The 72,089-nt window shown below is 38.1% G+C and overlaps 3 protein-coding genes across 5 annotated transcripts; 1 reads left to right on the forward strand and 2 right to left on the reverse strand.

Annotated features, from left to right (window-relative positions):
* Positions 1 to 29,893: 29,893 nt before the first annotated feature.
* LOC141611548 (protein FMP32, mitochondrial-like) lies at positions 29,894 to 39,551 on the reverse strand. Its single transcript, XM_074430118.1, has 7 exons — positions 39,102 to 39,551; positions 38,542 to 38,673; positions 38,372 to 38,431; positions 31,106 to 31,182; positions 30,934 to 30,990; positions 30,747 to 30,813; positions 29,894 to 30,224 (listed from the first exon to the last, which is right to left on the reverse strand). The coding sequence occupies exons 1-7, from the start codon at positions 39,297 to 39,299 to the stop codon at positions 30,105 to 30,107; spliced, it is 711 nt and encodes a 236-aa protein (XP_074286219.1). The 5' UTR covers positions 39,300 to 39,551; the 3' UTR covers positions 29,894 to 30,104.
* A 1,121-nt stretch (positions 39,552 to 40,672) lies between these two features.
* Positions 40,673 to 50,837, reverse strand: LOC141611549 (zinc finger CCCH domain-containing protein 19-like). 3 transcript variants are annotated; one of them, XM_074430119.1, is made up of 11 exons: positions 50,750 to 50,837; positions 49,622 to 50,700; positions 49,420 to 49,499; positions 47,728 to 47,909; positions 45,773 to 46,832; positions 45,560 to 45,687; positions 44,243 to 44,302; positions 44,115 to 44,165; positions 43,360 to 43,430; positions 42,475 to 42,620; positions 40,673 to 42,363 (listed from the first exon to the last, which is right to left on the reverse strand). In XM_074430119.1, exons 2-11 carry the CDS (start codon positions 50,521 to 50,523, stop codon positions 40,931 to 40,933), a joined length of 4,113 nt encoding a protein of 1,370 aa, XP_074286220.1. In that variant the 5' UTR covers positions 50,524 to 50,700; positions 50,750 to 50,837; the 3' UTR covers positions 40,673 to 40,930. The 3 variants fall into 3 exon arrangements, with proteins under 3 accessions (XP_074286220.1, XP_074286222.1, XP_074286221.1); XM_074430121.1 differs by lacking the exons at positions 49,622 to 50,700; positions 50,750 to 50,837 and adding an exon at positions 48,830 to 49,100; XM_074430120.1 differs by lacking the exons at positions 49,622 to 50,700; positions 50,750 to 50,837 and adding an exon at positions 48,830 to 49,103.
* A 10,524-nt stretch (positions 50,838 to 61,361) lies between these two features.
* LOC141613269 (uncharacterized) lies at positions 61,362 to 62,081 on the forward strand. Its single transcript, XM_074432005.1, has one exon. The coding sequence runs from the start codon at positions 61,362 to 61,364 to the stop codon at positions 62,079 to 62,081; it is 720 nt and encodes a 239-aa protein (XP_074288106.1).
* The last annotated feature ends 10,008 nt before the right edge of the window (positions 62,082 to 72,089 follow it).

Raw genomic sequence — 72,089 nt, forward strand, 5'->3', positions numbered from 1 at the left:
ATAGGCAATGACGTTCCCGTTCTGCATCAATACACAACCCAACCCATTCTTCGAAGCATCCGTATACACCTCGAAATTCTCACTCCCTTCAGGTAAAGCCAAGACTGGAGATGTAGTCTGTAACACCCCCACATACCAAGGTGCCTTACCAGGACCACCCTAGCATGAGAGACTGTTACCATCTCGGTTTTTCGATGCTAGTAGATCAAAAGTAACCATCCCAAAATATTTATTAAAGTATATAAAGTTAATGATTACATTGTTCCAAAAACATACCAAAAGAAATGTTTACTAAGCCTAAGAACTGGAAACAAAACAGCTAAACTAGTGACAACGGAAGCTAGACTCGAAGTGATGACTCCCCATCTCGTTCCCGTAGCTAAAGACAATCATCACCTATTACAATCTGCTCACCATCCCTGAATGGATCACCGTAGATTTACAAAACAACAATGGGGTCAGTTCACTGCATAATCAAAATAAGACAAAATACAACAAAGTTAAAAACAGTTATTCCATAACCAATCTCCAACTCCCAATGACACCTCGTAACTGACTACACACTTACATGTATAGCCCTTCCAGATTACTATCACAACAGATAATCCTCACTGTCAGTGGGGGACTGCAGCCTTGCCCACCTAAGCCTCGTTCATCACACGAGCGATAACCCATGTTCCTTAATGTGCACATCCCCTCTTGTGGCGGGTTCAACAAAGGGCGAATCAAGGGCATGAGGCCACTCCCGAAAGTGACTCCACTCAGCCGAGGACACACCTCGCAATCATCATCAATCACCTCAACTCAAATACTCCAATACACAATCAACCAACAACGATCAACCAACAATATTATTCATATCGATTAAATCACAAAACACATCTTAAATCAATTATACAATCAACTGAGTAGGGAAACCCTACCTTAGCACAAATCTGATACGAGTCAATAAGAAAGCTAGAACAACTCTTCTACTAAATCTTCACCTGACAACAATCAGACAAAACCTCCCTTTCCCCCAAATTACAAAAATAGGGCAAACCCTAAAAAGACAAACTGACAAAACTTATAGGACTAGTGGCTTACCGACACAATCGACGCAAGATAGGAATGAATAAGATCACGAACAATCCACGATCTTGAGAGAGATTAGAGATGATTAGAATTACGTTTGAAGGTTTAAGTTTTGTAAAAAGTAAAAGTGAAACTGTAAATCCGTTTTATACCTCTAATCATCTTTAATCAAACCGAGGAAATAACTCCCGTCAGACCGGATACTCGATCGAGTATACTCGGCCGAGTATCCCTTACTCGGTCGAGTATTACCATACTCGACCGAGTATTCATGGACAGTAGCCTGACCAGAAACATACGACGCATTATTCGACCGAGTAAGCCTTATACAGCCGAGTAACAAGACTAGAAAAACGTAGTATTACATAGTCAAACGCTCCTTTAAGGTTTGGAACGCCGCCTCACAACTTTCATCCCAATGAAACCTGTTTTCTTTCCTCATCAAAGCCGTCATAGGTCTGACAATCTTTGAAAAGTCTTTCACGAACCGCCTATAATATCCAGCCAAACCCAAGAAACTTCTGATCTCGGCCACATTCTTCGGCGTCTTTCAATTAGACACCGTCACAATCTTGCTAGGATCAACAACTACACTCTTTTTAGAAATCGCATGGCCCATAAAAGCCAATTTCTCCAACCAGCATTCGTACTTAGACAACTTTGCATATAACAAGTTTTCGCGTAGAGTTTGCAAAACCGATCGTAAGTGCTCCTCGTGCTCCTTCTTAGTCTTGGAATAGACTAAGATGTCGTCTATAAACACCACCACAAACTGATCCAAGTATTGGCTGAAAACCCGGTTCATCAGATCCGTAAACACTGCCGGCGCATTAGTCAACCCAAACGGCATCACCGCATATTCAATGCGACCATACCACGATCGAAAAGTTGTCTTTGGTATGTCTTCATCCCGAATCCCCAACTGATGGTACCCCGACCTTAGATAAATTGTCGAAAAGACACCAGCTCCACTCAACTGGTCAAAAAGATCATATAACCTCGGTAAAGGATACCTATTCTTCACTGTAACATGGTTCAACTCTCTGTCGTCGATACACAGCCTTAAACTCCCATCCTTGTTCTTCACAAACAGGATTGGCGCACCCCCAAGGTGATACACAAGGTGTAATGTACGCCTTGTCCATCAACTCATTCAACTATTTATTTAACTCCCCCAACTCCTTAGGACCCATGCTATACAGGGCTTTAGAGATCGGTCCCGTCCTCAGCTTCAACTCCACACTGAAATCGATATCTCTCTGCGGCGATAATCCCGGTTTCTCATCTGGGAAAACATCTTGGAACTCCCCCACCCCACCACTGGTATCTCAGTTGCTGTCAGCTCTGCCATGCTAGTATCTTTCACATGACAAAGTATCATAGGACACCTCTTTCTCAAGTAAGACTTCAATGTCTCTGATACCACTTTGTAACACCCCCATACACCAAGGTGCCTTACCAAGACCACCCTAGCACATGGAGATGCTACCATCTCGGTTACCCAAAGAATAGTAATCAAAGGACACCATAAGGAAACATACTTTAAGTTTAAAAGTTTAAAGTGCGTACAACTTAAAACCAAAACCGGAAATATAAAATACAACCGTCTCAATCTAAAATAAAATGTCATATACTATCAGCAGAAGACTAAAAGACTCAGACTAGTGATAACTCCATCCCCAGTTAGATCCCGCGCATACTCCATAGAAATACTTGCTAATCAACTGCTCACCATCCCCGAATGGATCATCACAGTTTTCAAAACATTTAAACGGGGTCAGTTACTGAATAATCAAGGTAAGCAAACAACAACATCCACTTACAAAAACAAATTCCTCTAACTCCAAATCATCACCAATCACCTGACTACACACTAAAGTGTGTAGCCCTTCCAGAATACCCATCGCAACAGATATTCCACTCCGCCAGTGAGGACCACAGCCTTACCATCAAGCCCCGCTCAAAACCGTAGAGCGAATAACCCATGTCCATTAATGTGCACATCCCCCTTGTGACAGGAACCACAAGGGGCGAATCAAGGGTGTGAAGCCATAACCGAAAACGACACCATTCAGCCGAGGGCACATCTCGCGAACCATATACAATTACAACCAAAACCACAATGCCAATATAAACATGCCAAATCCAAAGTAACGATAATAATAATCATGTCAGTAAAACAATCACACCATCTTATACTTAATTACACACTCAACTGAGTAGGGAAACCCTACCTGAGAAGGAATCAACAACAACCAAACGCAGCAGATCAAAAGGCTTCCTCTACGAAATCACCTCCTATAAGAATAATCATATAAATATAATTTACTACAACAATTACTCCCAAAAAAACCCAAATCACTCAATTAGGGTTTAACCAAAATTAACAAACTGACATAAAAACACATAGAAATCTTACCCAAACGATGATGATCACAAGGTTATAACGATCTCAGAAATCCGACAACGCTAGCCCTTGAATTTGATAGCAAAAGAGGAGAGAATTGAACGTCGTTTTGTTTTCTTGTGAAAAATTTGGAAAATACAACTTTATTAGAGAGAGAAACACCTAGAGAGAGAAAGCATGAATGATCCTTCTGTTTTTCCGCAATGGCGAGAAGCAAACGGATCCTGTCTACTAGTAATACTCCAAATAAATAAAAAAATAATAGTATTCAATCAAGTAATAAATCAAATAATAATAATAATAATACGCCAAATAGTAATGAATTGAGTGAAATTGTTTCAGTTATATATAATGCTGAGAGTTCAAAGGCTGCGAAGCTTCGAGCGTTTAATTTGGAAAGGGAACTTGAAGTAATACAGGAAGATAAATATACTGATGATGGGGAATGGCAAGAGGTTTATCGTCGTCGCCATAAATCGAATTCATCTGATTCTGGTAAGTCTTCGATTCTGCAGCTTACAGATGATGATGTTAACTGTGAATTGGATTTCTGGTCGACTTCGATCTTCTGTTATGTTCTTGGGGTGAATCCGTCTAGTTATGTACTAGAAGGATTTGTACGAAGGATCTGGAGAACCCCAGCAATTGATAAGGTTGCGTTTCAGCCCAACGGAGTTTGCTTGATTAGGTTTAAGTCGGGTGAGGACAAGGAGAAAGCACTTAAGACTGGACCTACTTTCTTTGATAATAAACCTTTCATTATCAAGGATTGGACTCCTGACTCGAAATTGGAGAAAGTTAAACCATCTATAGTGCCCGTTTGGATCCGTCTTTACAATATGAACTTTAAGTTTTGGGGGCCTGCTTTGATCAAAATTGTGGGACTGGTTGGCTCTCCTCTTAGATGTGACCGAGCAACTCAGGAGAACGAATTCCTGAAGTATGCCGCGTACATGGTTGAGGTGGCAGTTGGTCAGTCTCTTCCTGAATGCATTGAATTTTTTGATGAGAAGGGGAAACTGCATAAACAACAAGTGCACTATGAATGGAAGCCTGTCATCTGTGCCACTTGCAAAGGGATTGGACATGAAACACGGTGCTGCAAGAAAAAGGAATCTAGGAAAGTGCATAAGCATGTGTAGAAAGTATGGGTCCCAAAAGCCAAGGCTGAGCAAAACCACTTATCCGCTCCGGTATTGCAAACCGGTTCGGTAATCGGTTTTAAAATTTGGCTTTTTTCCTAAACCGAATCCGCTCCGAATTAATCCGGCTAACCAATTTTTTCTAAATTTAAAAACCGGATCCGAAAACCGGTTTATCTGCTATGATTTTCATAACCGGTTTCAAGAAAGATGCACAATAAAATGCATAGAAACACATAGAAACGTTAGATTACCGGTTTAAAAAGCGGTTTAAAAACCGGTCTCCGATTTTGAATTTACGTTAATTTTGACTTTTTAGTATCTAAAAAAGAAACCGGTTTTGAATTTTCTACAACAGAATCCGCTTCGTTTTTATAGTAAAAAATCCAGTTCGGTTACCGTACCGAAAAAAACCGAATATTCGGACTCCATAATTCGATTTTCGGTTCGGCTTCCGTTTAAAAATACAGTTCGGGCTTTTTTGCTCAGCCCTACTAAAAGTTGTTGTCTCTGTGACTAAACATCAGGTACAGGCGACTCAAAAAGAGAATTTAGAGGTCTTGCCTACCCTGGATCCTTCAGCTATTATGACACCCATGCCATTTCAAGGTTCTGTCCTTAATTATGTTACTCCTACTAGATTTCTGAATAGGTTTGCTAGAAGAGAGGAAGAATGTGTTCAGAGTGGACCCACTTTTATGGATGTACTTAATTACTCCATTAAAAAGAATCTTCTGAACAGCATCAGCAAGGGGAAGTTATCTCTAAACCCTTATGGTTAGTATTGGTTTTTGGAACGTTCGAGGCCTGAATAAAAGGAATAAGCAAGGAGATGTAAGAAGGCTCTTGCATATGAATAATGTTGGTTTCTTTGGCTTAGTTGAAACTAGGGTTAAATCAAAAAATATTAGTATTGTTCATAATGGTTTGGGGAATGGTTGAAAATTTGAAGTGAATAATAATATTAGAGATGGGGGAAGGATATGGATTCTCTGGAATCCTTCTCTCTTTACTGTCACTATAATTAAGAAGGAGGTACAGGTCATGCATTTACATGTTACTCACTTACAATCTGGTTTTGCTTGGGTATGCTCTATGGTTTATGGGTGTAATAAGGACATTGATAGAAGAGAAATTTGGAGATCTTTAGTTCAAATGAAGGCTAGTTGTGTGGATCCTTGGCTTGTCATGGGGGATTTCAATAATGTATTACACTCTGATGAGAGAATAGGTTCTAATGCCACATCTGTTGAGATAAGATAGTTCCAGGAATGTGTGGATATGTGTGGTCTTTATGTTTAATTGTGACTGGTGCCTATTATACTTGGAATAATAAGCAGGATGGTGATTGCAGGGTGTTTAGTAGGATTGATAGGGTTATGGCCAATGACTCTTGGATCCTTACTGGCCCTGCTGGCATTGCTAATTTTTTACCTGAGGGATTGTATGATCATAGCCCCTGCATTACCAGCCTATGAGAGGATTGTGATAGGACAAAGAATAGTTTTAAATATTTCAACATGTGGGGTAAAGATGAGATGTTCTTAGGCATTGTTCAACGGACTTGGAATGGTTATGTGAGAGGTTGCAAAATGTTCCAGGTGGTTAAAAAACTTAAAAGTTTAAAATCCCCCCTTAAGAAACTTAATAGGGATGGGTATGGGGATATTCTCAATGCAGCCAATGTTGCTAAAGCTTATCTTGCTGAGGTCCAGAACAAGCTTCATATGGATCCAAGGAACTTAATTCTTCAGACTGAAGAAAGGATAGCCTCCACCACTTTTAAAGAGTTGGATGAGGCTAAGAACATTTTTTTGGGGCAAAAAGCAAAGATACAATGGATGAGCTGTAATGATCAGAACACCCAGTATTTCCACAGTTCTATTAAAGCAAGGAGAGCACAGAATAAGGTCTTGGCCATTAATGATATGAATGGCAGGCTTTGTTCTGGTAATCCAACAATTGAACAAGCTTTCATTGATTACTATACCTCGTTGCTTGGTAGTTCAGCAACTGTGACAAGTGTGAATCCAGGGGTGGTTATAAGGGGCAAAATTATTTCTAATGAGCATAGCTCAACTCTATGCTAGGCAGTTACATGAAATCAGACAAGCTCTTTTTGCTATTCCTAATGAGAAGGCGCCTGGACCTGATGGGTTCTCTTCTTGCTTCTTCAAGGATGCTTTCCCTATGATTGGAGATGATGTTACTGCAGCTGTGATGGAGTTTTTTGTTAATGGAAAAATGCTAAAGCAAATTAATTCCACTGTTTTGACCCTCATTCCTAAAAACAAGATACCTGGATCAGTGTTGGATTTCAGGCCTATTGCATGCTGCAATGTCCTTTATAAGTGTATCTCCTAAGTCATCTGTGGCAGGTTGGATGGGGTTTTAGCTGACATTTTCAAACCAGAGTGCTTTTATACATGGGAGGGATATTGTGGATAACATCTTGATTTGTCAAGATCTAGTAAGGCTCTATAACAGGAAAGTTTGCTCCCCCAGGGTTATGATGAAAATTGATCTAAGGAAAGCCTACGATTCTATTGAGTGGAATTTTGTTGAAGATATGTTGTATGCTTTCAAGTTTCCACCCATGATGATCAATTGGATTATGTTGTGTGTGACAACACCTACCTTCACTATTTCCCTTAATGGTTCTCATTTTGGTTATTTCAAGGGTATGAGGGGACTCGGACAAGGTGATCCCATGTCTCCCTTGTTGTTCACTTTATGCCTTGAATATTTTACCAGAATACTTGATATTGTAACTTTGAAACCTACCTTTAGGTTCCACCCTCTGTGTAAGGCAATGAGGTTATGTCATCTGGCTTTTGTAGATGACTTACTTATCTTCTGTAGAGGTGACCAGGATTATGTTAAGGTGATTATGAGGGCTTTTTTTAGTTTTTCTGAAGCATCTGGCCTATGTATGAATAAGGAAAACTCTAATATTTATATGAATGGTGTGCCTAGCCAAGTTGCTGAGGATATTCTTCTTATATCTGGGTTTCAAAAGGGTAATTTCCCTTTTAGATACTTAGGTATCTCTATTTCTTATAAGAGATTGTCAAATTTGGAATGCAACAAACTTGTGGAGAAGATGGTTGAGAGGATTAGGAGCTGGGGAGCTAAACATCTCAGTTATGCAGGGTGATTGGTTCTGGTCAGGTCTGTCTTAACTCAACTGCACAGTTACTGGGCAAGGATTTTTCTGCTGCCCAAAGGAATAATTCACAGAGTGGAGTGCATTTGTAGAGCATATCTTTGATCTGGCAGTGAGGAATATCACAAGGTTCCAGCTGTTTCATGGGTGGCAAATGCTACTTACCTAAAGAATATGGAGGATTGGGAATTGTCAACTGCTATTTAAGGAATATTGCAATGCTTGGCAAATATAATTGGTGGGTTGCCAATAAAAAAGACTGTCTTTGGGTAAAGTGGGTACATCACATTTATATCAAGCAAGCTAACTGGTGGAGTTATACTCCTTCAGCTTCCTATAGCTGGATCTGGAGACAGGTTTGCAAGGTAAAGGATAAGCTGTTAAATGGTTTTATGAGCAATGCTTAGCTAGTAAGGCCATACTCAGAGGATGTGGTGTATAAATGGTTGATTAGTGATCAGATTAAGAAAGATTGGATTTCTATGATTTAGAACAGATTATGCTTGCCCAAGGATAACTTCATTTGTTGGATGTTTATTCAGCATAGGCCGATGACTAAGGATAGGCTAACTCGATTTGGTGTTATTAATGATGGTCTGTGTTATCTGTGTGGCTTGGCACCTGAAACACATGATCATTTCTTCTTTGATTGTAGCTTCAGTACCAGATGTTTAGTCCAGATCAAGCAGTGGCTATGTGTTGACTGGCAAGGGGATCTGATTACATGGGGATTAAAATGGAGATGTAGATGCTTGTTGAAGAAAAAGATCATACTGGCTATACTATCCAGTTTGATTTACCTGATTTGGGAAGCTCGAAATAAATGCAGGGTTGAGGTTTGTCCAGCATCCAAATTGTATTGTGAGACGCATACAGGAAAGGATTAGGGGTAGATTGAATATTTTTAATGTAGAGAAAATAAGGAGTAGAGAATTAGAATGGGTTAGATTAGTGAATCTAACTAACTGAGTTGGTTGTTTCTGTTAGGTCTATTTTAATGCTTGATGTCATTGGTGTATGTACCTCAAAGTTTAATTATTAATGAGAATTTTCACATTTTACCAAAAAAAAAAAAGAAAAATTTGGAAAATAAAGGCAAAAGTGAAAAATACTTGTCGATCAAAACTTTTAAATACCTCTCCATGTTTACTATCAAACCCGGCCGAAAAGTCCGTAAAACCCAACTTACTCGATCGAGTAACTAACGTACTCGATCGAGTAACACCTACTCGATCGAGTTGCCCCTGCCCGATCGAGTACATTCAAAGTAGAATGTACTCTAGAATCCGTCAATGACTTACTCGACAGAGTAAGTCCTACTCGATAGAGTACCCAACAACTCAAATATCTGAGGTATTACAGATAATGCCTCCAAATCTTCAAAGCAAACACAACTCCACCAAACTCCAAGTCGTGAGTAGGATAATTCTCCTCATATGGCTTCAGTTGTCTCGACGCATATGCAATCACTTTCCCGTTCTGCATCAAAACACAACCCAACCCATTCTTCGAAGCATCAGTATAAACCTCAAAGTTCTCACTCCCTTCAGGCAAAGCTAGGATAGGAGTTGTATTCAAACACTACTTTAAGATTTGGAACGTTGTTTCACAACTCTCATCCCAACGGAACCTGTTCTCTTTCCTCATAAGTGTTGTCATAGGTTGTGCTAACTTCGAAAAATCCTTTACAAAATGCCTGTTGTACCAGACAAAACCTAATAAACTCCGAATTTCAGCCATATTTTTCGGTGCTTCCCAACTCGACATAGCCTCGGTCTTGTTCGGATCTATTGCCACACCCTCCTTAGAAATCATATGGCCCAAGAAGGCCACTTTCTCAAACCAGAATTCGCACTTAGACAACTTGGCATATAGCTGGTTATCTCGTAAAGTCTGCAACACCAATCTTCAAATGCTCCTCGTGCTCCTCTTTGGTCTTAGAATAGACAAAAATGTAATCAATAAATACCACCACGAACCTGTCTAGAAACGGGCTAAAGGCTCGGTTCATGAGATCCATAAACACAGCTGGTGCATTAGTCAACCCGAACGACATCACTATGAACTCATAGTGATCATACCTCGATTGAAACATCGTCTTATGAATGTCGTTGTCCCTAATCCTCAGCTGATGATACCCCGATCTCAAATCAATCTTCGAGAACACCCCAGCTCCACTTAGCTGATCAAACAGATCATCTATTCTTGGCAATCGGTACTTGTTCTTAACAGTGACATGGTTCAGCTCCCGGTAATCAATACACAACCTCAGACTGCCAACTTTCTTCTTCATAAATAAAACCGGTGCGCCCCACGTTGACACACTAATTCTGATGTACCCCCTATCCAACAAATCGTTTAACTGCTTCTTCAACTCTTCCAACTATTTTGGTCCAATCCAGTATAAGGCCTTAGATATAGGTCTCGTTACCGGTTTAAGCTCTAGTTTAAGCTCCACACTGAAATCAATATTCCTCTTAGGAGGTAATCCTGATAGTTTATCCAGAAAAACATCCTCAAACTCACCAATAATCGGTATAGTTGGTGTTGTCGGCTCCTCCACTCTAGTATCTCATACAAGACATAGAATCGTAAGACATCCCTTCCTTAAATACGATTTTAAGGCCATAGCTGTAGTGATCTTAACCTTTGGCTTCACTACAAAACCCCGGTAAGACACTCTAATTCCTTTAGGACCCTTCAATGACACAATTTTTTAAGACAATCGATGTTGGCTTTATACTTACCTAACCAATCCATCCCCACAATGACCTCAAAGCCATCTGAGGAAACTTAAACAAGCCAACTGAAAAATCTACCTCCCCGACAACCATAGACACCTCTTTATACAACTTCCAACATGATACAGGCACTCCCGGCGGTATAAACACCTCATGTTTCACTAATTAGAATACTCCTTCCCCATGATCAAAGGGTGACTCCTAGACACAAAATAATGGGTTGTGCCCGAATCAAATAAAATGAAAGTTGGTTTATTATTAACCAGGCCAGTAACAACTTGAGCATCTTCCTCAACTACCTATTCATCCATCATAAAAAATTTCTCGCTGCCGTTCTGACCTCCTTGCACCGTACTTGCCGATGATGTGAATTTGGCTGCAGAACTCTGATTCCTATTGTTATTCGGACGCTGATAGGACCCACCATTGTGGTTGTAGCCACCGCTATTGTTGTTGCTATGGGTTCCCTGATTATTCCATGATCCACCATGCGACCTACCATACTCTGACTCGGAACTTGGTAAGAATTTCCTTGATACTGTTTCTGGTACCCTCCTCCTCCGAAGCTCCTGCACTCATACCTCTTGTGGTCAGTCCCACCACAGTTGAACCACTGTATGTACACCAATTTTATCACTCGTACTCCGACCGCCTCTTCCTCCATATCTCGATCCTCTTCCATAGCTAGATCCCCACAATAAAACTTAGCTTGGTTGTAGTAATCGCGCTTGTAGTTCGAGTGACTACCACCATTACTAGCAGCCTTACGCCTATCACTCACTTTATCCTTAGCTTCTTTGGCCATTTTTGCCACCCTTTCAGCATGCCCTGCCCTCTCGTAAACTTTCTTTATATCAGTGAGTACCCCTGATGGTTACCTTTCTAATTAAGATCCTCGGCATCATCCCCTTCCCAAAACGAAAAGCTGGGACCTAATGGCTCAACTGCATCTCTGCAACATAAAAGGCTAGTTCATTGAACTTAATATAGTACTTTGACACGGTCATGTTATCAGTCATGATAGAAGAATTGACTTCTGCCCTCATCTCGCTCCAAATATGCTCCGGAATAAACTCATGTCTCAGTTCACCTCGGAAATCCTCCCAAGGAATCGCCGCTTCACCCTGTTCCTTGTAGTATTCTCTCATAGCCATCCTCGCGATACCACTATCCCCCAGCCTGACCTATCAAGTAGAAGGCGGGCTGGTCTACTTTCAGATTATCCGGACAGTTGACCACCTCAAATATGTTCTCCATTTCACGAATCCAATTATCAAGCAGATTCATTGCTCTTCTGCCCTCATATTTTGTGGGATGATAACGGGCAATTGCAATGCTGATAGCGGATTCATCTACTATCACCTGCCCTTCTTTCCCAACATTCTTCAGAGCCTCAGTGAGCGCGTCATTCTGTTCAATCCTTCTAGTTATTTCATGATTAGTCATATTAGCGGGTCTCGCGGCAGCTGCTGATCTCTTTTGTGGCATTTTGAGCTTCAATAACAAGATAAACGTAAGCACATAGCTTACAGTTCAAAATAAAATTTCACCCGCCAAAGGTAATACTCGGTCGAGTACCAGAGACCACTCGACCGAGTAACCCTTACTCGGTCGAGTACCCATATTCCACTAGCTGGCTCAAAAACACAGAAATCCCACTCGGTCGAGTGACAGAGACACTTGATCGAGTAGCCCTTACTCGGTCGAGTCTTGCAAACGCAGGCCTCCTTTGACATATCCCGACCCTACATGTACATAACTCCTACTTCGCATGTTCCTACGTGTATAGCTCGTAACAAATAAGCACAATACACGTTATTATCACAACACTCCCATATTCTCATATACGCATCACTTCACTCCAATTACAAGCTCATCAACTCCACATTACTGCACACATAAATCGTCCATTCATATTTATTAACACATTAAACAAATTCACAATATGCATCACAAACATACACTCTATCCCATTTTCCATCCCCTTAGTTATCGACTCGAGATTGTTAGGGCCTTATTACGAATTCGGGACATCTCCCAAATATTTGCGGTAGCTCCTAACAATCTCTCCCCGGGTTCTTTTTATTAGACACCCGACTTTCATTTGATTCATTGGTTTTAGGTTCCAAAATCGTCGCTCTGGTACCACTTTGTAACACCCCCATTTACCAAAGTACCTTTATCCAAGCCTACCTTATCAAATAGGTGTGTTACCATCTCGGTTGCCCGAGGTAGTACATGTTAAATTGACCATAAAGACACATTTATTAAAGGTAACGTAAATTTATTCGATCACAAAGTTCCAAACTCCAAAATGCAATTGTCTACAAAACTTAGTGGAAGTTATGAAGTTAAAATACTCGTCGGTGTCCCATCCTATACCACAAACAAGCTCAATCATTGACGCCTGCTAAACTCACTGCTCCTCATTTGCAAAAAACTATCAAATGGTTCACCACAGTTTTGAAAACATACAACTCATATGAACAACCAATACAACTTCGTCAGTCCCAAAACTCCATATAACCTATGTCTGAACCATAGCGCAGACACTAATGGCTCCCATCACAAAAGGTAACTAACCCCTGCCAATTCAAGACCGCAACACTAGTCATCAATAGCCCCGCTCATCGCAACGAGCGAACCCAGATCCTTAATGCGTACATCCCCATTGCGACGGGAGTCAGAAGAGGCGATACATGGGGGTGAAGTCCATCTGCCGACATGGCTTCAGAATATCAACCGCAACTCCATCACCATCAATGCCTCTACAATAATCACAATAATAAAATTCACAAAATCACATTACCACGATCATTTTACAATCAACCATATAACCATACTGAGTAGGGAAACCCTACCTTATTCGGAATCCGATTATCACGTAAATCAACTAGAAATGCTACTCTACGAACTCGTCACCTATATAACGATACAATAATAATTACTAAAATGATTTCATAAACAAATATTATTAACTTCCAAATCGACCCAAATTAGGGTAGAAGAGTTAAGAACGATAAACAACTAGGGGGGATGAATTAGGTGTACCTTTTAAAAAATTTCTCCTTTACACGGTTAGAGGCTAACACAAGTAAGATCTATTGAGTACTAACTTGAGAAACTTAATGGATTGTAAGTTCACAAGAGATACATCAGGTCTATGCAACAATATGGATGAGTGTTTCACAGCACTGGGAGTGAGATTGATAAACAAAAGTGCAATGATAAAAGAACGTAAAAGTAAATTAACAAACAAAATGATGCTTAAAAATTGGTTCAACTCCTACTCCAGAGCCTACATCCAATTGTTATTTTATTGCATGTTTAGAACTTTACTCAAACTTAATTAAACCATTACAATGAAAATAACTACTCCAACTAACCCCGGTTGTACTTGCTTGAAGCTACTCCGCTTAAAGACTTTCACTTGCTCAAAGCAACTTCGCTTCAAGACTTAAGTTCTATCTCACAGGTTTACAGAGTCAGAATCTCAATGGTTTACTTAAGAACACGGAGATTACAATTATGACTTAAACACGAGAATCATTGAGCATACTCTTTATGCAACAGTGAAGCGAACTGATACTTGGAGATTTTGTAGCTTTGAAAAACAAACGAAGAGCTTTGAAAACAGAAAAAACGGTTTTGCAAATGATTGAAGCACGAGGCTTTAAATGCTGAAATAATTTGCAAATGTTTTACAATGAATGCTCTTAAAAATCTTAGCAATAAATGATGTTTAAGACTCCTTATTTATAGTGAAAAGATGACCTAAGGTGGGTACCTTAGATAATATAATTCCTTAATAAATTAAGTAGCCATTGATTGATTCTAAGTGCTAGGTGTTGCTTAAGCACACAAAAATTAGAATACTTTAGCTCTTTTCATATTTTAAAATTCCAAGACACTCAACATGTGACCTTTTACCAAAATGGAAAAAGCTTTTGTAGCTTTTAATTCTTTGGCAACTTCAACTTTCCATTTTAGTAAAAAGTAAGATGCACAAATCTAGAGGAGTTGTCTTGTTGAATTTGAGCTCTTGTATTTATAAAATTATTTCAAAACTTTGTTTTTCAAATTTCAAACCATTTAGAATATTGCTTTTGAAAGACTTTGAACACTTAGGAATTTTCCGAAATTTCTTCATACGTTAGTACCAGAAACCATGGTGCAACAGTGCTATGTTTTGCAACCACTTATGCTTAAAAGAGAATGTTTAACTACCTCGTTTACAACATTCATCTTAGGCTAGGGGCTTTTTGATTTGCCTTCATCTTGATCATCTTTGAACCTTCTTTGAACAATCATTAGATGCTTCAATTTGCTAAACAATTTAACTAAGAAACAAACAATTAAATAACAATGAAACTTGGCATCATCAACTAAGTATTCTAACAAGGGTCAAACCGGAATACGAAAAGAATAAAGAATAGAGATCGAGACATAGTACGCGATTGACACAAAGAAACGGGAAATCTGAATGCCAAACTACCAATTCTTGTTTAGGTGATGATTAGGGAGAGTTTAAAGAAATGTTTTTAGGTTAAAATGACGTTTAATAACTGACAAAACGACTTATAAACATCCCTTAATCACTTTAATCAAACCGCGGAAAAACAACTCCTCGACCGGCCACTCGGTCGAGTGCCCTAACCCACTCGACTGAGTGCACCTCCAACTCGGTCGAGTGACCTGAAACAGTAACTATCCCAACTCCAACCACCCACTCAGCCAGCCACACTCGGCCGAGTAAGGCTTACTCGGTTGAGTTACCATCTTACTCGACGGAGTTCCAGAACTCATAAATGCGTAGTATTACAACGCCACTCGGTCGAGTACTCTGTTGTACTTGGCCGAGTGCACAGCTAGAAAATCAGGGTATTACAGTCTTCCCCCCTTAAAACAACTTCGTCCCCAAAGTTCACACCCGACTCTCACAAGACACCTCCGACCTTACTCTCCTCTCAGAAAGCTTAAGCAACACTAACACAAAAAGAGGTCTCGACAACTCATAGCACTAACTCAACGAACAAGGTCAACCTCACATGTGACTCACACCACCAAAATACCCTTAGTACTGCCTATCAAGCTCCTTTGCACCAACACTACTAATCCACTAATCCAACACCGACTCCTAAGCATTACAACCATCATCACGTTCAACCTATCAGCGTCATTATGCGTCCCACAACACTAACACCCCAATACTATTAACATTCACCAAGTGAGAAGATCTATCGAAATGAAATGTTACACCTGATATTGCTTATGCGGTAAGTCGACTTAGCGGGTATACAAATACCTCAAATAAGTCACATTGGAATGCATTACTTAGACATCTAAAATATCGTAAGGGAACTATGGATTTGGGTTTATATTATTCCAAAACTCCATGTGTTTTAGAAGGATATTGCAATGCTAATTGGGTGTCTTGTAATGATGAGATTCATTCTACTAGTGGATATGTGTTTACTTTGGCTAGTGGTGCTATTTCATGGAAATCCTCCAAACAAAGTTGTATTGCTAAATCAACAATGGAATCTGATGAGTTTATTGCTTTAGAATTGGCTGGGCGTGAAGCTGAATGGCTAAGGAATCTGTTAGCAGACATTCCATTATGGGGAGACCGGCTCCATTAGTCTCAATGCATTGCGACTCTCAAGCAACTATTGGTGTGGCAGACAATAAGGCTTACAACGAGAAAATGAGACATATTGTAACACCTCCTTCTTACCCGGCCAAGGTAATGGGAGGATGTTACCATCTCGGTTTCCCGAGGCGGTGAATCGGAGTTGCAATTAAGAAACATTTTATATAAATAAGGTATTTAATGAATTACAAATGAATAAATGATATGATATAACTCATGACTACTGTACTCTTTTAACAAAGCTATGCTCGACTCGAATGTCACCATGTCCCGTGGCTCGTCCCGTCTCCCACATGATATCAAATACAACTTGTACTAATGCTCTGCACGAAATATCATATGGATCGACAAAGGCCACCCCGAAAATAGGTGACAATTACACAAACACGTCAGTTTCAATAATAGACATAGGACACGACACAATATATAAGTATGCAATGTACTAATGCTATGCACGAAACACGGTTACACAATAAGCACACCGGTAACGGGACACGCCCAGACGTACCCACAGCTATACCGATGCAGGGACACGCTTACGACAAAACATCTTACAAATAGGTACTTGGAACACGTCCGTGGTACAGGGCCCGAAAGCCAACCGGGTCCTCTGTCAGACGTCGTGCCTCAACCACACGAGTCCCTTCGTACTCAAGTCCTTAATGTGGACATCCCTCTTGGACTGGGAAGCTCAAGAGGCGACTCAAGCGTAAGAGGGTTTCCCGGCCGTCCTACGTCACCTCAACAACAACACATCCTCAACATATACGACGATAACCAATACATAATATACAACCCAACATATCACAATCATCTCCTTATCGATACAATTAACCACTAAACATGTTATAATTTAAATGCCTTAATCATGTGAGACCAATTAGAGCATTAACAACAACATAAACCACACCATACTATTGAAACCGATTAATATTAACCTACCTTTTAGCAATCTCCACAAGCCACTCGAATCCGACCCGATTCCGTCTCATAAAACCGTCTCATCCTAACAAACTCACACAATACCATCAAAATACATCCTACATTATTATACAATATAAAACTTTTATTACTACCCACTAATTACCCATATTAAACATACTAAATACTAACTAATTACTCATAACAAAACCCCAAGAAGTTAGGATTAAAATAAGACAAAAGGGAAAGGTGGGAAGTCGACTTACTATGGTAGATCGGGGATTAGGAGAAGGTTTCATATTCAAATCCAAGCTTGGAGGTCATGGGAGAGGCTTGGGAAACATACTAGAGAGAGGGGGGTGTTTAGGGTGAAGGAGAAGAAGATATGAAAATGATTTGGGTTTGGATAAGATAAGAATCTAAAACGAATTATCACGTGGTTATCCATGCTAAAGAACTCCAAAGTTAAGTGTGCTTGACTGGGAGTAGTCTTAGGATGGGTGACCTCCTGGGAAGGTTCCCGGGATGCGCATGAGTGAGGACAAAATACGCTGGAAAGGACATGTGTTGATCTGTGGGCCATGTACACAGCCTGGTGAGCTATCATAAGTAACCGCTCCCGACCCATTTTGGACCGGGGTGTTACAAATCTTTTGTTTTACTATATCCATACTATTTTTTACCGTATTCACACTCTTTAGTCCCTTTTAAATTTAAGACGAATACGCCCATTTTAAACATGACTCTGTCAAAAAAAAAATAGACCTCTATGTTACAACAAAGCGTCTTGCTTGTGACGGGTTAATCCCGCCTCACAAAAAGGGAGAGGGGACAAGGTGGGGCATCCCCATGTGCTTCCCCGCTCACCTCTCATGGGTATTTTGTGAGAGGAAATGATATCCGTCACAAGCTTATGACGGATATATCCGTTACAAATGAGATTTTGTGATGTTACAATTCAATTGTCCTAGCGGGGAAGACTTGCTGAGATTAATAATACTTCCTCCATTCTTGTTTTATGTTCCCATTTGCTTTTGGTGGAACAACCAAGGCAAAATGGATTAAGAGCAAGTGGACCAATTTTTAGCAATAAAAAAAAGGCTAAGCTAGCAAGTGGGCCGATTTTTAGCAATAAAAAAAGACTAAGTTAGTGGGGTGTAGATATAAGTAGGATTAAGTGAGCTAATATATGGTATATAGTGTAAACACAAATTGTTATATAAGACCATTTTATGTGTAAGACAAGTCCAATAACAAAAAGCCCAATAAAATTCTTTAATAAATTAGTAAAAAAATATTTTATTTTGATAACCTAATGTTTTATATTGATAACTTACTTATTTAAATGTTTCAGTATTACTCATAAAATATCGAGTTATTAAAATAAAATAAAAATACAAATATAATATAATGATAAATTTGGGTTTTTCTCCTATTGGGCCAGTCTTATGCTATAGGACGGTCCTATAGGAGAGTTGCTGTAGTGTAAATATGTAATGGCAACAAGGACCATTTGATCATTTTTTAGGCCCAAAAATAGAAAGAAACCAAATGGAAACATTATAGTGAAATGGCCTAAAAAGGAAAATGGGAACATCAAATGAGAATGGATGAAGTACTATATATCTTGGATCCCTTCAAAGTTCGAACCATATAAAAAACATTAAATGACATGCTTTCCGATTTTTGAAAAGAAAGAATAAATTGTTTATTGACAGTTTTTTTTTTTTTCTATCTTCTATTCCTTCCGTCTCAATAAAATATTTATATATGCTTTAAATCCAAAGATCAACGTACAAGGAAAGGGATTTGCTTTTAATATATTATTAAAAGATAAAATAAAGAGCAAAACATATTCAAAATAGAAACGTAAATTATTAACTGAAACATCAATGAAAAGTATAAATTATTGACCGGAACCTGAAATATAGTATGATCACACTAACCAAAATATGTATATTTTAATCAACAAAAATACATAGCTGGTACGCGTATATGAAACATGTCATATGTAGATAGAGTCTTGAAATTCAAGGCCGCCAAATGACTATGTCAATTATTGGAATTGGAAAATAATCGATAGTGACATAAACTGATATGAGTTTTGAATTTTAAAGTATTTTGAACATATATAAGAGGTTGAAATTTATAAAGCGTGAGTTGAAATGCAATGAAACTTCCGTGAACAAAGCTTGTAAGTTGTAAGTATGAGGGTCGAGGGATCATGTGTGCCTTGTTTTTATGCCTAATTCTAACAATATCTCCATACTCCCTTTCTACTTGTTTGTAAATGAAATAACAGAAAGTGACCTTTTTTTGGTATCCCTAAAAGACAATGGTATTATTCTTACAAATCATTTGGAAACAAATACGTGATTCACTTTCGGAGAAAAACAACAATACAAGCAATTTACGCGTGATACAATTTTTAGAACCCGCCAAATAAACTAAAATCCGCTACCAAAACCAATGAAGCACTAGTTATATGACTGTATAGGATGAGACTTTTGAGAACGCATTACGCATATTGTTAGGTTTTTATTTTATGACATGATTTAGTATGTAGATTTAAATTAGTGTAAATCTTTCGCATAGTGAAAATTTGTATTATTAAAAGCAATCATGCTTTCCCCTGTTCCATTGAATTCTTTATCTTTTTCAAAATATAGGGAGAGAATTTTCAAAAACATAAACAATTCAATGAAATAGAAAAGTATTATTCATAGACATCATTTAGAAGCAAATAAGAGATCGACTTTCGGAGAAAAACAACAATACAAGCAATTTATGCGCGAGACATTTTTAGAACCCGCCAAATCAACTAAAATCCGCTACTGAAAACAATGAAGCACGCACTATTTATATAGGTAGATGGGACTTTAGAAGGTGCATAATGTTAGGTCTGTATTTCATGACATGGAATGTAGATTTAGATTGGGGTAAAGCTTACGCAAAGTGAGAAAAAAAAATGTTAAAAGTTGGGGGAAAGAAGGTATATTAGTGTGTTAAATGTAGAGGACTAGAGGAGGAAGGAATGAATACGAGTACGGTAGGTATTGCTTGTATCACAGGCAAAGTTGTTGAATTGTCAGAATCATGACACCCTCTAGGCTCTACCCCCTTTGCTCCTCTATTTACTTCTCATCTCTCTCCCTCAATCTCTCTCAACTCCCAACTCTTTATTTTTACACAAATTCTGTGAAGGGCATATCTGTCGCAAGCTTGCGATCGGTCAAGTATTATCCATGTGGGGTAGATAAGACAAAAGTAATTACCTAGGAGTAGCAATCTGTTTTGTCTTATCTACCCACATGGATATTAATTGACCCGTCGTAAGCTTGTGACAACTATGTCCGTCACAAGTGAGACTTCCTGTTATTTTTATGTATTTACGAGCAATGTTGTCAGGATCGGGATTCTACTTTGGATCGATGTGGAGGATAGGATCGAATCGGTAGAATCGGATCGTATAATCGCAAGATTCTACAAACTCACTAAATACGGAGTATAATTTTGTATTTGGTAAAAACATAAAATTGAAAATCAAAACACTTATTTATTAATATTTATTCATAAAATATTGGTAATCAATGATTTTAGTATCACAGTACGAAAACTTACACGAAATTTGGGTTTTACGGTGTCGTTATATAAAAATATATATTAATTTTTTTTATTATGGAATCGGATCGTTGGATCGTATTATGATTCCATCTCTAGAAATTTTCAAATTAATAAGATCGTAAGATTCTAGAACTATGATAGAATCGTAGGATCCAGGATCGGTCAAGCATTTTTGGATCGTAAAATCGTAGAATCGTTGGATCGAATCGCGATTCTGACAACAATATTTACGAGTATTATATAGTGCCTTTATTTGTGTGTTATCTTTCTTTGAGCACATTTCTTTAGAGACGATATCTTTTTAAGATAACGAAATATAATAATCGTGAAATGTCTTATATAAGGATAACGTATAGAATATTTTGCGAATTGCGAATGCATAACAGAGAATGTGAGCGTAGTAGATAAATCATGATAAATTTATTGAGAATTCACAAATTGAGCACATCAATGTTGTATTTTCCGCAGCCACTATTCAAGACATTTCATTAGCAATTAGCATCCATCAAGTGGCTCATATACGGGTAAGTTGTGACAATACAACACAATATTTTCCGTTGAACAAACAGTGTAAGGACTAGTAGACGTACAAAACTCCTACGGAGTACATACTGTATAATACAATTATACAAGTATACAACGCACAAGCTGGTAATTTTACCCGATAAAGTATAATTTATAAGCCAACTTTTTTTTTTTACTAGAAATTGTTGGTTTTTATCGATTAATGAATTAAGCAATTAATACCGTTTGCGAAAAAGTTTGATATGCTAGCCAGTAAGTGGATTATACATCCGATGTACTAGTGGATTATACAGCCGATGTAGTACCATCAGTTGTAAGTTGTATGGTTTTTGAGCATTCTAATTAAGTTTTTGAGCATTGTTTTAAAAATTATGAGTTATACTATAAAATTTCTGAATTCATTCACTTAAACATTAAGCTCAAAAAGTTATAATAAAACTCAAAAATATTACATATAAGTTTAATTAAATTTGAATTTTGATGGAAAAAAATTTTAAATTTAAATCCAACTTATAAACTTTAATAAGCTTAGAAAAAATACACATATGCTAAAAAACAAATAAATTTTGAGGTAATAAGCTCGGAAAAAATACACATGTTCTCAAAAACAAAAACAAAAAACAAATAATGTCCGAGGTAATACATCTGAGTATCCGATGTATGTTCCTTTTTCCCCTAGCTACTATGGGGTTGTTTGGTTGCCTCATAAAAACACAGGAATTCCAAAATCCCATGAATTAGGATTTAAGGCTCTTGTTTGGTTACCCTTTTTTTTTAAAATGGAGGAATCTAGAGTTCCATAAGAACTCTAATTCCTGTATCATGTGGGAAGTGGCTGACCAAGCCCCTCCCTAGGTCATTCCCAATTCCTGCGTTTTTTACTAGTGATGTTTACTATTCTACCCCTATTAAAAACACACCCATTTCATTTTCTACTTTCTCTATTTACCGTCATCTTCTTCACACATCCTTTTTTTCCTCCTGTGCAATCTTCATCTTCACTTCAACAGGTTTTTTTTCCTCCTCCCTCTTGCTATCTCAATTATTTTCTTTTGCTACTATAATCTATGATACATAAAAAAAATTAAAAATCATGGAATATTGGTAATCAATTAACCAATTTATAATTGTTAAAGTTTGATAATTGTTAAAGAGGAAACAGCAAACCATACGTACAACTTGAGTGAATATAATATGGAGCAAAATGGAATATGGGAGGAAGAATGTGATGTAGATGGAGTATGTATCGAGTTATCTCTGAATAGTAGGCAGGGCCACATCATAAAGTATTTTACATGTTTTAAGCATTCGACTGTTTTTTATTTTTACTGTATTACATTTTGGATATCTCGAATCTATTATACGTGTTTCGAGTAATGCTTTTCAGAATGTAATTCCTCGGATCAAATTGTCCAAATGAATTTATAAAATTACAAGAACAACTATTCTTGCTTGTGACGGGCTATTTTCGTCACAGCTTACGACTCTCACAAAAAGTGGAGAGGGGACAAGATGGGGCACCCCCATGTGCTTCATCACTCACCTCTCATGGGTCATTTGTGAGAGAAAATGGTATCCGTCACAAGCTTGTGACGGATATTGCCGTCACAAATGAGAATTTGTGTTACAAGAATTACAAGAATCTATTTTACGTGTTTCGAGTAAACTCCATATGCTTCGCTCGGGTTCCCGGTCGAGTTCGCATCAGCTGATGTCGCATCAGTTTGACACCTTAGAAGAATTCCATTACTTGGCAAAACTCTTTTGGTTGTACCAGCATTTACTTGCTCTGCACTCTCCCCTTCTATTTTAATAAAAGGGTAAAATACTATTTACAACAAAAATTCATAGGAATTGGGTTATCCAACCAAACAACATACAGGAATTTATTTCATGGGAAGTGTCAATTCCTTGATTGGCAACCAAACAAGTTTTGGGTATTTCCCATGAATTACATTTAGGAACTCAATTCATGTGAATTTCTACTTCCCACATGAAATTAATTCCTCCATGAACCAAACAACCCATATGTATGTATCTATGTCCAACACAACACCCATACTTAAAACGAGAATCATACTCCCTCATATTCTGAATAGACTTCCTCTTTTCCCTTATTTACAAAATTTAAGGAAACACACTACCTTACCATACAATTAAATCCGGACCACACAAACACACTATCTAACCGTACAATTAAATTTGAACCACAGAAACACTTGCCAAAAATAGAAATAGGGAAGTTACTGTGAATTGACAGAAAAGGAAATAAGGAAGTTTATTCAGAATTGTAGGGAGTATTTATTTTCTAATATTGAATATTACTATGACATGATTAAAAAAAAAAAAACTGATTCTTCGGGCTTAACTAAAACAATTGCGACCTGGTTATCAACTAATTAGAGCAAGTCGAATGGTAAGCAACAACCTCCTACCTTGGCAAATTAACATCATATTTTAAGCTATGACCATTCTAAGTTACTAAATTATTCCAATGGTTTAGCTAGGTTTTATACTAGCTTTGCTTGTGTTGAATAATTAAAAAATTAAGAAAAAGTTAAACCTAAATTTCTATTGGTAGTTTTGTAAATATGGGGCCTTATAAGCAACTAGCTTAATGAAGCAAGTAGATTAAGCCAAGCTGTTGGGTTTGTGCCTTGAATCTGTTAGTTGCCGCTTCGAACGACTATGCGGGGTCTCGCATATAAGCTCTCCAAGCCTCTCCCTAGCAGTCATGCTTATCATACCGTCTGAATTTGAAATCTGAAAACTTCTCACATATCAATAAAATTCTCTCCCTTCTGCTATGTAGACGTAGCTAATACACCGTTAGTGAACCACGTAAATCTGTCCGTTTTGTCTTTTATTGTTCTTTATTTGTTCTTTCTTGCTTCTGTTATAACACAAGCCATCCTAGTTGGCCTTCTCCAATAATGTAGCAACTAGCTTACAATTTTAAGAAATTACAAGTAAGTCCTTAAGTTACACCATTAGACTTGCGTTTATTAGTTAGAAGTTAAGGACCCCATTTCAGTTTTGGAGGAAGTTGCTAAAGCTGAAGACTCCTCTACAACCTCGGTCTTTTAGAATATTTATATGTAATTGTATGATTTTTAAGAAATTTATTAGGGGTAAGATTGTAGAGATAAGGGTAGATCGGACCTATCAAACCAAACTCTCTGGAATGAAAATCAAATAAGGGTTAAATAAAAATTCAAGAAGTCCTTAAGTATCAAAATAAGCAACATTATTTTTTTACAAGATTTAAGCATATAGTTACACATCTTATAATACGTGTAAATAAAGTAGAAAATAAAATTAATAATGTTAGAATTTTAAAGATTATTTTGTTATATAAGTTCGATCCATGGACCGGTCCGCGGTCCAAGACCAAATAAAATACGGTCCGATTTGATCTGAACCAAATGATCCAGTCCGGTCTGGTCTTTGGTCTGGACGATTGAGTGAACACATTTATATAGGGAGGACGTACAAAAAAAAAGTTCCACGTAATAGTGAAAGAAAGAAGCAGAAAAGCATCTGGCATAAATAGGGTAAAGGCAAAGAACCTTTTGGTAATAAATTTGCAATTGGTCTCCCTTGTGACGGGTTACCATTTGTGACGGATATTTTGTGAGATAAAATGGTAACAAAATGGGTTAGTGGAGAAAGGGGACCACATGAATAGTGTTGCAGAGAGAGAAAAAGTGGGTACATTGTGAGGTAAAATGGTATCCGTCTTCAGCTTATGACGGATATGTCATGTCTTCAATGAGAATTTGCGATAAATTTGATAGTTTTCAAAGTTGGAAAAGAAGTAACCTAAAGTTTCTAAGTTAATGTAATCGTTGCCAGCCTCAATGATTCATTGTCTAATTTGGGCAACATTGATCATCATGGACCTTCTTGTGCTTAGGCATTGATATCCTTCCTCCTAGTGACCTACTAGTCCTACTTAGGCATGCCATAACTGATTATGACATTTATTGTTGGAATTGGAATCACTAAGTGTATTACCCACTCTTCTAGTCCCATGTGTCTTGCTTAATAAGCACACTGTGCCACTCTTTTAATCACATGTGTCGTGCTTAATACACATTGTGTCACTTCATACTCGTATACCCAGTAAAATAGACCCGACCTCCGTCCTCCACCAAAACAAAAAAAAACCCAATATTGACTTGTAATTGAATTGACCAAATCATATTCAACTTAACTCAAATATTTATTGTTGCATACAAAACACTGTCCCTCAATATCTTGTTGATAACATACCGAAAATAATCCGAACCCAAAATGATCTTATTCCCGATTGAATAAAGTCTGAAATGTGAAACCTGACTCTGTTGACTCGTTTGCCAAGTCTACTTTCAAGTCCTTAAGTTTACCGTACTATAAAGGTGGTATTGATTAGAAGTGTTCTAAAAAAAAGTTACTAAATATTTTACATAAATGGACCTACCCTTGAGCAAAGTTCATTCCAATATTCCAAATCCAATTAAAATTTCGAGTTACACTTTTTATTTCACTTCCACGAACATGACGACATGAATATACAAAATTCTTGTGTCCTCCGGGAAGACGGCACTCCTTATACTAAAAAGTCATTTATAAGATAAAATACTCCCTCCTGTTCTATATATTCTTCCATATTTCCTAAAACGGATTATTCAGGTTTTCTTCCCCTTTCTTATTTCGGAAACTTTTACTCTTATTTTATTCATTTCTCTCTCCTATCACCAAACCCCACACAACTCTTTTACTCATATTTTATTACTTTCCTTAATATTTTGGCTCCACCATTTCTTATTTAACTCATAATTATTCATCCCTCTCTCCTACTACCAAACCACGCCCAACTTTTTACTCTTATTTTATTCTTCTCCTTAATTCTCGTGCTCACAAACAAAGGGAAGAATACATAGAATTGGAGGGAGTATTATATTAGCTTAGGTGTGAGAAGTACCGTATTTTTCCATGATTATATATGAGGGATTAGTATAAAATAATCCTCCAAAAAAATTGAAGCTTGCTTTGTCACACACTCACACCTATTTGTATTTGTTTATAGTAAAATATTTGGCGTTGGTTGATGGCCCACGGAATTGAACTGGTTATGGGGAAATGTGATGTCAGAATGTAATCTTGCAGGTTTAGAAAAACTAGATTGATTAGCAAATAGATGGGCCCTCCCTCTATTTATGATATTTTGTGTGCGACTGGCTTCAACTACAGCTACTGTGGTAATTGGGCCCTTATCGATGGGCCTATGTTCATGGGCCTATGCTCCATATGATTAAGACTACTGTGAAGAATCACATGTACGTCTTCCACATCGGAGAAATAGAGAATGGTGATCTAGCTTATAACCCAAGGGGCTACTCCATCCATTGTCAATTAATTTTGGGATGAAACCTCCTTGGACTTGTAAAGTGGACACTCTCTCCACCTCGATGGGTGCGGCCCAGGCCCATGTGCGATTCTAACAACTACCTTCCCTGTGGGCTTCAACTTACCCGAACAATTAGTTAGGAGGCGTTTGGTTGGACGTCTTCAGGTAAGGGAGTGAAACCCCGCGTATCCTTTCCACCTTTTACTCAAATCAAATTTCAAAATAAGATTACTCCAAAGTCCTCTAGTTTGATTCATCGATTCCCACCCCTCAAGGTATCCATACCCTTACCCTACTTCTGATCAACATTACAACCCCAACCACCATCAACCGCTACCACCAACATCCACGGCCTCCTCTCACACCGACACCAACATCGGCAATGCCGCCGACTCCTAGGGCTAGACCTGGCAAAACCCGACCCGACTCGACAAAACCGATCCGACTCGCCCGATATCGAACCCGTTTGACACCCGAAAATACTACAGAATTATAACACATGAAACCGACCCGGTCCGATCCAACATAACTCGATTCTTAATAACATCCGATAACCGATATAACCCGAACCCGATAACACCATAGCCGATAAAATCCGACAAAGAAAAGAACCCGACTCGAGTAAAACTTGACTAACTGATACATACTTGTGACCTGAATAAGACTATGTTTATAAGACTAGAATTAACGTTAAGTTTACAAATTAAGAATTTTTGTACACTTTTTTTTTTCTTTATAGTTCTCCATGTGAATGTTGTCTAAATATACGAGTCCGGAAGTGCTAACACTTTGGTCTATAAGTTTGACTAAAAGTTATCGTTCAATTTAATTATGTGTATATTGTATATAGTTAACTTATATATAAACCTAATACACAAAGTTTTAATTGTGCATGACAAACTTTAAAATTGGTATTAATGTTAAACGTGTGTTTGTGGGCAAAACCATAACTCACAACCACTATGAAAGGAATAGAAATGGAGAACGTGGTCTACTTAACATTATATTTGACTACTTCCCACGTTTTTTAGTAAGAAAATAGGTAATTGGAATAAAAACTACAAATATTCCTGTTTTTTTTTTTTACCAAAAAAAAAAAAAGTATTTTAAAACGAATTCTTTTTAATATATACTTTATCTAATATGGTTATATATGGATCCGTTTTGCATTATAATTGTGTAAAACCGTCTTACACAAGACTAACTAGATAAGAAATTAATACACTTTTCATTTTTTAGCTTTATTTGGCAAAGACATTTCAAATACTTTATTTGATTAGGTCTTAATCTTTCATTTCAAAGGAGCTAAACTAAAATTAATGGAGCTCAGAGCTTAGCAAAACTGAACTAGATGAAAATGATGTAAGAGTTAATTTGAGTATAAATTTGAAAATTTGAATTGAGTTGAGTTAAAATTCGAATCCGAAGTCGCAAAACACCAAAATAGACCCGAGCTACCGAATTGAATTGTTGAGCTAAATCAACTAATTAAATTGAACGGCTTTAGTGAAGTGAATCGTATAGCTAAATTAAGCCAGAAGCATGCTCGTAAAAGAGCTAAACTGAATTGAACTAACTCTAGCTAAAGTGAATTGAATTGAACTCAATTAAGCTAAACTGATTTGAACTTAACTTAATTGAGCTAAATAGAGCTAAATGGAACTAAACTAAATTCAATTGAAGTTATGTGAGCTAAGTCGAGCTGAACTTAGGTAAATTAAAAATTAGCATCAACTTAACTAAATTTAAGTTAACTTTGCTTAATTAACTTAGGCTGATTAAGCTTAGATTAACTTTTTAACTAAAATTTGACTTCAATAAACTTATTAACTAGCTTTTCTTGTTAAACCTACCGTTTAGCTAGTTTAAAAAATAACATTATTGTCCCCTTCATCTTAATGTATCACTAATTAACTGTCCACGTTCTAAATCTAGTAAGGAAATCGAATGAACTTCCCAAGTAAATTTTTGTTTAGACCAATTCAAGTTCGGTCAGTGATATAGTTAGAGTAATTCGAATTTCGGTGAATTCAAGTTCTAGTGATTTCACATTCTATTCAAAATATATTTCTCACTCATCCTTTTATTATCTAGCTATCTTCGATTTTCAACATTTTGGTTTAAATTTTATTTTAAGTTTTATGTCCAAATAGCTGGTAGTACAAAATTATATAAATATTTATTTCTTTGTTATTTCACATTCAATATTATATAACTGAGATTTTTTTTTCATAAATTCATTATCAATTAATCAATGGTTATTACTCTTAAATTGAAAATTTTAAATACAATATCATTATATATATTTTTCAGCAACTAGCTATATATGAATAGATGCATAACACCGTAAAATAATACAGAATGACCTAAGGGACAAGTTGTGACCCGTTATAACCCGATAGGATCTAGTATTAAAACTTTTTGACATGATATGAACTGTTCAGGATTGTTAGTCTAACTAACCCTACCGATATGTCTAACTAACCCTACCGATAACAACCGTCACCCGACCAAGGGTTCCCTATGCCGACCCGATACCCGAAGTAAGTCATAACCTGAAATAATCCAACTGAAACCGATCCGACCCGCAATTTCATATGACTCGAATAAATCCGACATCACGATAACCCGCACCCAAAACAACTCGACTCGAATCCGACTCGACCCACCCGATTGCCACCTCTACCTAGGGCCCGCTCGCTGGTGCTACCTTGATAATCTTCTCCGCCTCCCCATGCCAGACCTATTTCCCATTTGAATGCCACATGCTCAACCTCTAAACACCAAACCAATACCAACAAAAACTCCCCCACCCCCAAAAACACCAGATTAAGGCTTTACAAAAGATCAAGGGATTGGACACTTTAAAACTGAAGAAAGTGGTAATCACGATCCGTAACTTTGTTTGATAATAAAATTAACCCGGTAAGTTTCAATTATAGAGATTAGACTTGTACCTAAAGAAAAAAAAATATTATAGAGATTAGCCTCTTATTTTTAATCAAGTGTTTATGCTCACGATGTGTCCAAATTATTCTACAATGGTGGATAATTTGTGTGCTTAGGCTAGTGGTTTCTCTTGTTTAGTGTGATATTATTACAAAATATGTAATTTCTTCTCAACATGAAATGAAATGATAATTTTGGAAAAAAAAAATGTTGCTTAAACTCTGCCATGCTTCTTCCATTTGCTATTTTCCCTCCTTTTTGGAGGAGTCGTAATTATACTTGGTATTTACTACGTATTCCAGAAACAAGTCAGAAGCCAAGAGCTATAACCACTTCAAATGTTACACGATCCACAAGCGGATTCTAAAGTAAGCTACAACAACGGATACTACAAGATATAACTCATTCTGGCTACGAGAAAAAACTACCGGAGAATTGCTTTGAGCATTCTGTAAGTTATTTTGAATGGCCTTTGTGATCTCAGTCGTAACAGTAAAAATGAAGACCTACCTACAAAAGGATCCTGACTACAGCGAGACCCACAGCTGAAATAGAGACCAGTGTACCAATGCAGTATTTGATTACTTCATACTTTGCAGCTTCTAATTGGGCCCTCAGAGCATGAATTTCCTGGGGACCAGATTCAAGACATAATTATATGCGGCAGTATAACTCGTACCAAGTCACAAATCAAATGCAAAGCAATCAATGACACATCAACGACTGTAGCTTCAGGGACATGATCATATAGCACAAGTTACACAAACTCGGTTAGAAATATCAGGTTTGGAGGCATGTACAAGTGTCAGACTCGGCTATTTTGTAAAAAAAGTCGTGTTTTTGTTTCAAAGTGTCCTACTTATGTTGGACTGTTGAAGGTCGGACTTGCGTATGCAAGATAATATGAAGATATGAGTTGGAATTCTTTACGTTGTGCTTCGAGATAATATGAAGACTTGTGCATTGACATGGGTACGCGAGATAATATGAAAAGTCAGAGTAACATAAGTTTGAATTCGCCACATGCTTCAAGATGTTTCAGCTCAAAGAATCTTGACAAACAAGAAACAAAATGTAAACTCTGCACATGTTATGAATTGAAGGCACAATTCTTTGAAACCATGTTTTTAGCTTCATAAATAATATACTTACACGATCAAGCTTATTTGTAAGGTTGGAGGTTTCTGTCGTCTGATTGTTAAGTTCCTCACGTATGCGCCTGTATTCATTTCAGACAGGCTAAGCAACAAGGAAATCAAAGGAAAGGCTTTCATCGAGACAAAGTTGTCTTTCGGAAGTTAAAAAGCTTATGGCGGAAGTGAATAAGAGTTTGGCTCACCCCTTTTCAAGGTTTAGATCCAAACGCTGTCCAGCGGTTACCTTGTCAATTTCATATCTGGTCAAACAAAAATCACATTAAAAAATTTTGTGCTAGGAATCTACCAAGATGATAACACGGTCACAGAAAAACTGAACATGAAACATCCATAATGACAGTCGATAGAACTGACTTCAACTCCCGTTGCAACTTCTCTATATCGCCTTGAAGCTTTTCAGTCTCCCTTTGCAACAAGGCAAAATGATGGTCCTATAGGCAATGGAAAAACAGAATGAAATAAGGAGCAAATTCATGATAGTTGCAATACAAATTAAACTGATAATTGCTTGTTACTTTCAAAAATAAAATCACGATTATATATCTCAGAAAGCCCACAAACACTTATTTGTTCACTAATTTTTTTAAAAATTCTGGTAATTTCATGATTGTGCAAACTTAGATAACTAGTGCTTCACATCAAGCAACAGTTTCTAGGTTATTGACATGGCTACTCAATAACTTGCTGCTTTTTATGTTTTCTGCAAACTGCACGAAACTTTAAACAAACACTTCGGATCAACCAAATGTCTCACACCATCAGCACCCAAGGAATGTTTTCTCTTATAATATTGATGAACTGTGTCTTATATTTAAAGTAGATTCTTAGTACAGTTGCAGTCAAGTCGCAATGCTATTATACAGTACATTATACAGATGACAGTGAACCTACTATTTAGTAATTGCTGCCCCAGCTCTTTCAAGGAGCGCAAATCCTGACATAATTCCATGATCCAACAATATTAAATGCTGCACAAATCACTCCAAGATCTACAATCTTATTTATGTTGACATCACCTTAGGTTCAAATGCACAGAGATCATATGAAAGGTTTTACCATCATAACAGTCCCAATATGTTTGATACTAGTATCTTCCATTAAAAACCCAACCAATCTCTCAATAGCAAGTATGGGAAATAGAAGCTTCACAAATACAATTGTGAAAGTGGGGAGCAACGAAAAAAAATGGAAGTGGCATAATAGTGGAATGTCAACGAGTAACCTAGTCCTTCGCGGTTCAATGTCTTTGTCCAAAGAACCAATTCTCCAATAACTAGACAAATAGTTTGATGCATTTGGACTCGTTAATCAACACTAAGGAATTGCTTTGACTAGGGTAACCAGATTCGAAATACAGCCAATTCAAATGGGAAATACGAATGTGATTCGCTCAAAATAGAGCATAATTAGGTATAGCTATAACTAAATACCATAATTCAATGTAACTCGAATACGCAATTCATGCGAATCAGTTTGTCACTTGGTAGGCGACTACGCGAATCCAGTAACGCAGGTTTGAATTGAGGGCTAAAGTCGTATGCCTCGAATTAACAATTTATATCACTTAAATCCGTATACTAAACAAATAGTAAAGAAGAAGTAAGGGTCGAACCATAAGGAATTGGAATAATCGTAAACGAAATCAAGTGTGGAAAAGAGCAATCCTTAACTAAATCAAGGATTGTAGCAACTCTCTAAAAGGGGGTTTTAAGTTTGGTTTAATGTCCAAGCTAAAAATAAATTGACAACAAGCAACAAAAGTTATAATTAAAATATTGAGGAGTATCTTGACTCAAACTAGTATTCACTACCAAGTAATGGCTCGATCATCGACTACAAAATATTACCAACCTGAGCAATCCATTATGATATCCAATAAATTTCAATTTTATTAAATTTTATTAAATATTAATTCCTCAACTAATTTAGCGAAGAAAGTCAAATCGGTTGCCTTTAATCACCCTTTCTATTACTAACCCAAATCACGCAAATCAAGTTCAAGTAATTAGAAGTATTCAATCGATTGAGAAACTATAGAAATAATTAATATCAACAACGCTACCGACATTCAAATTACTATAAGTTAAATTCCTTTTATAACTAAACTAAGACAAACTGAGTTCAGTGATATAGTCACAATTATTTTTACTCGTCCTCGATGTAAAACCGAAGACTACAATTAAAAGCAAACAACACTAGCTCAAACAAGCACATGGCGGAACCTATCCAGTATCAAGAATGCTATCTTCCCCCACTCGTCCACCAACACTCCCTCAAGTATAAAGTATAGCCAGCTAAGTTACTCAGACACGGATACGAAGTATTATTGTATCCGATACGTATCGGAGTATCCGACACGTCATTTTGAATTTTAATAGATACGGGAATACGGTCAAAGGAGTATTTTACTATTTTTTACACGCGGATACGACTCGTCTTATATTTATTTATATATATTTCTTCATATTATTTGAGAAATAAATAAAAGAAATATACTCTTTGAGTGTATCATTTCTGTTTCTTACTTAAAGGTGAGGACCCACGGAGAGAGAAAACATAATAAATACTATAAAATGTTACAATTATTAAAATATCCCAGTCCCCACCAACTATCCCCCACTCTTTTCATAAAAAATAAAACCCTACCCATCTTCACCCGTCGCACCTCTCTCTCTTCTTTTACACTTCCTATTGTAGCTCTCTACCCCGAACTTGACCCTCAAGCTTCAACTTCTTCAGATCTTCTCCTCATCTTCTCCTCCTCCCAGCAATGGTGACATGCTCCAATGTAACCAGATTTGGGTGAAGGTCAAGTTCTTCATACTAGAAGAGCTTCACACGAGCAACAAAGGTAAGTTTTCTCACTCCTTTGCGCGGTACCCCGTGTCCCATTCTGGCGTATTGGGTACGTATTCTGTATCGTATTCCGTATTGTATCGTATCGTGTCGATACGGAATACGCCACCGACGTGACGTGTCGGAGTAACTCTGATAGCAAGTACCAACACACACAAAACCAATGTATAGTAGCTCAATTCACACCTATTCAAAAGGATACGTAACAATCATGGCAAGAACAATCATTACAAGTCTAAACAATGCTAGGCCCCTTACTACTATAATTGAGATGGCCATAAAATGTAACATGCCCAGTACTCCAAGACACGTTTTACCGCTACAACTCCAAGCAAGGTGAATCAACCTAGTCTACTCTACTCCATCAACCAACACAAAGCCAACAATCGCTTAAAAAAAGTTCAAGCAACAACAAATCTCTGCGTTTCACCAGACCTTTTCTTCCTTCTTTGTCACTCTTCTTATGACGCCATACCAAACATAGGAGAATTGATTTGCGGTTGATCAATTTTTTTTCCTAAATACCTCATTTTGCCTAGAGCGCCTACTCTTGCGGGTTCTCACTCTTAACTTTTTTCTCACACCAACTCTCGTGGCACACATCTCGTTTCTTCATTTTACCCGGAACACCCTTTGAGGTTTTCATTCCTTCATCGGCCCCTTGAACACTTCTCCTAATTTTGCCTAGCCGCCCTTTCGGGTTTTTCACCTAGCCAGGGTGTTTCTTTTTTTCCTTTTCAGGAAACGGAAATAAAGCAAGGCAAATAAATTACAATTGACGGAAAAAAAAAATATGTACAAATAAAATATGTACAATTGTGCATATACCCCTCCCGTGCTTGATCCAAAACATTGTCCCCACTCCCCAATGTTGTACGGGAACACAAAATAAAGGGAAGGGGGCGTACCACAAACTATGAAGAATGAGACCCGATGCACGAGCGAGCCTCTCTCGTGACGTCTCTTGGCTAACTTCTCATACATGGTAGCCGGAGAGGTTGATACAACCCCGGATACATAGCCTCGAACATGTAGATCATGGAGCGCTAAAGTGCCAAAGATCCGTGTTCTGATTATAAGACATACTCAATCACATTCCTCAAATCCTCCATATCGATCTCTCCAAGCAAAATCCCCCCACCTCATCACCCTCACCCTCGGCCTGAACCGTCGGCCTCCACTAGAGCTACAAGAACAAAATCGCTGCAACGCGGCCCCACGGGAATCACCACACTCTCTGACCTCGGTGCAACGCAAACACCAATTCCTCGCGATTGATCAATCCGAGCTTTCATCATCATATGTCAACACATAGAATCAATATCCATAGAAATCAACCCTCTTAGATTTCGGGTATCCAACTCATACCCCAAGAGAGTAGCAAGTAGCAATTATTGTGGTCATGCCTCCCATTGCAATCTTACCACTTAGCACCCCCTGAATCTCTTGAGACGAGTGTGACTAAAATCTCTTGACCAATCCGGACTACCCACTCCTTCCGGCCCCATATCCCACGGTATTTCAATCTCACCTGAGTTGATGTTGGAAGCATGGGCGGATCTAGGGGCCCGGGTGGGCACGTGCCCACCATGAATTTTTCGGGATAAATTTTTTATAAGTAACAAAAATGATCAATAAGTTTATGTGGTTCAGTTGGTAAGCCCTTTAGTTGACCCTTGAAAGGTCACAGGTTCGATTCTTGGTGCCCTAGGTTTTTATTAAATAAATTTTTGTTAAACTCTGTAATGATCTCAAGGCCCATCTCGTTAGTAAGCTACAATTTATATGTAAAAAATGTTCCTCCCAGGGTTTGAACTCTTGACCTGGAGGTTACATACCACCTTCTCTACCATTGAACCACTTGTGTTTAGTGTTTATTTAAATATTAGAATATAATATATCTTATCATAGGAGATATTATTTATTTTTATTTACAAAGTACATTTATTTCAAATTTAAATATTTCAGAAGAAAGTTCAAAATAAAATACTAATTTTTAAACTAAAAAAATTATTAAAATTAGTTATTTTTCTATTTTTTGGGAGGAAAAAAAAATCCATAATAAAAAAATGCGGTTTAAAATAAAAAATAATGTATCGGAAAAAATTTCGTGCCCCCCTTTCGATAAATTCCTGCGTCCGCCCCTGGTTGGAAGGCTCCTCTTAGCACATGAATGACATAGCTATGACTCGGTGTATAAAGCGATACGTTGGGTGAGGAATCTTAGAACTCTTCTCGATGTGACTAGAAATGCGTTTATGTGTGATAGGCCTGATAGCATACCAAAATTCATGAGTAATGAGTCGCCACCCTAGTAGGAGTAGTAACCCACTTCTCCATAACATCTCTCGGAGCCACACCAAAAATCTCCCTCAAAGCACCAAGGGATAACACCGTCTCTTGGTTCATTAACTCGAATCAAATACTAACCAGGGACAAGAACTCTAGCGTCAATCATCTATATGTCTCCACCTTCTTGTTCAGAAATTCACTCTAACCCACCTCGCCTCAACAACACCTCCACCGCCTCAAGGACTCCCAATTTAATCAATGCCTTCCGGTCAAAGAATTTGGTGAATTTAAAAATTCTATTCAGAATGGCAAGAGCCTTCCAATACTTCTTTTGAGCATCCGGAAAGTTACATCTCATGTAATTCACAATGGGACGGATGGCACTAGTACGTAGGTTACTTGTGGTGGCCATCTTCATATGTCGACACATGGAATCAATATCCATAGAAGGGGACCCTCTCACTCGATCTCAGGAACAAACTCCTACTCTAAATGAGTAACACTTAATATGATCATGCCTCCCATTACAATCTTACAACATAGCACCCCCGAATCTCAAAACACATTGTTTAGTAATCCAAAGCCACCACAAGTAACCCACGTACTAGTGTCATTGGAAGGCTCTTTCCTTTGCCAAAAGAATTTTTAAAGTCACCAAATTCTTTTACCGGGAGGCACTGATTAAATTGGGAATCCTTGAGGCGGTGGAGGTGTTGTTGAGACGAGGTGGGTTGAGTGAATTTTCGAACAAAAAGGCTGAGACATATAGCCGATTGACATTGGAGTTCTTGTACATGGTTGAGTTTGTACCTGACATTGACCCTCCTAGTATTCGATTCCAGTTAATGAATCACTAAATCCCTTGGTGCTTTGAGGAATATTTTTGGTGTATCTCCGAGAGATGTTACGAAGAGGCGGGTTGGTACTCCTACTAGGGTGGCGACTTATGAATTTTGGTATGCTATCACGCATAAACGCATTTCTAGTCACACTGAGAAGAGTTCTAAGATTCCTCACCCGACGTTCCGCTTTATTCACCGAGTCCTAGCTATGTCCTTAATGTCCTAAGGGAAGCCTACCAACATCAACCGAGGCGAGATTGAAATACCGTGGGATATGGGGCTAGAAGGAGTGGGTAGTCCGGATTGGGCAAGAAACTTTATTCACATAGAGACTAAATGGTAAGATTGTAATGGTAGGCATTATGACATTAAATGCAACTCATTTGGGGTATGAGTTGATCACGGAGATCGAGTAAGAGGGTTCATTTCTATGGATATTGATTCCATGTGTCGACATATGAAGATGATAGCTCGGATTGATTGCGAGGAATTGGCGTTTGCTTTGCGGTTAGGAAATGTAAAGAAGACACCCTACTCGAGGCTACCGAGACAGGAGGGTGTGGTGATTCCGATGGGGCCGCGTAATAGCGATTTATACATTCCCTCGAACAATCCGGAGATGGTTGTTCTTGATGCTTTAGTTGTGGATAAGGATTTAGTTATGGAGGAGTTAGGCGGTTCAGGCGGACCTCGCGGACCTCGGGATGATGAGGAGGAGGCTAATGATTGTGAGGATGGTGCTGAGAGTGATGAGGCGGGGGATGTTGCTTGGAGAGCCCGTTTGGAGATCAATATGGAGGATTATTTAGGATTATTTGAGGGATGAGATTGGGTATGTCCGTTAACACGGAATCTTTTGCAGTTCAGCACTCCATGAGCGACTTGTTCAAGGCTATGTATATGGGCTGTTTCAGCCTCCTCCGACTATCATGTATGAGGAGTTAGCCAAGAGTGCTCAAATGCTCAAAGGTTGGTAACTGATTGATTGTAGTCGATGATCGAGCTATTACCACTTGGTAGTGGATACTAGTTTGAGTCAAGATACTTCTCAATATTTGACCTTTAATTTACTTGTCATTTGTTTAGTTAGTTTAATTACTCCGTAGTTCTTTATACAAAACCAAGTTTCCCCCCAAAACTAGTTACTTTACAGTTTACTCTACATCACTCACACTTTAGTTAACTTAGTCCTTTGTGGGTTCGACCCTTACTTTCACTATATTGCTATTTTTTGTAGTCTAGTCTAGTAAGTGAATATAAATTTACTTGTCATTTGTGGTATCAAATTTGTGAAAGCAATCTCCTCCATTGTTTAGTAAGCAAAATGGAGTAAAATGGAAATGGAGTGGGACCCATTTCTCTCCTCCAAAGCATATCAAAATCTCTTCGATGTAGGAGAGTTTTGGGGGAAAATTGTATCCAAAGACACCAACTCCCACTCTTTCTCCTTCCTTTCCCTCTGAAAATAATATCCAAATACACCCTAGGTATTTGGATTTTTCATTAGTATGGTCGATTCAAACGGTATACAAAGGCCATAGGTAATAACAAATCAAATTAATGCCACACTGCAGCATAAATATTCACACATATCATAGCTTCAATTTAGCTCCGTAAAACAGTGTATTACCTGCGAACTTTGCACCTCGGTTTTAAACTTGGCAATATTTCCTTCCTGAATCAGCTCTGTCTACATAATCCGACATACACAAACATTACAAGACGAACGAACAGAAACAAATATTCCAAAACCAAAACCCCATGACATCAAATATATACCCTCCAGAGAGGAGATCCTACCTTCTGCATTTCACCTCTGGACACAAACGAGTATGAAACGTTTTCTAAAGTATCATTTAGGACTTCAGTGATTGCAGACGTTATAGCCTCGGCTTGCTTCGACGAAATTCCCTCTTTCTCTAAACTCCTCACCTATCCACACACACAAAAGATTCATTCCACTTCAATTTGTTTATCAATCAACAGACTAGAATTTTTCTACAGAACAGGCATTGAATCAATCAATTGTCGATAAGTTCCAATTTCCGAGCATGAAAGATTGAACATAAAACAGAATATATGCGTCACTCCGAGCAGTAATTATCCTGTAAGGCAGTTCCATTGTAGCCTACAACAGCCTTACACAAATGAGGTGCACAAGCATTACAAGGCCCCGAACATTACCTAATCTAATAACATTGTCCTGTAAGACCGTCCCATTCTACAACGGCCTTACAAAAATGAAGTGCACAAGCATTATAAGGATGTTGTACGCCCAACCTTAACTAATAATAGTTTAAATATCTCAAGAAAAAGCCCTAAAACTATTTAAAAAAGAAGAAATTAAATAAAGGAAATACCATAGCTAAGGTATCGACAAGACAAGCACGCTTTCCATTACCAAGAACTTGAAGCTGAGAGAAGTGACGGTAATTATTGTTTAATAAGCGATTAATTCGTGGATTAACTGCTGTAACACTGTAATTTCCCGTCAATTTACCAGAAAATAGACTACGAGTTAATGATCCGAGTTGAATCGCTCGCTTTGATGCCGCCATTGAAGAAAGAGTCTTCAAACTAACAATATTTTATGATTGATTATATAACATTAAATAACAGTGATTAAATAAAGGAGCAGAAGATTGGGAAGAAGGTAATATGGAGTGGAAGTTGAGGGGGTGTTTGGTTCAAGCATTGTAGGTATAAGGTATGGGTTTGGAATGAGCTAAACCCATACCTTGTGTTTGGTTCACTGTTTTTGTAATTTGATACCCATACCTCAAACCCATGAGGTATGGGTTTCTCATACCCAAGGGGGGAGGTGGGTATGAGAATGATACCTTGGGGATCATATCAAAGATGAGTATTGGAAAAAAATTAGCATTAAAAAAATTTATTTTTTCCTCACAAAACTAAATATATACATAATTATTTTTTTCCCGAATTCTTTCTTTTCCGTGAAAAATACAAACGATGATTTTTCTTGAACATTTTTAATAATATTTAAGAATAGAAATAATAAGATATTAAAAAAAGATTAAAATATGTAAAAAAAAAACTATATTCAAGTTTTTAACTAATTAATATATGAAAATTTAAATGAGAAAAATACATAAGTAAATGGTACAATCAATAATATAGACATACAAAAAAAAAGTTCATTCCTCATTCCGGAGTTGAACCAAACACAAGGTATCAGGAATGGAGTTCCAAACCCATACCACCCTGGTTTGATTCCTGATTCCATACCGATACCTTCATGTGAACCAAACGCCCCCTGAGAAAACTAGAGAGAAGATTGATGGCGGAGTTTTATTTGTTTCAAATCAAGGATTAAGATGTGGAGAAAATGTACGTTTTTTTTCCTTCTTTCGTGTACAAAAAGCCGTCTAAAATCTACTCTGGAACTCTGTAGTTGTTTATTTCAAGTGGTATGATAGTCAGACTCGTTTTAACTTTTAAACTTAAGACGAATCTCTATGGTCCTAAATGCGAGTTTGTGTTTTAGTGTGTTTGTTTAGTGACAAGGGTTGACTCATTAGATGTTTCGTTTAATCTACGGTTTAAGGTGGAATATTGTTGGAGTATGTGACGGTTTTATAATAATCCCGAGATAGCTAGTAAGAGATTAGTATGATAGAGTCCCCGACATACTAGACTGATTTGCGAAATAGTAGACTGATTTGTAAAAGTTGAGTTAACATCACTAGAGGTCTCGAGTTTGATTCCTTATTGTTGTGTTAAAGCTCCCAACGGAAAATTTAGCAACATTTAAAGCACAAAATGATGGACTGACGGAGTCCTGTGCATTATTTTATTTGATCTTTTGTATATTACTCGTATTATGTAAGATATTTTACGAAGCCCTAAAAGGCTAAAATCGATGGTTGACCTATTTTCTATGATGCTATACAGCAAACTGCCAATTAAATGCAGGAAAATAGTGAATCTTCCATGAATAAAATCAACTGTGGTTTTCTTCCATCAATCTATTGAGTATGGCGAGAGCATCTAAACAATGGTGAGAATATTGATAATGCCTCCAGAAACACGAGAAAAATAGTGAGGAGCTATATGAGGAAAACAGCAAATCTACTGATAATAGTACATTGACATGTAATCCTCCTTAAACTATGAATGGCTGTACAAAGAAAGAAACTACCTATCTATGGGCCATGGCTGCGGAAATTCAAGTATGCATAAAGTCGCATGACACACCCTTCCTGCAATGTCCATTTTCATGGAACTTGCAAACCCTTTGTGCTCTACTCCCAAATGATGACTGCCTATTCCACTGACCACCCCCGGCCCCACCATTTCGACTATGATCACCTCCCTGTCTACCTGTGTTTCCTGGTGGGGCAACCCAACCAGAATTAGTGCTTCCATTTGATGGGTGGGACCATGCCATATTATGATTGGCTATTTTCTGTTGACCACCCCGTGGCATGCCGGTTGAAGCAGGTCTCCCTGCATTGTGGGCCAGCATACCATAAGATGGAGCTTGATTACTTACAGAAGCAGCATTTGGATTATTCGGTGCCATGCTGGCATTCACAGTTTCCATTCTTGCCACATGACCGGATGACCAGCCATGAGTATAGACAGCAGGATTTTGACCGGCCCCAGGCTGGATGACATTTGATAAGCCTTGTCCGGAAGTTGATTGCTTCATAATGGAATTAAGCATGGTAAATGGTTGACTTACCGTCTGTAGAGTTGACTTTGACGCTATACTATTTCCAGCACCTGAACTAGAAGACAAATCGGATCTATACCCAGAAGTTGAGAAGGACTGTTGACCAGCTGCCGGTTGCACAGAAGAAACAAAATTCGACCTCCCGACACCAATAAGATCAGTAGGAGATGAAGGTGTAGGAGAAGGTAACCTTTCAATCCCTCTTTGCAATTGATTATTTGATTGAAAGGTGCTTCGAGCAGGTGTGGGAGAAGAGAGGCTAGGAGAATCATATATCCCAACATTCCCGGAACTATGAGAATTTCCCGTGAGTTTTGATGTATCTATTGAAGTTGGCACATTCTTTACTACAAGCACTTCCTCGTCAAGCCTTCCAGCCAAAAGGTCCGTCAGGAGGACATAGTCATTGTCACTTCGTGAGATTCTCCATATCCTCAAATCATTGGGAAAATACCCAGTGCTATTCCACTTACGAAGCTGGGTCATGGAAAAGGGTCCTTGAACCTTCCCAGTCGGATCTCGGTACTGCCATATCTTTTCAGTCTCACTTATATTCAAACCCGTTTGCCCAGCGAAACTGGAAATAGAAGGAGATTCAGACATAGAAGATCGCATCCCATAATGTCCACCTAGTATGCTTGAGCCAGAAGCCACCCTTGACTTTTCCTGGCTGTTTGATCTGGGTAACCTCTTGTCAACCCCATTACTGCAAGTGTGCTCACGAGTTGGTGAGATGAAACTCAAGGTTTCCCTTCTGCCTGAACAATCCATGCCAGATGAACTTCTGTTTGGATCCGATTTCTGGTTTGGAGGTCTAGCATTAGCACTCCAAGAATCACTAGAAATGGAGCCGCCTTCGCGAGATGGAAAATGGTCCTTGCCCCTTCTACTGAATCCAGTTTCTCTTGGCCTTACATCACTTGCTGCATGCAAAGAAGCCAAACCTTACCCTACTTAGGTTCTTTTATTATGGCTAAAAAGGGTCAATTTCTTAAAAACAATGATGGCAGAGGTTTTGCAGAAAAATGACAAACCTTGTTTCGGACTGTCCAATTCATCTTCAGATTCACAACTTGGGTCCATTTTTGGATCTGCATGTACCTTTGGAATTTCATCCAACCTTCGTTGGCGTTCCTCAGGTGTCTTCAGAAGCTGCAATTTTTCTACACATTCTCTGAGCGTAGATAAAAGTCAAGTAACTCAATTCCATAAATGAAATGTCAAAACAAAAGCTAAAGAAGTTTAGCTCTCGATTTTTTTACTTCTATATGCTTGAAGAAGAAAGGTGTAGAAATATATAGAAAAATTGTAACTTGCATATGGGTAAATTTGAAGTGACACAAGGAAAGCTATACGAAATCGGTACTCTGGTAGTCTTACTAAAGTCTTACTAACTACTAAGTGAGACTATCAGAGGGGAAGCAGACGTTGCATCATCCCATAATAGTTTTCCTTTAGTGCCTACAACTCCACAAACCTACAACTGATTCTGAACACTTCTAACTGTATACCCTTGTGTTTGGCGGGGTGGCCAAAACTCACCACTATCAGAGTCTTAGAATGTACCCAAGGGGTACGAATATTAAAAAACTCAATGCCATTCCCACTTTACAGCCAGAAAAGACATGCAGAGCAGCAGCAATGACAACATTTCCCCCATGGCCTCAGAAATTCCTGACAATGGCGGATTGGCGGGCTAAGGGGGAGTTACAGGTACACGGGTTTGTGTTTTCAACCAAGCGACTTATAATGAAAGAAATTGCACCAATCGACTTCTACTTCACAACATAAGCACAGACAATTTAAATAGCGAGCCATTTTGGTTTTCCCATACCAAAAAAAAAAAAAAAAAAAAAAAAACTTCACGACCATAAAATTTGCATTAGATATTATGCTATACTTTTATAATAAAAGGATATTCTTTTTTATGCCCTTTCTCACTAGCTCGATCACGAAGATGACTAAGCCTTGCCATCTCTGCTTCAAGCCACTGCAATGGTCATCGGACATAAATCTCAGTTATCAAAGCTAGCAGTAAATTTAAGCAATCGACACCCATGAGAAGAAAGAGGCAATATTTAACCCCAAATGTCACAAGAACAGCTTTTGCCAAGATGGATCACATGATGGCAAAGAAGTGCTCACGGTCAGACCCAAGGTTACCATGGCTGGCAAGGTACGTGAAAACAATCATCAGGGAGGAGGTAAACGGAGGGAAGACAGAAATATAAATTCATAATGCAAGTTAAAATTAATTAGAAACGGCATGACATAACACACTCTATTTAACTTGCAACAAATGAGCTACATTGAGGAATAAGAAAAGGAGGAATGAGTACTATGAAGCAATTAATAACTTCTAGCCAGTCAGGTGTAGCAAAATTTCCAAACTAGCTTAGGAGAAAAGCAAGAACATGGATTTGCTATCAATTTCTATCCAGTCAGGTGCAGCAAAATTTCCATACTACTTGGGAGAAATCATGGATTTCCCTATCGTGCTGGAAATAGCTATCCGTGGTACAACATGAAATAAGACATCAATCCCGATTCCCACCCAACCCAACAATTAAACGGGCGTTGGAACCACACCACCACCGACAACAACACACACACGCGCGCGCGCACACACACACAAGTAAAAATAACCGCAAAGAAGAGGTTACAAGTATCTTACATCAACTATTCTAATTTCATGTAGTTCCATGGCTTTTTCCAGAACCCCGCCCTGAAAGAAGAACACAAATCATCTCAGAATCGTACAGTCAATCAGATGTAATCTCAACTAGAAAACAATTTCCTTACCACAGTCATCCGGTTGATCAGTCCACATTTGATACTCTGACGCAACCGCTTACATTCATCCTACATGAGTGGCAAGATAGATTTTAGATTGTATTCTAAGAAAGAAAAATCAAGTTGCTAGGCCATCTTAGGGCAGTCACTAACACGTGTGCAGCACGACTTAAATTTATACATTAAGCAATAATCTAGAACTAATACTCGTTCATTAACAGCACACTTTGCGCCAAACAGTATGACGGTAAACATGAATGGCATGGGCACGGCTTGCATGAGATCGCGGGCTTGTTATACATGGAGTTTCTGCTCTTCCTAAAACTACAGCCTAGGCTACCCCAAAATATTCACCGGAGAAACATCTTGATTCTTGAGCCTTTATTGAAAATTCAATTAGACCATATAAACAAGCGTATTATTACAAAGAACCGAGGAAGTAAAATCGCAAGATTGTTGTTCTACACTCATAGTTTTAAAAGGCTTGAGGTACACCAAGGCGACAAGGGTCCATCTGTCCATGGCGAAGAGGCATAAGGTATGATGATAAGGTGTGCTCCTTGATAATCAACATGAGGCGCACTGTTTACGCAAAAAAAAAAAAAAAAAAAAAAAAAAAAAAAAAAACCTGTATTCTAAATAAATTTGTTAACAAAAACACCCCTTTTCGACTTTTAATAGGGCTAAAATGCATATACGAGTGTGAGGGATAATCTAGTAAGATAAGGGCATCATAAAAAAAAATATAGAAGAAAATAAAGAAAGTGCATAGTCGCCATAGTGTGTCTCGATACATGCGCCTTTTATCTAGGAGACGCACTTAGATCGCGACAAGGCGTTTGGCTAGCGCCTCTACATCAATGAGCCTAGGGCTTAAGCATGCTTTAGGCACAGTTTCTTAAATACATACTTCTGTATAAAAACAAACTGGTCATATAGAATTTCATAAATTCTCACAATATGCATTGTCATTTCTTTCATTTGTTTCTTTGTGGCAATGAAAGCAATTAGGATGTAGTATTGGACACTGGTGCATGAATCATTGGGAAGTGGAAAAGCAGTTTGTGCAATGTTTTGTAGTTATGAAAACAATTTCTGATTGAAAGACGCGATAACAATACATCACATGCAGATTTTTCAAAAATACTAAGTGATATGCACCCCTCTCTTTTCATCAATATGAATATGTTTAAAAAAAAAAGTATTATCAATACATCCTTGGTTGTTCACTTGCGGACATAAGCGATGAGGTATTTTCCTTCTACTTCGCGGAAGCGTGAACAGGGAAAGGGCTTAGTTTATAATAAGCTAATATGTTTTCATTACCTCTGAAAATTCTTGACTAGAGATTGTATCGATTGGTATTGTCTCGGTCTTGCCCAGATTCAAAATCTCGAGCATGACATCCGTTGTCCTTTTACCCACTTTGTACGGTTCAGCTGATTCGCTAGTACCTTGTACAATATAACCACGAGTTATTTGAACTGAAAAAAAAATTTCTATTTGAAACAAACTAAACATCATCTTGTAACTTATTACCAATTATCTGCACCAGCCTGTAAATGTCATGTTTTTGTCCGCTGCCAGAAATTCTGATTCTAACAAAAGAGCCAGCAGCCTTATCAGGGAATGTTTCGGAATTCTCCATAAGCGCTTCCAATAAATTACGACGCAGAAAAATTAAGTTAATGTTATGCATATCGATTGCGGCGTAGTCATCAAGGTTTGACTGAGCCTCTCTCTCTTCGCCTCTTTTATGCGATTTTCTTCCTCTACTTTTACCACCGTCTAGTAAAGAGTCGGTGTTGTTATCAGCATTTGATAGCCTCATTTCAGTGTCGGCAGCAGTTCCTTGACTACTATCAGCATGGGGAATATCCTTCAAAAAGAAATGTGATTCAAGTAGCTTCAACATTTCAAAATGACCAACTCGTGGTTTGCCAAAAAGTTTTTGCAGCATGGGATCACAAATTATCTGGCTCTGTCGACGTGGATCACGAAGTTTATTTCCTTTTATATATTCTAACAGGAGCCCCTGTACATCAAACTGAGTTAAGACAGATTGGTCGCCATTTTTCATGTGCATGACAAACTCCAATAGTTCCTTTGAGGCCCACTCGATATTGTCTTCTGAGAAATCATCAGCTGATCTATAATTAGTAACCTTCGAACGGGAGGGTAACAACTTCCTGGCTTTTGTACCCCTTCTACTACCAGTATCTGGGGAAGACTGTTCTGTATCTGAATTTACCTCCTTGGCCTGGGATTTTAGCCTCTTCTTAGACTTTCTATTTTCACTGTTTGCATTCTTCTCTGAAGAGCTGTCAGTAGCATAATCTAAAGATTTTGATTTTCTCTTCACTTTCTTTCTTTTTGAATCACTCACTTGTTTATTTGCAAGGGAGTTATTGGAATCACCTCCTGCATCATAATTATCCGCGTGTACCTCAACTGGAGTTTGCTGCTTATCCGAACCTTTACAGGGATCTTTCACCCGTGAAAGCTCGTCAAAAGTAATGCATAGCTTCTCTTTCTGTTGTAACCAGTAACCCTTAAACAGATGATCCCAGCTACTTTTATCACTGAAAGCATCATTACCCTACAACAAGATCGACTAAGAATGAGTGTGATTATGACCAACTGAGCAAGAGTAAAACTGAATAATTTAAGTGCAGTTTTAGTGGAAATGGAGGTAGAGAAGATGGAAGTATCACTCAGATAGAAAGGTTGTTCAATACCCAATTTTTTTCAAAATTTAGGATCAATTATCTAAAAGGGTGGAGAATGCGATACAGATGTGGCTCACAAAACTAAAACAAACCGGTTGAACTGGAAGACTGCAACATGGTTTCTATGTAATCTCTCTGTGCCTCATAGATTGAAGGGTAAATTGTATCGCACTGCAATAAAGTATTGGAGAGGACATGAGGGAGGAGGAAAGGATCTGGGTAGATGGGAGTATGATTTTTCTTTTGTTTTATCATTTGATCCTTTATTTTTCAAAATATTGTTTTCTCATTTCTCGAATTTTTTTCACTTTAATCTCATATACACATTTTTAGTATAATGAATCACTTTTCTATATATTATGTTATTTTATATTTGATTTTATTTGTGTTGATATTATAGGCAACTAAACTATTCATAATTCTTTTTTTTTTCAAAATAAAGTTTCCACATTTAGTTACTTTCTAATCCTTGAATATCAATTGCTTTTCTTCTCACGATTTTACTTGTCTCTGATTTTTGAATGATGTTCATGCCAGCTAACCCCAATCTATTTCGAGGTTACGGGCGTATTGTTATAGTTATAGTTTAGACGTTAAGCATTATAAAATTAGGGAATACAACCAATATGTTTATAGAACGAAAACACAAGTATTTTGGATCAAAGATAACCTCTTTTAGATCAGACTGAATCACAAGGGGAAGGAAGGGAAAAAACAAAAGAACTGTGTACATGAACCGAAAAAAAATCAAAACAAAGCATGTACCGTTTCATTTTGTTCACTATTTTCGATCACCCTTATAGTTTTCACGCACGTACTACAAAACCCTTTGTTTCCTCTTACACAAAAAATAGCAGCGTCTTTACTGCAGCTTTTGCACAGCGAGAATTGACAAGTATAACACATAAAATTGGAATTCTTCCCACACTGGTGGCAGAAATGCCAACCTGCACGTTCAGAAGCGAAATCAAAATTTATTATCAATAGTAGAAAGGAATATGAAGACCATCACGACAACAAGTAAAGAAACGAGATGTACTACAAATTTCTCATGAGCATCAACCAAGCATTAGCTAATTAAAATATCACGAAGTAGAAGCGAAAATCAATGTACAGCTTGTATGGCATGAGTGTCTTTTTACTATTTACACTTCTAACCTAAAAGGTGGTTAATTAGGTTACAAAATACAAATATAAGTGATTAAATTACACTACTTACGTGAAACGTTAACACAAACAGCTAAATACTAAAAGCCACTAATTCTGGTTTCTAGAAAACTGACTTCAGTTTCCGAATAATTGATTTTTTTCAAATCAGAATATGATAAGCGAGCTAAAACAATCTTATTGGTTATTTTGGCTAAATTTGCAAGGTGAGAAGAACAGCAACATGGACCTTATAATTTGGTTTATTTTTTGACATACGGAGTAATAATTAAATGTCAAGAAACCATCTCAACCAAAACCAAAAGCTTAAGCTGATGGTTGGAGTCCCAAGATCGGTTTTATACTCTAACACGCCCCCTCACAAGAATGCCCTTTGGGCTTTAAGCGTGGATGCAACTGCTGGTGTAATATTCCACTTTAGAATTGAGGGGGGTGGGATTCGAACCCGTGACCTCAAGAAACCATCCCAAACAAAAGCTTAAGTTGATGGTTGGAGTCCCAAGATCGGTTTTATACTCTAACATTACAAGGTTTTTTTTTCAGTCTAACAGCTTACACTAACCTTTTATACAAGAAATCCAGGGTTAGTGACGCATCTTAACATCACTACAAGACCAAGTGACTAACTAGTAACTACAGCTTTGAAAAGTTCAAGACTAACTATGCAGCAACACAAAAAAAGGTTTCATATACTGCTCACTGGTATGTGATGATGCTCCCCTACTTTTCTCATGGCATATGGTCCTCTTGCATACTAAGTCATGTCTTCGCCCACTTGCTGGCATGCCCAAGTATTGCACAAGCGTAACCACCCTTGACGCATCACCTTGGTGCATTATGCTCAAGCCAGGTGATGCCTCATGCACATCAAAGTTGCGCATTCTTTCACCAATCAAGCCCAATGCTATGCTCATATCTTCTAAGAGATTATATAACCTTGTGTTAATGCGTCAAGAATTCCCACCTATAGCCTGCTACAATAATGATTTATAGGTAAGGCAGCAGCCTTTACACAGAAAACTCATTATTTACAGGCACAATCAAGCCTTCCAACTTGTGTGGAACTTAACCAAGGACAAATGTTGGCAGATGGCCCAACCCCAAAACCCACTCTAATTCGATCAATAGTGAAACTCTTAAACACTAAGCTTTTTACACTGACAGAAATACATGAATATAATTGTAATTCATCTCCTCATGGAACTTCTTCACATAATGCCACAACACATGCACATACAAACTCAATAGCTGACACGATAACGGAGTACTGTAAAAAATATGCAAACATACCACAATTCCAACGGCCTTTGGTCTTGAAAAACTCGCCATCATGATCAACGCAAGACCGATGGTATGCCTTGGGGCAGCCTCTGGAAAACCAACATATGAGATCAAAATCATTAAGTTTCAAGTAAAAAAACTGCCACATTTATACTACTAAGTAACAACAGAAGACAGTCGCAAACATGATCACAGCAGAAGAGAAGAATACCTGCGATCACATAATACAAGGTCCCCACCTACAAGGCAAATGAAGCAAACATCCTCCCCTACCATCTTCCTTGAAGGAGCTTTCACAGGAGTAACCTGCTTCGCTTTTGGCCCACGCTTTCGCTTTCCACCACTTTTAATGGTCTCTGGCTCCATTCCCATTTCGGCGTCAACCATTGGTGTCCCCTCCTCTACCAGCAGTTCATCATCATTTTTCGCCACATCCAATGAATGCTCCATTTCATCATCATCCTCTTCTTTTTCCCCTTCTACTTTTTCGTCTTCATCTTCTTCCTCTCCCTCGTCATCTTCATCCTTATTTTCATCCAATTCATCGTTGTTTACTGCCAATACCTTCTCATCCACCATTTCCATCTCATTAACACACAATGAGTCCTCAGTAACTGGCTTAATTTCCTCTTTCCCTGCTTCAGCTTTTTCGACATCCCTAACAGACCATCCCTCAACCTGACATTCATCCACTGTCGCCAATTCATCACTTACTCCTTTCAATTTTTCGACATTCTCAACCTTACTCTCGCTTTCCAAATCCCGAACTTCCTCATCTTCTCCAACCAATAGCTCACTCTCTGGTTTCGATTCCTCGTCATCTTTATTAGCAGCTACCTCCTCCTCCTCCTCCTCACTTTTTCGTTTCGATTCTTTGACATCCTCGCCTCCATATTCACTCTTCTCTCTATCCGAAGCCTCAAAAGAGGCCAAATGATCAGCAACCTCAACCACCAATGGCCGGGCTTCATCAACAGCAGAGAATTCGTCAATTTTCTCCAATTCTAATCCCTCACCATTTTCAACCTCAAGAGAATCATGAATCGCCGCATTTGGAGGAATCTCTGGGGAATCCCCGGCATCGCATTGCTGCAAAGCTTCTTCGGCCGGCATTGATAAGGAATAAACTGAAGAATTGAATAAATAAAGCAAAATTGAAAACCCTAGAAATTGGGGAAATTTTGGGGGTTTGGAAACAAAACCCTAAGTTGAATTTGGTGGGAAAACAAATAGAAGTAGTTGAATTGTCGTAGAGTCGTAGTCAAGTATTGGTCAACGTTAAGAGATTATGTTGGTACGGGAAATCTATGCCGTCAATTTCCTGAACAAGGAATTCTATAGGATCTCTTCTGTCGCTGCGTTTTATGATTCTGCAGGTGGCGGAGCTGAGTAATGAGTACGAGCAGACGTCAATTATCGCATTAAATTAAATGTTACTCCCTCCCTTCAATTCTATGAATCCATTTTTGAAATAATGGTCAAAAATAAAATATTTATCGTTTTGGGTCGATTTTGAAAATAGTTGTCAAAATGGTGTTCACGTAGGCTCGGGATTTCTGAACCTAAAACACGCCACTACCAATGGCGTGTTTATAATGAGTACGGAAAGAAACTTCATTAAAAAATGGACTAAAACAAACATGTCATTGGGAATGGCGGGTTTCGGAGGGGAAACACGTCACCCCTAATGGCGTGTCTTATGTAAATTTTTTTTTTTTTTTTAAGTTCAGTCAGTTGAGGAAAAAAATTGTTGTAAAGACACGCCACTACTAATGGCGTGTTTCCTTCACAAAACACGCCATTAGTAGTGGCGTGTTTCAGGTCTAGAAATCCCGAGCCTACGTGGACACCATTTTGACAAATATTTTCAAAACCGACCCAAAACGACAAATATTTTATTTTTGACCATTATTTCAAAAATGGACTCCAATTCTACAAAGCCCCTTTTTTTTACGTTTGCGAACGCGTGTTTTACGCGGTAAATATCGTTAGCTACGTATTTGCAAAAATTATAAAAGTTAGATATTTTTAATGTACTCGTAAAGACGAATCAAACAAGATCCCACATGAATATATTTTCACTTACGTATTGAGAGAAAATTGATAGTGAATGCTCAGTTGTGAATAGTGTGTAAAATAGAAAAGAGCCTTGTGGAGTTGAATGGAGGGAGTATTTCTTATATCTTACTCCCTCTAGGGGCTGAGCATCGGTCCAAGACCGGATCGGACCGGACCAAACCGGACCGGACCGAAGACCGAAAATAAATTTTTTGTGGACCGAAGACCAGACCTAAAACTTTCGGTCTTGGACCGGACTAAACCCGAAATATTCGGTCCAGTCCGGTCTTAGACCGAAATGGACCTAGAACTAATTCTTTCACTATTTCGTGTATGATATTTACATTTAAGTTTCACTAAATTAAATGTCGATGAATAATTAGACGATTGTTTTTGAGAAAAAAATACTCAATATTAATTTATAATGTCTTGTGAAGATAAAATGGTAATTTAGTTTATAATATTCTAATGATAGTCTTTAGAAACATAAAATTCGGTCCATTTGGTCCGGACCTAAAATATCCGGGTTTAGTCCGGACCGGACCGAAGACCGAAAACTCAAAAAATGAGGACCGAGGACCGGACCTAAAAAATTCGGTCCGGGTTTGGTCCAGACCAAATGGTCCGGTCCGGTCCATTTTCCGGTCCGGACCTAAACTTGCTCACCCCTACTCCCTCCTATTCACTATTTTATTCCCTATTTCCTAAAACGGATTATTCAGGTTTTCTTCCCCTTTCTTATTTTGGAAATTTTTACTCTTATTTTATTCATCCCCCTCTCCTATCACCAAACCACACCCAACTCTTTTACTCCTATTTTATTATTTTTCTTAATGTTTTGGCCCCACAATTCCTTATTTAGCTCCTAATTATTCATCCCCTGTCCTATCATCAAAGCCCATCCAACTCTTTTACTCTTATTTTATTGCCCGCCTTAATATTCGTGCCCACAAACAATGGGAAGAAAATAGAGACTAGGAGGGAGTATATAAAAAGAGAATAGGGGTTTTTGCTATTTTGGCACATCCTATCCCTTTGACTACATCCATATTTACGGTCTTTGCCATTGTTTTCATCTTTCCTCGCAAATAAGGAGCTTCTTGGCCTCTTTCTTGCTGTTATTTCATTTTGTTGATTTACCCGTTCAATTTTAATTCTTCTTCTCCCACAAATCCATTTTTTATTGTTTTTTTTTTCATGAATCAATTTTTGTGTTTAACAATTTCGTTTTTTTGGCTTCCTCTCTCTAACAAATCCATGTATTGCCCTCCTCTCTACTTCAGTAGCTAAGGTTCGATTTAAGTTTGCTTATTTCGGGTTTCATTATGCTCACAAATCCGTTGTAGTAAGGATTAGGTTCAGGTTGACTGAATCATAATTCATAACACAGTAATTTGTGCAATTGTGTGGGCCATTCCAGGTAGGGCTGAGCAAAAAGTATCTGATCCGGTTTTTTTTCCGAATCCGATCCGAAATCCGAAAAAAAAATTCCAAATATATGGATACCGTTTTAAGTGGATATCCGATCTAGTTTTTTCTAGAATAAAATGGATCGGATGTGGATTATGATTTTCTTAAAACCGGATATCCGGATCCGATCCGGTTTTTTTTTAAAAAAAAAAGGAAAAACGTAAAAAATGAAAATTAAAAAGAGTAAAAACAACCACTCATACACTTAGTCAATCACATTTCTACAAAGTACAAACCCTAAAAATCAAAGTAAAGCCTCCATCTACCATCTCTATCCTATCCTACTCTCTTTCAAATCTCAATATCTCATCATCAATCGCTCATCTCAAATCGACAATCGCTCATCATCAATCATAAGTTCATCACTAAGGTAATTCATTTCTCTTGTTTTTCGATTGTGTTTAATCTGAAATTTATGTACCCTATTCTATTAATTACTTAATTGAAATCAGACGGTTTTGATAAATAATCATCATGATTAGATATTTGATTTTCTATTCAATATCGTCTTCAATATCAGACGGAAACAGTAATCAATCTCAATTGTATTTAATAATTGAAATCAATCCCAGATAAGGAGTAGTGGTCAATGAATTAAATGATCATCTCTATGATTCATTCATACAGGTCGTGCTTGGATTACACAAATCTATTATTTTGGATTGGGTTACAAATTTACAATGAGTCAGGTGTGTAATACCCATTTCAGCACGTCAAAAATTATCCTTTCAAATGAGTCAAGTTCATGTTAGGTCATCTCAGAATCGAGATGGACACATTAGATTGGGTTTGATTCGGGTCATTATTTTTTTATCAAGTTATATGCATACATTTTATCGTATGTTATCTATAAGTTTCGAGCTAATTTATTTTCTAAGTCGTCTAATTTTCTTTTTCTTTCTTTCTTCATTTTATGCAGATGAGATCAAGTTATGCCCAATATCACTGATACAGGGATACCAGACTTGGTGGAACTTTTTCTATACTTTTGAATCCGGATCGAAACCGGTTTCCAAATCTGATTTCAATTTTCGATTCAGTTTTCGGATATCCGAATTATTCGTATCGGATCTGGATCACGAAAAAATATAATTTTAAATTCGGATATCCGATCCGGTTTTGAAATCCGGATCGGATATCCGATTTTGCTCACCCCTAATTCCAGGAGTAAGGTAGATGAATTGAGCTTATCGTCTTTTAACATTGTCTTTGTCGTTTGCACTTAAGAGTATGCATTTTACCTTCTAATGAAATATTTTTATGTTCTTATATTTTATCTTAAGTTTTATTGTCATAGTGCTTATGCATCAATTTTGTCGGAAATTCAGAAATCATGATCGCCTACCACCGTTAGAGAACCCATAAATTTTGAGCGATTGTTTGGACCGTTTTAAAATGAAGTAGGCTCATTGTCTTTTAATAACATGGTGTCTTTGACTTGTGTAACTTAACATGAATAATGACTACCAAGGGTTTGGTTAATGGTCACAGAGAAACGACAGTGTTGTGCTAGCTCAAAAATTCTACCATCCTCCGGGAGGACGGTACTCCTCACACACAAAAATAATCCACCAAATGGATATTATAATGTCTTTGTGTGTGAGGAGTACGTACGTCATCCCGGAGGACGATAGAATTACTCGTGTTAGCTTATCTTATTGATTATGTATTGTCGAATTTTTGTGTAAATGTATATTACTACCCCTTCATGTTAAAACCCTTAATGCATCGAATTCTTTTTCTTCCATTTTTAGAGATTGAATTTGAGCTTTGATCTTAATTCACGGAGCATTTGAAGTAGCGGTTTTCTGTATTTGATTTCGTTCTTTGGCGCGTCATATTTGAGTTTAACGTTGCTAACTATAAATATTGAACTCTAATAGTGGTTCGGTTCCCAAGTTCAATCGTATCCCTGTTTGTCTACGTTTATTTGTATAGGATACACAAATTTAATCATTCATCGAAAATAGAATAAGACATTTCCTTATGCGTTTTGTGTGTTCCTATTGTGAGCTGAAGCGCGGGATTGCCTTTTGTTTTTTTACTAACCGCACGACTATTTATGAATCTAGTTTCCAGCTTAAAAAATCGAGGACAATATGCACATGTAAAACTATGTTTGTCATAAAGGTAAAAATTCGTTTGGAATCAGTGGTGAAGCTTAGGGGCTAGCAGGCGCACTCGCCCCCGCTGGCGGATGAAAATCGCAAAGGTTTTAGTTAAAATTTTCAAATCTTTTTCGAGTTACCTTTATACCATTACCCATTCAGCCTCGCTAAAAATTTTCGCACCAACTGGGTTCAATTCCTTGCTCCACCACAATAATTGGAATTGAAAACGGAAAACAAAAAAAATTGTATCGTCATCGGTACAAGCGTTTAATGCCGCGTGCGAAGCCGCAGGTTTCTGACTAGTTTTATAAAAAAAAAAAATCATCTCATAATGTAATGTAGTGTGTCTTGCTTTAGACGGGCCTTTTTGGTCTGAAATAATAAGACGAGATTTTGTAACCATTTTACAGTTAAATGTGACCATTATTGAAAAACCAGTTACCATAAGTTGTAACACTGTCTATACCATTGTGGTTACATTTAACTATAAAATGGTCACATATGCCCGTCTGAAAAATAAGACGAAAAGTGTCCGTCTGAAACAAGAAATTGTGTAATGTAAAACGTCTAAATTTAGAAGAATTTGTGACGAATACTATGGATAAACTTCTTACTGTACTAAACAATTTTATTGTATTTTTTTAGGGCACTTTTTTTGTATTTATTTACAAGACACCGAACGCTTTTTAAATCATGGGGTAGAATAAAAGAAAATTTGAATTATATGCTTTTGAAATTTCAATTTCCGTGAAAAAATGAAAATAAAAAAACAAATAAACTACTGCCATCGTATGGCTAGGGTTATGCACCGGTCCAAAATCGGACCAAAACTGGTTCCACCGAAACCGAAAACGACAAAAATCCGGACCAGAAAAATTCGGGTCCAAGACTAAACCAGACCGGCTTATTTTTAAATATCCACTTTTTCAAATTCATGTCCCAAATGTTTTTTTAAGTAGGCCTACAATATTTTTTTTAAGTGGGCCTACAATGTTTTTTAAATAATATTTTAAGAAAAAAATCAAATAAAGATCTTTCAGGACGGGAAAATTTTGATCCAGACCGGACCGAAAATCGGAATCTTAAAAAATGTTCAATCGGGGACCGGACCGAAAATTTTAATTTATGGTTCCGGTCCAAACCAGTCCAATTTTCTGGTTCGAGCCGAATTTTGTATACCCCCAGTTGTTGCTACAGTGCCAACAAGAAAATTTGAGCACTTCGAAATCGCTACATGAAATTGCGGATTTGCTGCGAAGCAGTAAAAAAACTAATTGGGCGGCCTACTTGGATCTTTAACTACAAATGTCAAGGCTATCTACTTACCCATTATTAATTGGTTTTATTATCAAGCGAACAAAATGTTCAAAGAAAATCAACCTTTTGCCTCTTATATTAAATACTGAAAAGGAGGAGGAGAGCAGAAGGAGGTTGCTGTTGGGAGACCGTAAGGGAGGAGAGGCCGACAGATGGAGGAGGAGATGGAGGAAGGCAGGACGGGCGGAGAGGAGCTCGATGGATGAGACCTAGTAGGGGGTGCGTAAAATAAATGTTGATGCATGGGTCATTCAGGGGATTAAGGCAAGTGCGGGTGTGGTGTGTAGAGATGATAGGGAAAGGATGCTATTTTAGCACCCGCGAAATTCTCATTTTGACATTTATAATTTATTTAACCATTCTATGACTTTATTTTATATTTTTAAATTATTTAATCTAATTAATTTTATTTTAAGCATGATTTTTATAAAAGTAATAATTTAAAGCTTAATTTATATACAAATACGTATTTTAGTCGGATAGTAATAATAATAATAGTAGTAGTAGTAGTAGTAGTAGTAGTAGTAGTAATAATAATAATAATAATAATAATAATAATAATAATAATAATAATAATAATAATAATAATAATAATTATAATAATAATAATTATAATAATATGGATTTTGTGCGTTGACTTGACAGGGTCTTCTCCTTTGACTCAGACTGGGATGATGGATTTTGTGCCCGACCGGGTTGTCGCTGATACTGCTCAGCGTAAGTGTGCTAAGTACGGGGATTTGTGCGCGGCAGCTGGTTATGGTTTCCTTCCCTTCTCTTTCTCTTCACTTGGGGAGCTGGGGTCGGATGCTGTTGCCTTGCTCAAGCGGATCCAGAAATTCTCGGTATCTCAGGATGCGGGGGCTCGGGTAGCTGCTTATATTTTTACTAGACTTAGCTTTGCTGTTGCTAAGGGTGTGGGAGCCCAGATTGTCTCTCGGCTCCCCACCAATTTCATGTAAACTTTTATATTCTTATTTATGAAAGCTACGCGCATTCATAATAATAATAGTAATAACAATAATAACAATAATAACAATAATAACAATAATAATAATAATAATAATAATAATAATAAAACCGGTCTCTCTCTTCTTTCTCTCTCCTAAATCCTCTCTAGGTCGACGATTTTCTGATTGCTTGCAGGAAACTCGCCGCCTATGGCCCGAGGCCGGCCGCCTCGAGCAGTGGGCTCCTCCCAACCCATTGGCTCTTCAGCGACACCAATAATAACGGAATCATCAACTGGTTCCCCAACTACGGCTACTATTGGGGCTTCTTCGGCACCAGGGGTTTCGGTACCTGGAGTGGCTTCTTCGTCCTCTACAGCGGAGAAGGCTAAAGCTCAGGAAGTTCCGAAAAAATCTTATTCTCAAGTTTTGAAGAACTCTTCGAAAGGTATGAATCTCTCCTATGTTCAATCGGAAGCAAACTCTCCTATCACCATTGATGAAGAGGACATAGGGAAGGAGGTTGAATATTGGCAAACTACTTTGGTGGGAACTGTTCTGGGTAAACAATCCTCTCTGGCGCAAATTGAAACCCTAGTTTCTAAGTCCTGGACGCATATCACGACTCCTGAGGTAATCTACTTTGCTAAGGGCTGGTACTATTTTCGATTTGCTAGTGTTGAGGATATGGATAAAATCAGGTCTGATACCTGGAATGTTAATGGGTTTCATTTGGTCTTCAAAACTTGGAGTCCCACTATTGTTGATGAGCTTAATATTACACATGTGCCTGTCTGGGGTTTGTTTCCTGGGCTAGACCCTTGTTTCTGGTCTAAGAGTGGCCTGAGTAAGGTTGCTAGTGCTGCGGGTAATCCTATTTGTGCGGATGAGCACACCACAAATAAGAGTAAACTGGCTTTTGCTCGCATTTTGGTGGATGTTGATCTCTCAAAGGAATTGCCCAAGGCTGTTCAGATAGAGTCTCCTTATAGGGGTACTTTACTGCAGAAGGTTGATTATGAATGGCTCCCCTATTTTTGCACAGTGTGTAAGAAAGTGGGGCACACTAAGGATAGGTGTAATGTTTCAAACCCTAAGCCAAAAATGGCCTATAAGCCTAAGCCTCCTAAGCCTAGGGTTCCAGAGGTCACTCCTCATCCTGAGGGAAATGCTGGACCATCAAAAACTGGTGATGCTTCTCCAAAGCAGTCTGTGGCTACTAAACTCTCCAACTGGTTCTCTCCTTTGCAGAATGATCAGGATGGTGTAGAAGAGGATCCTATCAATACTGAGGTGATTGTGGAGGATGTTGGGGACACTGATGGGAGCTCCATTCCTTCTGTGGAGGATGTGGAGGCTATTCTCCCCTCAGATGATGTCTTTTTGGAGCAGGATGTGGATTTGTTGGTGGAGCCTGGGGAATCTCCCTCTTCTCCATGATTCTCTCTTTTTGGAATATTAGGGGGCTCAATGACCCCCTAAAGCAGCAAGAAGCCCTTAGCTTCTTGTTGGATAATAAGGTGGATTGTGGGGCTATTATAGAAACTCATGTCAAGGATAAGGCTCTTATGGGTATTTACAGGTCTACTTTTTCTCGTTTCCAAATGGTGCATAACACTGATTTTCACTCTAATGGGCGCATTTGGGTTTTTTGGTCTCCCTCTGTGGTTTCTTTAACTGTTCTTTCTACATCTTCTCAGCATATCCACTGTAAGTTACTTCATCATGCTACTCAAAGTTGGTATGAGGTGACTTTCATTTATGCTTTTAACACTAGATTGGAGAGAAGAGTTCTCTGGCAACATCTTACTGCTATTTCTGCTTCTGTTTCGTGTCCCTGGATTTGTATGAGAGATTTTAATGTAGTCTTGAAGATGGATGAGAGGCTGGGTAGTGATCATCTCCATATGGCTGATATGACTGAATTCTCTTCCTGTCTTGATGCTTGTGGACTCTCTGATCACCCTGCTACTGGTTGTTTTTACACTTGGAATAATAAGCAAGGGGATGGACTTAGGTGGGCTAAATTAGACCGAATTCTGGTGGATTCTTGCTGGGTTCAGGATGTTGAATCCACTGCTGTCTTCCCTCCTGCTGGGGTTTCTGACCACTCCCCTGGGGTTGTCCAGGTTCTTGAAAAGAAGGCTTCTCCAAAAAGTTTCAAGTACCTGAATTGCTGGGGGTCTTCTCCTCAATTTTTGCCTTGTGTTAAAGATAATTGGACTGGTGATTGTAAGGGGGGAAAGATCAATTCTCTTTTTCAGAAACTTAGAAATCTTAAGAGGCACCTGAAGGGACTTCATGCTTCAGATTATAGTGGCCTTGTAGTGAGAGTTAAGTCTGCTAAGCAGGATCTAGTGACTTACCAGACTAATCTTCATGCTTCTCCTCAGGATGCAACTTTGTTGGCTCTGGAAAAGCAGCTGCTACATTCTTACACTCAACTTAAGAGGGCTGAATTACAGACTCTGCACCAGAGGGCAAAAATCCAGGATATTAAGCTTTCTGATGCAAATTCCAGATATTTTTACTCAAAGATAGCTGAAAGGAGGCTTAGGAACACTGTTGGTTCTATTCAGGATGCTGATGGTATTTTGAAAACTGGTCTCAAGCCTGTTGCTGCTAGTTTTATCTCTTACTATCAGTCTTTGCTTGGCACTTCTTCCTCTATTAAGGCTCTCCCTCCTGCTATCTTCCAGCATAATCTTCTTCCACCAGATGCTAGTGCTGCTCTGAATAGCTTTATCCGCCCAAATGAGATTCTTAATGCTTTGAGGTCTATTGATAGGAATAAAAGTCCTGGGGTGGATGGCTATTCATCTGGTTTTTTCCAGGATGCTTGGAGTGTTGTTGGGAATGACCTGAAGGCTGCAGTCTATGATTTCTTTCATCATGGCAAGCTCCCCAAGGCTGCCAACTCTACTCTCCTGGTTCTTATCCCAAAGATGGACACCCCCTCTTCTGTTAAGGATTTCAGGCCTATTGCTTGCTGTACTACCTTCTATAAGGTTGTCAGCAAGATTCTTGCTAATAGACTTAAAGGAGTTTTGGAATATATTATTGGACCAGAGCAGGCTGCCTTTGTATCTGATCGTGATCTTTTTTATAACTCCATACTGGCTCATGAGCTTTCCTCTAAATATGGAAGAGCCTATCTCACTCCCAGATGTCTGTTGAAAGTAGATATTCGCAAGGCATTTGATTCTGTGAGTTGGGAGTTTTTGCAGAGCACTCTTCTTCATTTGGGGTTCCCTCATAAGTTCACTGGTTGGATTATGGCTTGTATTTCTTCCCCCTTCTACTCTCTCAAGATTAATGGTAGCATTGAGGGTTTTTCCCTGGAAAACGAGGTCTTAGGCAGGGTGATCCACTTTCACCCTACCTTTTTGTTATCTGTATGGAGGTGCTTTCCAGGCTGCTGAGGAGACTACCAAGGTTTGCTGGGTTCTCCTATCATCCAAAGTGTGTCCAAATTAGCCTGACCCACCTTGTTTTTGCAGATGATCTGCTTGTGTTTACTAGAGGTGATCTCCCATCTGTCCAGGCTGTGGCCCACTGCCTTTCCCAGTTTGATGCTTTGTCAGGACTTCAAGCAAATCCCTCCAAAACTAGTCTCTATTTTGGAGGTGTGGGCTCTGATATTAAGGCTCTCATTCTGAAGGCCACTGGGTTTAGTGAAGGTTCCTTTTCTTTTCGTTATTTGGGGTTACCTCTTTTTAATGCTAGGCTTGCCAATGACATGTATCAACCGCTACTTGACAAGATTAAAGCTAAAATTGTTCATTGGTCAAATCATTGCCTAAGCTATGCTGGTAAAGCTTCTCTTATTAACTCTGTCATTTTTGGAATTAATAATTTTTGGGGTGCTAGTGTCCTTCTTCCAAAAGGGGTTGTCAAGAAAATCACTAAGCTGTGTAAGGATTTTCTTTGGGGAATTGAAGAGGGGCATATGAGGCATGTCTTTTTGGGATGGAAATCCATTTCTAAACCTAGGCAGGCTGGTGGGATTGATATAAAAGAGGTGTTAAGCTAGAATGGAGCACAAATGGTACACTGGCTGTGGAAATTAGATCATAGGCCTGAGAGTATTTGGGCTAAGTGGGTGCATCATTATATTTTGAAAGGCGCTGATTTCTGGAATGCATCTACCAGTGTTAGCCTTTCGTGGTATTGGAATAATGTTGTTAAGGTAAAGGATCTCTTAGTAACTAAGGCTGGTTCTCAGGGGAATGCTGCTAAGTGGATCCAGGATTGTACTAAGCATGGGAAATTCAAAGTTGGTCTGATGTATGATTTGCTCAGGGATAACTATGATCAGGTTCGTTGGGCTCCTCTTGTCTTTGATAAGGCTGTGACCCCTAAACATTCTTTCATGGGCATGATGGCTTTCCAGAATAGCTTACCTACTATTGATAATCTCAATTTGCGTGGACTGCACTTGGTTAATCGATGTGTTCTTTGCTGCAGCCAGGATGAGAATTTGGAGCACCTGTTCTTTAGATGTTCCTTCTCTTCCCTGGTTTGGCGTAATATTTCTTCATGGGCACAAGTTCCCTTTACTGATGACTTGTCTCAGGTGGTTAATTGGTTTCACGCTTCACTCAGGGGGAATGATCCTAGATCGAGGTGCAAGCGTGCTGGGTTTTTGGCTACTTTGTATTACCTTTGGAATGAGCGGAATGATCGGATTTTCAAAGGCATTGTCTCTTCTTCTGAGTCTATTTGCATAAAAATTAAATTTGTAACTAGATGCAGGATGTATTAGTTGGCCTTCTTATCTTGGTTTTCTGTTTTTGTTTTTCTAGGGGGGCTATTCTGGTCTCCTTTGTAGAATAGTGGGTAGGATCTTGTACTCGATTCTCATTTTTATAATAAGATCCATGCTTTTCTGCAAAAAAAAAAAAAAATAATAATAATAATAATAATAATAATAATAAAGTTTCGTCTTAAATTATAGTAGGTTTAAGACGTATTTCCATCTAACAAAAGACCGTCACATTCCCACATGTGAGACTAATCTATTCTCGACAAATCCCGTATCGACAACACATATCTACCTACCTTTATTACCACTCACTACACTAATATTTTATTCACTCTATCTCTTATACCCCACCCGTCCCCATCCCCTGCAACCTTTGTTTTTCTTTTCGATCAAATGAAACACAAGCAGTAGCAACAACAACAATAAAACACCATTAACACCCTCCCCTTAAATCCTAGATTTCTCTCTCAATTCTCGACCAAATTCTATAATTCTTGCACCATTCTCCTCCTTACTTCCTCCTTCATATTTCTAGGTAAGAAAGACGTAATCTCGTGGAGTTTTTGAATGGTTCTGTAACAATTTTCAACAGATTTGAATTACATAATTCTCAAGACCTCATACATGTTAAGTATTCAGATTAAACAAAAGGGTGATTAGCAAACTTACTTGGATGCGGAAGAACTCCAATAAGATGCTAATAATAAGAAGTATATAAACCCAAATTGCAGCTGCTTGAATAATAGTATAATCTATGAGATCGTCTCACAATAAACGCCCCAAGTGTTGCGCCTCTATTGGTATCCACACAATATGAGCATGTATGCTAGTACAAATTTAAGGGCAATTTTCTTCCCTCTTTCTCCCTTGAGATTTTTGTCCTTTTGAAAAACTGATCATCAAACATCTCTCCTTATATCTCTATATATAGGGATTTTAAGGAGAATCCTAGACTATCTAGGATATGGAAAGTCTAATGGAATAATCTTTTATTATTCTTATTACCTTTATAATAATTCATCTATATTAATTATAATTGCCCAAAACTCATCTAGTATGTGACCCTGTAGAACCGATTAATACTAACCGAATCCTAACTCATTTAGGACTCAGACTATAAGCAGTTCCTAGCAGAACATTGTAGCCACATAGAATTAATCAGTTATACAATATTCGGGACATATGGGCACACTAACTCTTTCAGTCTCCCACTTGCACTTATGTCCTATAAGGCACCATAATCTCTTTGCTTCTATCTTTTCAGATGAGAATAGAGTAGGAGAAGTGTCATTCCTATAAATCTCTATCTATTTTCTCGAATCTCTAAGTTGAATTGTTACAACAGACGATTGACTTTCACCTAGTCTGGTCATGGCCATGCACTTATACAATTCCCGCTCTTCAAGAGGCCGAAGATGATAAACTCCTTTCTCAAAGGAGGAGCAAATCCCATTTTGTCTAATCACATTCTGTCACACATTCCATGACAAGTTCAACCATCACCTTTATTGCCAACAGTCACGGTTGACGTTTGATGATGTCAAAAATAGCACTTCACATGTACAGAATAGTCAAAGACTCAGATCTAAAGACTACTAAACGGTGAAAGAAACTTTGTTGACACTAAGCGAAACCTTAACAAATTTCTTTGACGAGTTAGTCTAATACACATTCCAAACCTGTATCTATGTGCCTGGTTTGATATCTCAATATCATGACTTAAGGAACGTAGTCATCAACCAACTCACAACTAATCATTATGAGGCATAAGTGTCACTTTCACTATGCCCTGATTAGAGACTTATATAAATACATTATCTAATACACATTCCAAACAATGTATATTATTTTACGACAAACATTCAATTATACGATAATTAAATGCAAAATTAACCTTTTATCATATAAAAGAACATGTCAATCATATCGAACATAACCTCCCACTAAAATAAAGACCTCTTGGTAGTATCAAGACCACTCGCTAATGCGTCTTATACAAATCGCAGTGCTATGAATTTTCATATTATAATTGCGAAAGAGGTTAACTACGAGACATGCAGCCATTGCATCAATTACTATCTTACATATGTTTAATTTACCTTATTTGAATAAAGTAAAATCAATAGCACACGTTTGATTCTTAAATCAAATGTACTCTTTGTTTCTTCATAAGCAACAAAGTATATAGTTGTGTATATGTTTGATTTCCAAATCACACACTCTATTCGATGCTTCATAAGCAACAAAGTACTCATTTTAGTTGTAAAATTAGTCATAGTGTCGGACTTGAAACCATTTCAGCACACAATTACTTTCAGTTAAAAAAAAATGTGTTCAGATTACTATCAGGAACCATACTTTTCTATTTGAAATTGATATCAATATAACTAACTTACAATGATTATTTCTCATGTTTTCCATAATAGTCACCCAAGACTAGATTCGTATCCACTCGTCATACGAGTACATAAACAACATCTTTGCAAGTCTCATTGAGACAGCAAAATGTTGTTTCCTTAATATGTATGTCATTAACATACCAAACCATAAAAGCGAATGATACTCCCATAACTTTCGTGTACATATAAAATTATCCTTATTTCAAATAATTCAAAACACTTCTGAATCATTTTATTGAGATCGAAAATTCCAACCTCTGGATACTCGTTTCAAAAACTTTCTCACTTGCCTAGCACACTCTAATAACGTAAATCTCAAGGTGTGTCTGACACAACTTATTGCATATTTCCATTAAGGAAAACTACATTATTCACGTATACCTGTCAAATCTCATTTCATGTATGTTGACATGTGCTAGGAGAATCAAAACTCTATATGTAACACCCCCATACTCCAAGTGCCTTACCAGGACCACTTAAGGCATGTAAGTGCTACCATCTCGGTTACCGATGCAATGTATATCAAATAGACCATAAAAGAAGGTACTTTAATAAATAAGTTTAAGTAATTACATAATAAAACCAAGTGTAAAGTAAAATACAACTGTTCTACAACCAAACTACAACTGAAGTAACAAAATTATAAAGACAACACAGCATAAGACTACTATCAGACTCGTGGCAACTCCATCCCGAGCTAATCCCGCGCGCATCCATAGTATACCTGCTAGACAACTGCTCACCACCCCCGAATGGATCACAAGAGTTTTTAAAATATTTAAACGGGGTCAGTACTGATTACAAAACAAACAGCTGCAATAAAACAATACCACAACCAATTCAATTAACCCAAACTCCATCACATCATCACACAGCTGACTACACACTAAAGTGTGTAGCCCTGCCAGAATACTCATCGCAACAAGTATTCCACACCGCCAGTGGGGGACCGTAGCCGTTCCCACCTAAACCCCGCTTATCTCATCCGAGCGATAAACCCATGTTCCTTAATGTGCACATCCCTTATGTGGCGAGTTCCACAGAAGGCGAATTAAGGGCCTGAAGCCACTCCTGCAAGTAACTCCACTCAGTCAGGGACGCACTCTGAGAACCACAGATAGTTACAAAACAATCACCTTATACAATCACAATCACCAAATGCCAATTCCTTTATGATAATCAATCAACAACAATAAAACAATCACCAACAATCAACAATGCCATGTAAACAATACTGAGTAGGGAAACCCTACCTCGAATAGCAATCACCACATACCATCTAGCAGCTAATCATAACTTCTCCTCTACGAATCCTTCTCCTATAACATGTATACATATAATTACTACGAACACATCAAAACACTCCCAAATCCCCCAAACCTACCCAATTAGGGTTTAACCAAACTCAACGAAATACTATAAAAATTATACAAGAAGCTTACCCTTGACACCACGATCACAACGGTATAACGAACAAGACGATCCGACGAACCTAGCCTTGAGATTTGTCAATAACGCGAGAGATGCGAACAATGTAACTCCTAATCTTTTCTTGAAAGGTTTTTAGATGATAAAGGTGTTTAGGAAAAAGTGACGGAAGCTTTTATAGTAATCTCGCGTTATTAACAAAACCCGACTAATCGAACCCGTAAAACACACTTACTCGATCGAGTAAGTAACTTACTCGATCGGGTGACCCTTACTCAATCGAGTCCCCAACTTACTCGATCGAGTACCCAACAGGCAGACTACTGTTTTGCGTAAAAAGCTACTTACTCGACAGAGTAAGTCCCACTTGATATAGTAGCCATTGACATAGAAAACCGTAGTATTACAGTCTTCCCTCCTTAAAAAGAACTTCGTCCTCGAAGTTCAACCCATACTCAAAACAAACATACTAACTCGATCAAGACACAACAACGCATCTAAGAATTCAAAACAAAACTCCAACCTATAAAACATGAACTCTTAACACCAACTCCACCAGCTATGCCTACCTCCACAATACGGCTCACGATATGGGTATCAACTACATTATAGTCTGTCGACACTAACTCCATACACTACCAAATACCATCCACCAAAGCCGCCAACTTTGTCTCACTAACATATTATCCACTAGAAAAATCCATTATCAAGACACTAATAAACATCAAACGGAATGTTACATTCTACCACCCTTAAAAGGAACTTCGTCCTCGAAGTTTACTCACACTCATAAACATCATCATCCAATTGTCAACACTATCAAACTCATAAACATCATCATCCAACTGCTAACACTATCGAACTCATAAACATCATCATCCAACTGTCAACACTATCGAAGTATTCTCCCATTCCTAAACATCGAACAACTACAAGCACTGCCATGACCTTTAATAAAATCAATCACAACAAAGATCCATCATTATGCTACACCAACACTCTACTTCCAATTATACTACAACATGCACAACCATCAAACTCTCTTTTATCGCATCCTACTGCTCTTAAGATAAATGTTACGTCCTCGTAACTCACTAATACTAGATCCTTAGCTATATCTTCTCATTATCCTCCTCACCACCGTATGTCAAAGATAACTGCCTATAACCTCAACACCTATAACCATTCCTATTTCCAAGGCTCTTTTACTTAAACAATTCCCATACCTCAATTCATTCGTCACACCACCTAACCTATACCAAAAAATCCTTAACATAACCAATACTCCAATTCTTCCACATTACGGTAGAACGACATACTCCTCTATACAAAGCACCTATCTCCAAAAGCATAACTCACGATCCACACTTATTACCCACACCCACCCTAGATCCTCAAGTTCCTTTCTTTTATTACCGCAAAACGCATTCATAACTTAACATGATACTAATTTCCAACACTCTATACTCACTGTCCTAACAAAATATTATGAACCACTTGCAGCTTCCAGATCAGTATAACACATGTTCCACAAATCACTTGCCATTACTAAGTCAACCAATGCCTCCTCTAAAAGAACATCACAAGTACTCCAACAACCTCTCGCAACTGTGTCCCATCAACCGGATATCACTATGCCATGACAACCACGGAAACATACACAACTCTCTTCCATATCATACTCTACCCTCACTCCCAAGCTGAAACTAGCAAGAAACATCAGTAAACAAAACAACAATCTATATGTCCAAACGAAACTCACAAGAAACAACAGTAAACAAACAACAATCTATATAACCGGTATACTCTTTCCAAAACTCGTATCGTAATCATCTCGTCTACTCCACCGCAACCGATGCCGGCATCGCAACACCGCCACCAACAGCCGCACCGCAGCACGAAAATACTCTCATCACAACATGAAGTACCGTGCCCGGATCACCACTCGAGTCACAACAACCACATCGACAGACACCACAACTTATACAATTCCCATAAACACTGACTCAGTATAACTTCCCGAACAAGAAAACTTACTCAAAACTGCTTTACAGGTCACAATGAAACATATTATACAGAATAAACATATAAGAACCTCATGAACATCATCCCTACCATTTCACGGAATAAACATGTATCATCAATACACATACAAGTATAATTAGCCATGCCAGATCACCCAAACTATCACTTTTGATTATCATTACATTAGGTTATTGTACCCAACATATATTTAAAGACATTTAGATGACAACTTTATAACTATCATACCATACCACTTCTCGTGATGTCAGAACCTCACACAATATTTACACATCATAGACCCGTAATCACATCCAACTAGTCAATCCTGATCACGTAAGTTACCACTTGATAAAGGTTATCTCTTCCCCGAGCTTAACTCGCATGCCCTTCATAACACATTCTCTCATTCGCATAACCGTCACCCCCTGCCAAATATAACCATACAGCTAATACTTAACTACTAGCAACCGCATCCTAAGACCACGTCTTATACTTCCTCACAACCGTATATATCAATCCGGCCTCTACAAAGTCAACCTCTTTATAATTGTTATCTTTCTTATCTATCATCACCCTTAACCACTAGTGAGAACACCACAATACCACTACTGCTCGTATAACAAATCTCTTACACTCACCTCTAAATATAACAGTTCATTTCCTATCTTCGGTTAGCATTCTAAATAACGAACATCAAATCCACCAACAAAATTTACCTCAACATTCTTCCCAATACTATCCTTAATTGTATCGTCATCTAACTCTCCACCAAAATCTCATATCGTGCAGATACTCAACTAACTTCTTACTCCCTTAATTCCTCGAAATTCCTGACTAATCATGTTGTCCTGAAACTCCTATATAACTATTAACTCACATCCTCATGATAGTATCATACATCTCGACGATTCCTTACTTCTATATCACATAACTCCGGTCAACATTTTCCTCAGCTTACTTTGATCATTCTTTTCTCTTTACATTCTACAATACCAATTAATAGTTCATCTCCTTACTCCTTGTACCTAACTCCCTATTAATCCAGTTACCTTTTCGTTGCTCCAAAACTCAAATTCCATTATTTCATATCAGTATCATCTCAATCTTTCTTACCATGGATCTTCTCTCATCATGCTATCACTCACAAACCAAAACTCGTTTCATACCGTTAATTGCTCAAGAAGCACAAATTAGTTTTACCTTTTAATAAACCAAATCTCCCAAACTCACTCACTGTCTACAAATCCACGTCGCGACATGTCTCCATCTAAGTTCACTGTATACCACTCTTCTCCATTCTCCTACAACGATCTTTCATTACATATATTCTTAACCAACTGTGGACGCGGGCCCACGGGGGTCGCTCGGGTAGAAAACGAGCAAGCTTTGCATTTGTGGAGTCGCCACCAATTTATTGTGGAAAATTGGAAACCGTTCGAATACCTCATGCCATGTCAAGACACAAAGTAGTGACATGAACACCAAGAACTCGCTACCCTTAGCATTTTATGTCTAGAATGACTCTCGTGGATGCCAATGAACACGGATGTTCACAGAGATCTGGAGTAAGGGGTGAGGGTACGTATTAGGAAGCTCTTTTGATCGAACACCTAATCCCGCCCGCCTCGATAGCGGCCTCTACTAGTGATTAGGGAAAATTGTCTATACTCAATATATTGTCGATTTATATGCATGCAATGCAACATCCAATAAATTAATCCTAGCATGTGAGAATTAACTAAGTCAGTTAACACGTAATTTAACATGCAATAATGTCGAAGTAGGAATTTAGGTTAATTACATGTGAAAACATACAAACAATATAATAAAAGAAATACAATAATAATACAATAAAGGAAAATTACAACAATTACATCGGATTTATTGATTTATGTCGAAAATACATTTAAAACGGATAATTTTAGAAAAGAAAGAATAAATAAATAAACAAACAGAAATTAGGTGATAGTACGAATAATAGTTAATTAAATACGTAAACTAATAAACTAAGTCAAGGCAGAAACGGGAGTTCAGGGACAGAAATCAATCGGGAACAGGCGCAACAGAGCTGCGTCCTTTGGAAGAGGCGCAGCAGTTGCTGCGTCTGTTCCTGGGTTGAGTTCTGGCTGTGAAGCCGGAACCGCATCTCATTAATGTTCATTGGTGAATTTAATGGTCGATTAATGGTATTTGACTCGGATAAAAGTGCTTAACATATTATTTACATGCGATTAAGGTCATAAAAACGATAAAACATGAATGAAAATAATTAAAACGAATTAATTACAAGATTAATAGGTTAAACAAATGAATTAAACAAACTAAACAAAATTAATTAGGCTAAAAAAGTTATTAATGACGAACTAATGATGGTGACGATAAATAACAGATGAAAGTATATCAATGATGAATTCCAGAGATTCAATATCGATGAATCGAACCTCTAAAACCCGATTTGATTTTAATGACGAAAACCCGCAAATATGAATTATAAGGGATTTAAGTCGGGAATTAAAAGATGAATTAATTAATAATGAATTACTTTATATGTTAGAATTATTATACTAGATATTACCGTGTCGATGAAACAATGAACAATTGAAAACGAAACAAAAACAAACAGACAAACAAAAGACGAAGGAAGAAGAAAGGGAGCAGGAACTGCGGCAGCCTCACGAAGAGGCGCAGCAGTTGCTGCGGCCTGCGTCCCTTCGAAGAGGCGCAGCAGTTGCTGCGTCCTTTCTCGCCGTTGGTCTCCTGATAATCCGTAAAAAAGGATTTTAAAATAAAGTTTTATAAATCGGTTTTAAGAGTATTTTCGACATAATTCTTACATTAATGGTTACAAAAATAAAATACAATAAATAAAAGAAGGATTTACACCCTCAGACTTACATGTTTGACGAAACGAGATTGACTAAGTTAACGTTTAGTGATGCTCGACTCGAATGTATGACGAAAGTGCCCTCTAAGAGGAAATTAAACAAGATTGATTAAGTTGATTGATTGTGGAGTTGGTCAAATTGGTCGGTCATGCAAAATGAGGTTGGCACTTAGAAAGATCCGAGCTTACGTGGTCGAAAGTTCAAGCACGTAGACACCAAAAAGCAAGAGCGTGGTCTTACAATGCAAAGGGAGAAGAGAAGGGCGGACACTCGCGTGAGAAATATGTGAGACCAAAGGTCTCTATTTATACTAATCACACGACGCAAGTAGGGTTTTTCGGAGAAACTTTGGAAGTGAATCTCGAAAAGATATGAAAATATTCGAAATATACGCAGAAAAGGACTTGGGAAGAGGCGCATCACTTGCTGCATTCTTTACCAAGTGGTTTCCTCCTGCGGAAGAAAAATTTCCGTGTTTTGATTATGGAATAACGGACTAATCTTGTTTTCCTTAATATTTTGTGTGAATATTACGGGATATTCTTTACCAAAGATTAAAAGACTGCAAAATATGGAATAGAGATATCCGAAATATTCCAGAACATTCTGACTCGGTTTTAGAAAATGAAGACGGTTCTTGACCCGGACTCCAAATGTACTTTAATTACTGCCAAAACGACCGTATCGGCACGTAGTTGACAATTAAGAGGTAGACACAAGTGTTTGAGCGATCACTTGACTATAAACTTACGAACGGTCATAAATCGTTCCGCGTACCAAACATGCGGCTCAATCATCACCGGGTGGTTTGCGGGAGGTGCAAAAATGAGGTATCTACAGAGCCCCCACTTTGACTGAGGTTTGGACAAGGCGAAAGTCAAAGTATAGCCATCAGGTCAATCGAAGATTACAACCTGACGACTATGGTAACGCGAGGCGGCTCAAGGGGTTTGAGCCAAGGACCTGTCGTCGGGAATATTTTAGAGTCTGTCGACTATCGGGGAGGGTCGTTTAAGTCCATTAGACTACGTAAGGAAGCTCGCCAGCCATAAGAAGAAACCATACCTGAGACTTCTTTCTCGAGACGTTTTTGGAGTTGCGTATGAGCTGAGGGTAAGACCTAAAAGATATGTAAGGATTGTGCTAGGGTGTGGGGCCCTAAAAGAAAACATCGACGGAAAGGAGGCCAAATATAAATTCAACCTAAGGGTAACCAAGGTTTGGGTGTAGGAACTCTAAGAAAAGGTGATCCTAACGGAATATGATCCTAA

The sequence above is a fragment of the Silene latifolia genome, chromosome 11 (assembly GCF_048544455.1).
Source record: "Silene latifolia isolate original U9 population chromosome 11, ASM4854445v1, whole genome shotgun sequence".
In the NCBI taxonomy this organism is placed as follows: domain Eukaryota; kingdom Viridiplantae; phylum Streptophyta; class Magnoliopsida; order Caryophyllales; family Caryophyllaceae; genus Silene; species Silene latifolia.

Excerpts from the sequence above, each read along its gene's own strand:
- LOC141611548 (XM_074430118.1), bottom strand. The coding sequence starts at position 39,299 with ATGGCGGCATCAAAGCGAGCGATTCAACTCGGATCATTAACTCGTAGT. Across the intron at positions 30,991-31,105 it reads AAGTTGCAACGGGAGTTGAA|ATATGAAATTGACAAGGTAA; the intron begins GTCAGTTCTATC and ends TTGTTTGACCAG. Across the intron at positions 30,225-30,746 it reads TTACAAATAAGCTTGATCGT|GAAATTCATGCTCTGAGGGC; the intron begins GTAAGTATATTA and ends TCTGGTCCCCAG.
- LOC141611549 (XM_074430119.1), bottom strand. The coding sequence starts at position 50,523 with ATGCCGGCCGAAGAAGCTTTGCAGCAATGCGATGCCGGGGATTCCCCA. Across the intron at positions 45,688-45,772 it reads CAGGCTGGTGCAGATAATTG|GTACTAGCGAATCAGCTGAA; the intron begins GTAATAAGTTAC and ends ATATTGTACAAG. Across the intron at positions 42,621-43,359 it reads GAGAAAGGGCATAAAAAAGA|GCTCAGAGAATGTGTAGAAA; the intron begins ATATCCTTTTAT and ends ACTTTTATCTAC.
- LOC141613269 (XM_074432005.1), top strand. The coding sequence starts at position 61,362 with ATGGTACACTGGCTGTGGAAATTAGATCATAGGCCTGAGAGTATTTGG.